General features: G+C 43.4%; 1 protein-coding gene and 1 long non-coding RNA gene across 4 annotated transcripts; one reads left to right on the forward strand and one right to left on the reverse strand.

Annotated features, from left to right (window-relative positions):
- Window positions 1-4,487: 4,487 nt before the first annotated feature.
- Hmgxb4 (HMG-box containing 4) lies at window positions 4,488-50,991 on the forward strand. 3 transcript variants are annotated; one of them, XM_059264261.1, is made up of 11 exons: window positions 4,497-4,557; window positions 9,932-10,035; window positions 10,662-10,810; window positions 10,915-10,993; window positions 11,758-12,710; window positions 40,462-40,543; window positions 42,313-42,377; window positions 43,367-43,472; window positions 44,311-44,480; window positions 49,203-49,325; window positions 49,766-50,991. In XM_059264261.1, exons 2-11 carry the CDS (start codon window positions 10,005-10,007, stop codon window positions 49,808-49,810), a joined length of 1,803 nt encoding a protein of 600 aa, XP_059120244.1. In that variant the 5' UTR covers window positions 4,497-4,557; window positions 9,932-10,004; the 3' UTR covers window positions 49,811-50,991. The 3 variants fall into 3 exon arrangements, with proteins under 3 accessions (XP_059120246.1, XP_059120244.1, XP_059120245.1); XM_059264263.1 differs by lacking the exon at window positions 9,932-10,035 and having other exon boundaries at window positions 4,488-4,557; XM_059264262.1 differs by lacking the exons at window positions 4,497-4,557; window positions 9,932-10,035 and adding an exon at window positions 11,101-11,215 and having other exon boundaries at window positions 10,781-10,810.
- Window positions 18,975-53,900, reverse strand: LOC131911855 (uncharacterized). The gene is made up of 3 exons (XR_009379441.1): window positions 53,371-53,900; window positions 44,380-44,465; window positions 18,975-19,244 (listed from the first exon to the last, which is right to left on the reverse strand). It is a non-coding gene; the product is annotated as an uncharacterized LOC131911855 (long non-coding RNA).
- Window positions 53,901-67,041: the final 13,141 nt, after the last annotated feature.

Consider the following 67,041-nt stretch of genomic DNA (forward strand, 5'->3'; position numbering starts at 1 on the left):
AAATAAACCCTTTCCTCCACAAGTTGCTTTGGTCACAGTGTTTCATCACAGCAATAGAAATCCTAACTAAGACAAGTTCTTAGGCTATATGATTGCTTCTGTATAGGTTTGGGGGTGAACATAAATCTTCATTTTCATAAGAGAAATGCTTAGAAGTGGGAGTGCTGTGTGGTTCAGTGTGTAATACTGGCTGGCCTGTAACTCACAGAGATCCACCTACCTCTGCTTTATATGTGCTGAGATTAAAGGGTACACCACCATGCCCATGTGAAACTCTTTCATGTGTTGCAGGTACTAGTCTTTTCCCAGTGTGTACTCTTTTACTCAGTTTCTCACACTATGTTGTCAACTTTGATCAACCTGTGCAGATCTGTGTCTGTGAGACCTGAGATCTGAGGACCTGAAATGGGTCGGGACTACAGACTAATGCTGTAGATAACTTTACTTCAGTTTCAGTGTATGGATGTAACAAAGAAAGCAATAATACAAGGAAGGTTGTTTGAGTTCAGAAAAACATGATCAGAACATATAAATAAATATCAGTAAGCACATAGTAAATATTAACAGAGCAGCCCTTTCCCAAAACTTTCTCAGAACAGACTAATTTTAACACAATTGCCTGGTACCTACTATAGATTATATCTGGGAAAGAACAAAAGCAGGGCAGAGGCCATATCCAGATTCAGGGCACACTGAGGACAACACTCCACATATTCTCTCATCAGACTGGGTTCTATAGCTATGTTCTGACATCCAATAAGAATAAACATGTCTTATAAATTGAGTGTAAATGTTTGTCACATGAAGCACAAATCACATCCAAGAACAATCCAGGGAACAAAATATACCTGAGGTAAAAGGCCCTCTGCCTTTTTCCCTGGAGCCTCCCTTATAGTTCCCCAAGGCATTGTTCACCATGCATCATTCTTTTGACCGTGATCCAACACTATGTTGTTGTTTATTTTTTCTACTCTTTTCTCTTTACTCTTTTGGGGGGTCCCACCACCCAGCTCCCAAATAAATGCACACATGGAGGCTTATTCTTAATTACAAAAGCCCAGCCTTAGCTTGGATTGTTTTTTGCCAGCTTTTCTTGACTTAATTTATCCCATCTACCTTTTGCCTCTGGGCTTTTTCTTATTCTTTCTTCTACGTATCTTACTTTCACTCTTGCTCTGCAGCTGGCTGGGTGGCTAAATGGCTGGTTCCCAGCGTCCTCCTCTCCTTGTTCTCTTGCTCTTCCTTCTCCTCCCAGATTTCTCCTTCTATTTATTCTCTCTGCCTGCCAGCACCATCTATCCTTTCTCCTGCCTTGCTATTGGCCAGTTCTTTATTAGACTATCAGGTGTTTTAGACAGGCACAGTAGCACAGCTTCACAGAGTTAAACACATGCAACATAAACAAATGCAACACTTTGCATCATTAAACAAATGTTCCATAGCACAAACAAATATAACACACCTTAAAATAATATTCCACAACACTGTGTAGATTTATTCATTTTTATTTTGTGTGTATGGGTTTTTCCTGCTTGTACATCTGTGCACCATACACATGCAGTATCTGTAGAAGCCAGAAGAGGGTGTCAGATCTTAAGGAACTGGAATTATAGCAAGCTACCATGTGGGTACTGGGAACCCAACCCTGGTCCTCTGTGTAAACAAGTGCTCTTACCTCTGAGCCATCTCTCTAGCCCCACCCTAATTGCTTCTTAACAGTTTATGTTTCATGTTTGGTTTTTTATGAATGATTATAATGGTATTGCATTCATTTTTATTTATTATTATTGGTGTTTTTATTTATTTATTATAGTGTGTATGTGAGTGTATGTGTGTGGGGTATTGTATGTGTGTGTGTGTTCACAAATGTTCATGAATTTAGAGGAGAACTCTAAAGAGTCAGCTCTCTTCTTCAACCTTCTCTCACCAAGTACCAGAAAGCCATCCTAGGATGCTCATAAAAGCAGTGAAAACTCTCAAAGAAGCAGTGAAGATTCTGAGGAGGAGCTTGCATTTGTTCAAAGAGCCTTGACCTCCTGGACTGATAGAGAGGGCACTATTCACATGGAAGCCCATTATATACTAACCCTATGCTAGAAAAACAAGGTCTTTGTATTAAGCCAGGTCTGAAAATAAAGCCAACAAGAAGAGAAGCTTGAAAAAGAAACACAGAGGGACCAATGTGAGTCCCCCAGATCCAGCCATGCCTGAAGCTACTGGGCATTTCAATAATGTAAGCCAATAAATCCCCCTTTTCTGGTTATCTTCTCCTCCTCCTCCTCCTCCTCCTCCTCCTCTCCTTCTTCTTCTTGTTTGTTTGTTTGTTTGTTTGTTTGTTTGAGTCAGGGTTTCTGTGTGTAACCCTGGCTGTCCTGGAACTCACTCTGTAGACCAGGCTGGCCTCGAACTCACAGAGATCCTCCTGCCCTTGAACTCACAGAAATCCATCTGCCTCCAACTTCTGGATCAAAGGCGTGTGCCACCACTGCCCAGCATTCTGGTTAACTATTTTAAATTGAGTTTTTATCACTTAAGACAGAAAACATGATGGCTAGTGCCTCCAGGAATTAAACAACAAAAAATGAAATATGTTTATAAGGTTCTTAAATGCTTCCAATAGAAACCTAAATCAGAGAAGGCATCCCAGAAAAACAAATTATTGTCTTTTGGTAAAACCCACTGCCTATCTTTTTGTGCGGTGGGTGAGGACTGAGGAGAATGAGGCTGTACTGCATCATTTTCATTGTTATTTGCATTTCTACTTTGGGAATCAATTCAGCAACTTTGTGTCAGGTGTTTTTGCACCTCAGCATCTTGATACCTGTAAGAGCAATAATTTTTGTTTGTTTGTTTGTTTGTTTTTGGTTTTTTGAGACAGGGTTTCTCTGTATAGCTTTGCACCTTTTCCTGGAACTCATTTGGTAGCCCAGGCTGGCCTCGAACTCACAGAGATCCGCCTGGCTCTGCCTCCCGAGTGCTGGGATTAAAGGCGTGCGCCACCAATGCCCGGCTGTAAGAGCAAAAATTAAACGCCAATCTTCTACTCGGTGTAGAGGGGAAGAGAGCAGAAACGGGGAAAACTATACGGAGCAAAGACCCTGTCAGTCTGGCCTCTAACCGTTTGATCATTGAGAAGTCTGCATAAGAGATAAGCTGCCTGGCTGTTCCTGGTCTCACCACTGCAGCATTTTAAAGCACTCACTCTGTTCTGGAAAGTTAGTCAGTTAGGACAAGGTCCTAAGTCCTAGCAAAGCACACATGGGCACAATAATGTGGTTTGACAGTTTCGTGGGATTCACAGCCCTAGTCACACGTCTGTGTCTCTAATCACTCGCCGTCTACAGTGATTAGGGTACCAGCTTTTGCTCCGACAGATGGACAGCTCACTGTTCACATGGAAGCCAACTATACTAGTGCTATGCTATAAAAACAGGGTCCTGGTATTAAACCACGTTCTGGACATTGTAAATTTACTTACTGGTCTAAGTTCTCCACAACAAATCAGAATAAACTGGGTCCCATCCTGTTTAGGAATAGTATCTACTTTTTCTTTGAGAACCATTTGTAACTTTTATTTATTTTCATTTTATGCGTTTTTAAGAGCTCTCCTGTGGCAGTCAAAGAACAACATGCATGAATAAGTTTTCTGTTTCCACCATGTGGGCTCCTGGTGTCAAACACGTACACACCGGTTTGGTGTAAAGTGCCTTAATCTACTGACCCAATTCTCCGGTCCTGTAAACATTTAAAGGAAAATTTGGGGGGGGGGGGGATAAAATGATTTGGTAAGAAAACAAATTTACAGCTCATCTTACAAATGTATGTTCTTAACGGCTCTGAGTTGGGCAAAGAGGGGATTGTCTTGAAATTAACAGCATAATATTCTGGAAAAAAAAAAAAAACAACACTGCCTTAAAAATCAGAAGACTTGAGGGTAAAAAGAGAACAAGGGCACTAATAGATGACCAGGAAGGCTGGAGAAAGCGGATAGGACCCATGAGTTTGTAAAAGAGAATACAAAACTAATTTTTTTTCTAATGTCTGACATGGAATTTTTAGGGGGTTTTGGTTTTTGTTTTGTTTTGTTTTTTGCATGTGGTAGGTAAGTGCATAAAAATGTAACTCATAGAGAACCTGTAAAATCCAAAGTGAAGCTCCACAGATTCAAAACGGCTGTCCTATTTTCATAAAAGTTCAGGGAGCTGAAAACACGTTGGGTCAGGGAAGGTGTTTGAATGACTACGTCAATCTAGTTGCCTAGTATTTTTTACTTGCAATTGCTTTGCAGGAACGTAATTTTTTATTGAAAAATGATCAGAAGACTTGGGAAATGATATGTTAAGAGAGATTTCTGGACAAAAATCGGTACCGAGACCGCGCTCAGCAAGTTTTATTCGATGCGCTCGACGCTCTTTCGCCGGCGCGACAGCCCCGCTGCAGTAGGAGTCTGCGCTCTGGGCTCGACTGAGGCTCCCTGGTCGCTCGCGCTTTTCTCTCCTTCTCCAAGATGGCGGCGGTCGGCGGCGCTGAGGCGGGATCCGAGCGAGCCGAGTGAAGGTAGCGGCGAGCGGAGCCCCCACCAGACCCGGCCGGACCCCCACCGCGGGGCGGCAGCGGCCCCGCCCGGCCTCCACCCACCGCTCCGGCCCCGCGACACCGTCCCGGAGGCACCTCAGGCCCGCTACGGCCTAGCTCGGGGGCCAAGCCGGGGACTGGAGTAGCGGCCGCAGCCGCCCCGGCGTAGGGGCTGGAGCGGGCCGCAGGAGGAAGGCGGCGGGAGCTGTTCAAACGGGGAAGGCGGGAAAGCTGCGGGGCCGGGAGGGGGCGTGCGGCCGCCCCGGGGACCCGCGGCCCGCGCCGCCCCTCCCCCTGCGCCGCCGTCCGGGCGCTCCGGGGCGCCCGAGGCCGTCGGGACGCGGGAACCCGGGTCGGGCGGAGCGCGGCTGGGGACCCGGGGCGCGGGCTGTCTGGGGCTGTCAGGAGGAGAGGTCCCGGGGCGGACGGGAGGGCTGGGCGCGCGGCGAGCCGGAGAGGACGCGGGCAGCTCCCTGCGCTGCGCACAGCTTTGTTGACCTAGCTGTTGCAGCAGACCTGCCCGGGGGATCAGAGAGTGGACCCCGGGAACGGTGGTCTTGGGGGCTGTGCGGATAAACAGTCTCGTACCGTGTGTGTTCTTTGCGTGCGACCCAATTTGAACATGCCTTCTTAGTTGGAGTCTCCTCCATACAGGCCCATTTCTCCCTCCAGAACCACTACTTGTAGATTCACTTTATTTTATATCATAAAGAAGAGATGTCTATCACCCACCCTGTCCCTATTTCTAAGCTGCTGGCCGATTCTATTCCCTCGTAGCAAAGTGAATTTTAAAAACTGCATCCGAAGTAAAGCCTGTTGATCGCACATGGCTTGTCGAAATTTGGATCGCTGGTCTCGTGGAACTGTGTTGTCAGCCAATCTGTGCAGTGGTCGTAGTTCTGCTTAATTGCATTGCAATGAGAAGATTCAGTGCGCATTCCTGGCTGTGGAGATCTCTGCGGGTTCCAAAGCTGGCAGGGACTGGGAGTGCTGCATAGGTAGGTCCTTGGAAAAGGGTGTGGCAAGAACTCGGAGAGATTCGAGATGGAACCCACTGAAATAAGAAGAATTCACCTGCGCCATACTAGAAGTCGCAACAAAATTTCAGAAACTGCAAAACAGCTGGATGTGTTTCTTCCTTTTGCCTGCACGGACTAGCAATCTTGAGTTCATGAAAACAACCTTGGAGGAAACTCCCTCCTGGAGGAGACCTTCCTTGCCCAGTTTACTGGGTGGATTTTCATTATAAATTTTCAATTCTGTATTTTCTGGGATGATGATAATCGTTAGTGATTGCTGGAACTGAGATTACCTCCAGAAAATCATTTTCTGAAACTTTTTTTAAAAAAGTTACTTTGAGTTTCCAAAATAACAAAATATGACCTCTGAAGATTTTAAGTTTTTTCATAATTACTTGGTTATCCGAAAAGCTTGTGCCTGAAGGTTGACTTGCAGTTTTATTTCCAAGTGGAGCAACAGCTTGCTTCTTTTTCATATCCTGAAGAAAACCCTCAGAAGAGCCAATTCACAATTTTCAAATTTCCTAAGCATTCACTTTTTATAATGGCATAAACAGTATTAAATAACGAACTTTTATTTCTACCCTGTTGTCATTTCTCTGCACACTAGGACAAACACTGGATTGAAAATTATCCTGCCTCGTGAAGTTGACAACATCGAATTTTGTAAACTCCAAAATTATGGAATTCAGGAGAATGGGTTTTAGCACCTGTTTTATGTTTGCCAACATTTAATGTAGCTGTTTTCTGATGTGAAAAATCAAACCTAAACTTTTTTCATCTTCATTAACCCTCCCAATTTGCTTTCTACCCCTGAACCTTCAGTTTATCTTGGCTCATATTTGAGACTTGGAAGGAATATTGGGTTCATCTAATCTTGTATAAATGTTGCCTGAACTCTGCTTCCTTTCATACTGCTTGAGACATTTTCCCTCTGGTACTGTCTTTCTCTTATGAGTCAGCCACCGCTGAGCCCTGAGCCACAATTCACCGTCCATCAGTCTACACAGCCTGTGAAATAGTCCATGGTATTCCTCAAGTTCTAGACTACCTCACATATTGGTGAATTGGACTTGTGTTCGGGGCTCACTCATTTTTCCTATAAGCATTTGGTGTTGTAACCTGTAAAACGTTCTTCAGTATTTTTGAGAAAATTCCAGTAGTAGCAGGCCTAATCCTAATACATAAAGCACGTCTGTGTTGACCTGCCTTTGGGAGCATTTCCTAGTTTTATGTTCCTTTTCACACCTTTTTAAAATCTAGTTTTTCACAGCAGTCAAAAAATAACTTTCATGTATAGTAAAAAGTTCAGTCCTTACCCCCATAAGCCATTCCTTAATTCTATTTCATATTAGTTTTAATGTTCTCAAGGGGAAAGCCTGCTTATGAGTCTCGGGGCCTGCCTTTTTACATTTGAAAGTATGTTGGTGATGACCAGGGACTGATGGCTGAATTATAAGACTAAATAAGAGTGTAGTTGGAATTTGCGGGCGGAGAGCATTATTTCTCAGGAATTTTATGCCAAAATTTATCTGGCGTGAAAAGCCTGAAACTGCAATTAAAACTATTCTATTTGGTATCAGCCTGTGAAAGCCAGAGTGACCTGTATGACTTTCTAGTAAATTCATCATTTTGTGCTAGTTCGAAGACTGCCTTTGTTTTGTTTGAGACAGGGTGTCTCTAAATAGTCCTGGCTGTCCTGGAACTCACTCTGTAGACCAGGCTGGCTTCAAATGCACAGATCCACTTGCCTCCCTTCTGAGTGCTGGAATTAAAGGCGTGTGCCACCTGGTGAAAATTGCCGTTTTAAAATGAATGAGTATCATTCCCAGTGACCCACCTTCACTCCCTTTTACATCAGCACCAATGAGTGGGAAGTAAAGAACAGTTTCTAATTAAAAAACTTTAGTAATTCAGTGCTGGAACAGGAAAAACTGATTACATGAGATATATATATATATGTCTCCTCACATTCTTATATGAGGCCTGACCCTGTATTCTCACCCTTTATTTCATGAAAAGGCCCTTTGAGCAAGCAGTGTGCCAGCTCTCTTTAAATAATCCAGTTCAGGCTGGAGAGATGGTTTAGAGGTTAAGAGCACCGACTGCTCTTACAGAGGTCCTGAGTTCAATTCCCAGCACCCACATGGTGGCTCACAACCATCTGTAATGAGATCTGGCACCCTGTTCTGTATACATAATAAATAAATAAATCTTTTTAAAAAATTAAATAATCCAGTTCATGTGGTTTATTTACTTCACTCTAGCTTCCCTTACCTGGAGCAATTCATTCTTCATTTCACATTTTGTATTTCTTAGACTTAGAAAACCTTGGCAGTGCTTTTCTTCTTTGTGTTTTCTACTTTGGCCTACCTGTGCATTGTATTTATGTGGCTTTAAAAAAAATTCTTTTCTTGTTTTGTTTTTGAGACAGGGTGGTCTCACTTTGGAGCCCTGGTTGGCCTGGAACTCATGTAGACCAGACTGGCCTTGAACTTTTAGAGAACCGCCTGACTTTGCCTCCCAAGTGCTGGGTTTAAAGGCATTCACCACCATGCCTCACTAAATAAAAATTCTGAACTGTTAAATTTTGAAACCTTCCTCTGTTAATCCAGTAAATGTTTTCTTCCCCAAAAAATATATGCTGTTTTCTCCATACCTATCTGAGAGGATTGATAATGTATAATCTCAAATAATGGGTAATCCTAAGTCCATTTATAATAATGAATGTAAAAAAATTAAATTACCAATTAGATTAATTTCTAAGCATTTGACTAACTGAATGAAAACATTTTCAAAATAGTTATCATTTTAAATATTCTGCAAAAAAGTGAGTTCTGGGCCAACCAGAGGAGCTACATAGTGAGACCCTGTCTCAAACAAAGAAAAAAGAAAAATTCTGCAAGGATTTTCTGTCCTTAAGATAATTTAAGGATTTCACTTTATAGTGCAAGATGTAACTCTGTCACCTTCAAAGTCAATATGGACATCTGAACTTGAATGCCCCAAAATGCTTTATAGCAGTGGTTCTCAACCTTCCTAATGCTTCGACCCTTTAATACAGTTCCTCATATTTTGATGAAATAATTTTATAACCATAAAATTATTTTCATTGCTCCTTCATAACTAATTTTGCTACTGTTATTAATCGTAATGTAAATATATGTGTTTTCTGATGGTCTTATGTGACCCCTGTGAAAGGGTTGTTTGACCCCACAAAGAGGTTGCAACCCACAGGTTAAGAACCACTGCTTTACCAGGCATGGTAGCACATGCCTTTCATCCCAGCACTCAGGAGACAGAGGCAGGTGGATCTCTTAAGGTCGAGGCCAGCCTGGTCTACAAAGCAAGTTCCAAGACAGCCAGGACTGTTACACAGAGAAACCCTGTCTCCAAAAGCCTAAAAAAAAAACAAAAAAAAAACAAAAACAAAAACAAAGAACCACTGTGTTAAATGCTACAATACTTATAACTATGTAAGGTGATGCATGCTTTTAATCCCAGTGCTCAAGAGGCAGAGGCCAGTGAATCTCTGTAAATTCCAAACCAGTCTGTTTTACATAGTGAGTTCTAGGGTTAGCCAGGGTTACATAAGGACACCTTGTCTCAAAAAACAAAACCCAGTACTTAGAACTTTTAAATTATAAAACTTATAAATTAGTGAAAATCATAATTTCATCATCAGTGGATAAGTAGCAATTTTCCATACTTCTTTCTAGCCTTTAAAAAAAAGCTTGTTAGTGTTGGAAGTTTCCATATAGCCAACAAATTTGAGAAGTATGTCCATTTTCATACTTCAGTGAATTTGAACAAGTTCATAAAGCCCAGCAGAATGCAAAGCTTTAAAATTATTAGTATCTGAGTACATTCTGTTTAAATTATGGCACAGCAAATTCTGTGCCTCACCAGTCTCATCAGTAGGATTTGTGGTCTTCCAGTATTTGGTGTACTCTGTCCTCTGCATCTGGCTTTATCTGTGCATCCTGTGACCGTGATTGAACCCATGCCTCTGACTTAATGTCAGTTTCTACCCTGTCTCGGTGTCATTAGTCCTGTTGGCATTCCAGAAATTCTCATTAATTTTGGAAGTTTTTTTTAATCTAAGAAGTATTTTATATATTTCTTCAAATGTCAACTTTAATACATGAATTAAATCCAGTTAAGCTTAGCATCCTCCCTGCAAGTTCAACTCCAATATATGTACAGAGTGAGGAGGTGACAAGATACTCCTGTGTTCCTTCCATTCAGCCCTTGGATTACTTGGAATTTCCACCTGGAAGGTTGCTTCTCCACAGTGATTTCACATTACAGGAAGGTTTTCCTTCTTTGTTTCTCAGACCTGGTCCTGTAGACGGGAAGGAGCCTGGACACAGTGACACAACACATTCTCAAAGGCCCTGCAGGACCACCATGGCTTATGATGACTCCATGAAGAAAGAAGGTATGACCCCTTACTCAGAAGCATTCCAAAGGGCATAACCTCTTCATTCCCTGCAGTCCATGGATGTAGAGACCAAGACTGGGCACCACAGCCTAGACCAAGTGATGCTCCAGAATACTGTATGAGACACAGCCTCCATCATTCCCAGACTGGGCCCATGGAAATGAAAACCAGGACAGGGGTTCCTACACCAGAGTCTGAAATAAGAGCCTTTTAGTTTATTGGGGTGATCCCCACAGCACTCTTAGTCCTTTGCCAGCTCCAGTGTGCATGAGTGTGGGACTAGGAATCTCACATTGGACTCCCACAGAGCAGCACAGCACATGAATCCTTACCCTTTTCAGCCTTCCCTCGCAAGTCTGTGTCTACCTGCCAAATCACTACTAAGAAACCATATCTGAGGACGCACATTGGGCATTTGCATAGCATGGAAGCATTGTGTTTTCAGGTTTGAGTCTTGTGTTTGAAGCCAGGTCATCAGAAGTCGTCTTGGCCCTCTGGGTTTAGCCCTGCATTTCAGTGGACACAGTGCGATGTAACTTTAACTTGGAAATGGGACTGTTGCATTTAGTTGTTGCTTATGTACTTTAGTCATTTCCATTCCTAAATGAACCTGTGCTTCCCAGATTGCTTTGATGGTGATCACAGCTTTGAGGACATAGGACTTGCAGCCGGCAGAAGCCAACGAGAAAAGAAGCGGTCTTACAAAGACTTCTTAAGGGAAGAGGAAGAAGTTGCTGCGCAGGTCAGGAGTTCCTCCAAGAAGAAGTCAAAGGTCAGTTCCAGATGTCTTTCAAAGCCAGGATCCCAGGAGAGCAGCTCCAAGCCATTACCTCGCCATCTTATTGCTCGCCAATTCTTCTCCCTCTTTAACCACAGGACAGTGAATTGTTCTTCTTGGGGACGGACACACACAAGAAGAAGAGGAAGCACTCCCCCGATGATTATTACTATGGAGGTGAGAATGGGAATGGGCTGCAGGTGGGATATGCACATCTCTGGTTCTTGGAGTCGGGGTAGGGGAAGGGATCCCAGATATTGCTGACTCAGTGGCCTATTTAACAGGACAGTGGTTCTTGTTCTGAGTGCCGATAAACCAGTGTGAAGGAGGAGAGAGGTGGAGGGCTGGTATTTTGGAGGATTCAGCATAGAAGAACAGTCTTCATTTGTGATACACAAGGTACCAGGTTCCTTCTCCCCTGAATCATCCACTTACCTATGCCATTGTTACTTAGCATCCCTTTGCCAAATGCAGTCCTTGGGCCCTCTGCATATCTGTGGAGCATTTCTCAGCCAACATATATCCACTCACAAAACCCGTTTTCTTAGCTATGCTCTACATGTAGCTGATGAGACTAACCTCTCACTAGAATAAGTTTGTCCTCAGCACAAGAACCAATGACACTCCATCTGCAATCTAATCTAGATTGTAACTACCCTTAATCCCACAGCTCTATTCCAAGTATGCTCTCTCTGTCTCTTGTGAAGACTCAAGGAAGAGAATCAGCTTTAGTGGCAAGAATGGTCTCGAGAGCCAAAGGCTGAATCTACCAAGCCAAGAAGTACACGGGGGTTCTGAATGTTAGAAACCAAAGTGTCTCCCTTTAAAATCGCTCCTGTTAGCCTTTTCCTCATGCCAGTTGGGTGTTTTTTGTTGAGAGAGGACACTTGCTAGAAGTTACTTCCGGTCCTGTTGACAGTACTTCTCTTGATTATTTCTAGACATTTCGTCTTTGGAGTCATCACAGAAGAAAAAGAAGAAATCCAGCCCGCAATCTGCCGACACAGCAATGGACCTGTTAAAAGCTATCACTTCCCCACTGGCAGCAGGTGCCAAGTCCTCCAAGAAGGCAGGGGAGAAGTCCTCCAGTTCTTCAAGCCATTTGGAGAGCAGAAAGGACCACCACAAGAAGAAAGGCAACGGAAGCAGCGGAGAGCTCTCCTTGGAGGACAGCAGTGCCCACAAACCCAAAAAAATGAAGCCACTCTTTGTGAACACGGAGACACTGACTCTTCGTGAGCCTGATGGCTTAAAGATGAAACTTATTCTTTCACCAAAGGAGAAGGGAAGCAGCTCAGTGGATGAGGAGGCTTTTCAGTACCCTGCCCAACAAGCTTCTCTGAAAAAGTCCTCCAAGAAATTGGCTCGGGATGAGCAAGGTGCTTTACTCCTAGGACATGAGCTACAGAGCCTCCTGAAAACGGCCAGGAAGAAGCACAAGTCATCCTCAGACTCACATTCATCTCCTGGCCCAGAAGGCTGTGGGTCTGATGCCTCCCAGCTTCCAGAACCCCATAGTGCTAATCTCGATATTACAGGGCTTGACCCCATTCTAGTAGAATCAGAGTCATCCTCTGGTGGAGAACTGGAAGCTGGTGAGCTGGTGATAGATGATTCTTATCGGGAAATCAAGAAGAAGAAGAAGTCAAAGAAGAGCAAGAAGAAGAAGGACAAGGACAGACACAAGGAGAAGCGGCACTCTCGGACCAAGAGAAGCTCGGGGCTGGCCGCAAGCGCTGCCCGAGAGCATGGTACTGCTCGGGAGCATTTGGTGACACCCAGCCCTGCCCCCGGTATCCCCACCCTGCCACTTCCTACTCTCCATACAGATGGACATGGAGAGAAAAAAAAGAAAAAAGAAGAGAAAGACAGAGAGAGAGAGAGGGGAGAAAAGGTAAGGAGAAAGTGTCTTCATTAAACAGGTTCTTCCTGAGTAGGAAGCAGCCTTGAGCCAAGCCACCATTGAGCTCATGGGATGACGCAGAGTAAAATGTTACCAGTGGCCAAATTTGTCGGGGGCAAAAGTGGCATCAGTGTAATTATTCCTGGCTTCTTGTTTTCTGTTTTTGTTCTTTTGGGGAGGCTGCCACCCAGCTCCCAAGTAAATCACACACGGAGGCTTATTCCTACTTATAAATGCCCGGCCTTAGCTTGGCTTGTTTCTTGCCAGCTTTCCTTAACTTTAAATTAGCCCTATCTATCTTTTGCCTCTGGGCTTTTACCATTCTCTTACTTCTGTAATCTTACTCTTATTCCATGGCTTGCTGTGTAATTAGGTGGCAGAACCCTTGGAGTCCTCCTCCTTCTTTGGGTACTTTTCTTCCTCCTAGATTTTCCTTCTATATATTCTCTCTGCCTGCCAGCCCTGCCTACTTTTTCTCCTGCCTTGCTATTGGCCATTCAACTCTTTATTAGACCATCAGTTGTTTAGGCAGGCATAGTAACATAGCTTCACATAGTTAAACAAATGCAACATAAACAAAAGTAGGACACCTTAAAATAATATTCTCCAACATTGGCTTGTTTTAATAGAGCTATTCTCCCAGCCTGTTGGTCAAACATCGTCACTCTTAAAAGTCCTAGAAGCAGCCGGGCGGTGGTGGCGCATGCCTTTAATACCAGCACTTGGGAGGCAGAGCCAGGCAGATCTCTGTGAGTTCAAGGCCAGCCTGGTCTACAGAGCGAGATACAGGACAGGCACCAAAACTACACAAAGAAACCCTGTCTCGGAAAAAAAAAAAAAAAAAAAAAAGTCCTAGAAGCAGCTATACCCCATTTCTTTTCCTTAGCACCCACTATCTGCGGGCAGTTGAGAAATGTGAAAAGGTTTGGGTCATCTTGGAGGAGATAGTCTAAACTAGTAGTGGGTGACTGATGAAGTTAATAAAAGGAGCTCACAACTTTGTAGTAACTGGTGGGGGTTAGTGGAAAGAACATTTCTTCATGTTTGTTTTTTATGTCCATCCAATGTGTCCTCTCCCTGTTTGAGTGCTTACTGTGTTGGGGTGCAAAGATCAATAGGATATAGTCTTTGTGTTTCATGTATATGTGTGTGTGCCTGAGTGTGTATATGTGCACTATGTGCATGCAGGAGCCCTCAGGTCAGAAAAGGGCCTCAGTCCTCAGGAACTGAAATGATCCATGGTCGTGAACTGCCATGTGGGTACAGGGAACTGAACCTGTGTTCTCTTTTAAGAGCAGCCTGTGTTCTTAGTGGCTGAGTATCACTCTAGCTTGTTCTTGACCTTGGGGAGCTCTCTGTCCACTGGAGAGATAGGAGTGAGAAATCAGTCACCTCACCACCTCAGAAGGTTTCCAACAGATGTATTTTGGGAACTGGTAAAGACAGTCTGACCCTGTTATCAAATTAATACCTATTTTTATTAGGAACTTATAAACTCGGGTAGGTGTGGTGGCCCATTCAGGTAACTCCAACACTCAGGAGGTTGAGGCAGAAGTGTAGAAGACCAGCTTTGGCCACGGGGGTGGGGGGGGTAGGGGGGTGGGGAGGTGGGGGGTGGGGGGTGGGGGGCTCCCAAGATGATATGTAGAGGGTGGAGGGAAAGGATGAGGGGAGGAGATGGTCTGAGGGTGACTTGAGATGGCTGCCAGCACTTTTATTGAAAAAGGAATACACCTTTTAAACTTTAGTTGCACACAGAATTAAATGGGAGAAAGGAGGCATGTGAGCTGGGGTGGCTTGAGATCGGGCTTGAGGAATCTAGCATTGACAGTGCTTACTGTGTTGGGATGCAAAGATCAATAGGGTACAGTCTTTGTATTTCATGTATATGTATTTCAAGCATTGACCTTGACAATATGCACCAGTCGTATGTTAATGGAGGGCCACAAGTTCCTCTTGCCAGATATAAGAATTTGTTTCCCTTTTTAGAAAGCAGGAACCTTCTTCAAGCCCCTGAGGAAATGGGGAATTGTCTAAATTCCTGACCTTGGGAAAGGGACTTTCTTGGGGGATCAGACATTTCATTATAGAATATTGTAGTTTTTTTTTTTTAATGGCTTAGTTTATCCAAATAACTAAAGCTTAAAAGTGAGCAAAGACGAAGCTAGATAAACACTGTTGTGAACCTGAGTAGACCTTAGGAATTTACAAATCTTAATTATCAAGTATACCTTACTTATCAAGCATATGTTACTCATCTAAATTTTCTATCAGTTTGGTGTTAACTTGTGTGGGTTTAGGCAGAGTTACCATGGTTCCACAGTGGTGGTGATTTTTTCCAAAGATTTATTTTGTTTAGAGAGGATACCATTGTATACATTTTTATCCTTCACTGAAGCCTACACAAAATTTCCCAAAGGGAAAGGCATAAGAGAACTCCCATAACACATAGTGAGAATCATTAAAAATGAAAGTAAAATGTTGCTAGAGAATTATGATCCAAAAAGTTGAAATGATGCAACTTTGTCAAGCAGCAATGGTCGTCATTCGGTCCATGCCTCAGGAGGAGGAAAAGTTCAAAGCCAATGTGGGCAAGACCAAAAAGGGAAAAAAAATTAAAAGCTCAGAAATAAAACATGAAAGTCTTATTATGAAAATATTTCATGAATGAATTACTAGAGCCCTAAAGGGAAAGACTATCAATTTTTCTCTCAATAATAGAAAGTACAAATAATTATGTCATCTAGAAACAGCTATTCTATTCTCTTTGTTTATATTTCTACAAAGTGAAATATATAAAATCTGAAACAAAAGCTACTAAGAAAAGGATAACCAACTATATTTAGAACTTGGGTATCATGTGATAGCATAAAACGGTAACCCTAAAATCTGGGAGGCTGAGACAGGGGCATTACAATTTCATGCCCAGACTGGGCTACACAATAAGACTTTTTTTTTTTTTTTTAAAGAAGAAGAAGAAAAAAGAAAAGCAAAGAAAACCAGCTGGGCACGGTGGCGCACATCTTTAATCCCATCATTTGGGAGGCAGAAGCAGGTGGATCTCTGAGTTCCAGGCCAGCCTGGTCTATAGAACCAGTTCCAGGACAGCCAGGGCTACATAGAAAAACCCTGTCTCAAACAAGAGAGACAGAGACAGAGAGAGAGAGACAGAGAGACAGAGAGAGAAGAAACAAAAGGCAGATGTGGTAGCAGGCATTTGAGAAGAAGTCAGGAGAATCAAGTTCAAGGCCAGCATAATATATTGCATAGCAAGACTCTGTCTCAAAATTTAAAATAAAATAAAGTGAAAATAATTTGGGGATGGAAGGGCAAGTTGCAAGTTATTTTTGTTGTAAAACAGCACACGGCAGCCTTGGCGGGTTTGAACCAAGGTGTCCCAAGGTGCATGAGGGAGATGGCGCAGGCCAGGGGGCGAGGGGGGAGGATTATTCACACATTGCAGACAAATTTTATTATGAAAGGGGGATGGGAGAGAGGGAAAGAAAAAGCAGAGGTGGTGCAACCTCGTGGAAGGAGAGAAGGAAAGAGGAAGGAAGAAGAAAGAAAAGGGGGAGGGGTTTTCTCTTAAAGGGGACACTGGTTGGGTCCCCATGGGATGGGCCAGAATGCTAACATTCCCTAACAATTTTTTCCACTATATACTGTGCTTTTAAAAGTGTGTGTGTAGCCGGGCGGTGGTGGCGCACGCCTTTAATCCCAGCACTCGAGAGGCAGAGCCAGGCGGATCTCTGTGAGTTCGAGGCCGGCCTGGGCTACCAAGTGAGTCCCAGGAAAGGCGCAAAGCTACACAGAGAAACCCTGTCTCGAAAAACCAAAAAAAAAAAAAAAAAAAAAAAAAAGTGTGTGTGTAAAAGCCATACCTTGAATCCAAGAATCATTGTGAGCACAGATCTGGATATGGCAGGTTTTTGTTTGTTCATTTGCAAATTGTTTCATGAAATCAAGGTTGATATTTGTGTGATTCTATTATCATCAGCCCTGCTGTTCTTATACTTGAGATGACTCTTCTACCCACTTTAGGAGTGCTGGGATTATAGGTGTGTACCACTGTGGCCAGATTCAGCTTGTATGTCATTAACTTGAGTTGAACATTCATTTTCAAGGTTTTTTCATTCTTTCTTTCTTTTCCTCTAATAATTTATTGAGTGCACTGCAAGGTAGTAGGTCACGCTTTACTGGGATATCACCTACTGACCCTTTTTTTTTTTTTTTTTTTTTTTTGTCTTTTTCAGATAAAACTTACATAGGGCAAAATGGTCGTTGGGAAAGTAAACCATTTAATGATTTTTGACAAATGCACATACCTGTTTGACTACACCTTTAAGCTAGACATTACCCTCGTTCCTAAGAGTTCCCTCACCCAGTGTCAAACTCCTTTCCTTGGGGTTGGTGTTTACATTTCCCTGTTCTCTTTGCTAAGTCTGACATCCTCCTTGGTGACTGTCTTATCAGTATGTCAGATGAGTGGGTATATAGATAAAATAGTACTAAAAAGGTAGAATAGGGTCAGAACATGGAGAGTCTCTTAAACGGTTTCTAAGGCACACATTGGTGTGTTCTCTATGGTAGTTTGACAATGAAAGGCCGAGCTGTACAAGGACAGGTAAATTAGGACTGAGCACCTAGCAGGTAGAGATTGCAGGGGCAGAGGACACTGACAGAACCCTGGGAGAGAGAAGGGAAGACATTCAGGAGACCAAAGGAAAGGTGATAAGATCTTACAATGGGAAGTTGCAAAGAGCTGAAGTATAAAGGGGGAAATAGTCTTATTTTTTAATCGAATCATTTATTCAACAGATATTTATAGTGTATATATAATGTTTTTTAAACCTGACCTAGACATAAAATTCCCTGTGAAGTGTAAAATGTATCTTTTCCTGAACTTTTGTATAAAAAATAACTGTCGCCAGGGGAAATGGTTGGAAGAGTAAAGAAAGGCACTTGCCTCCAAGCCTAATAACCTAAGTTTGATCTCTGGGGCCCACATGGTAGGAGAGAACTGACTCCTGCAAGTTTTCCTGTGACCCCTCCACTGTGATACTCTCATGCACATACACATACATACTTGCTCAATAAATACATGTTTAAAAAGGAAAAAGAAAATCTAAAACAGGGAGGAGGCTGGAAAGATGGCTCAGCTGTTTAGCACACTTGAATCTCTTGAAGAGAATGTGAGTTTGGTTCCCAGCATCCATATCTAGTTGGCTCACAACTGCACCAGGGGTTCTGACATCTTCTTCTGGTGACTTTGTGTACCTGCACATGCACACACACACATACTCATAAAAAAGATAAGTTGAAGGAAATATTCGTCTGGAGATAGGAAGAGTGCTTTGGGTATGCTCCCTCAGTCTGAAACGGGTGGGCACTGGACGGCCACCTGGTAAGAGTGCTAAACTTGGCCCACTTCCCTTAGATTCTGTGATGGACTATAGCAAGAGCAGCGATGAGAGGAATAGCTGGATTGACAGACAGTGCTATGCCCAGATTGCGGGAACCCCCAAAAGACCACCACGGAGTCCGAATGCCGCATGTAAAAGCAAAGAGCCTTTATTTCAAGCTCTGGAGCTTGGTCCCTCTGTCTGTCCGACACAGCGGTGAGAGCAGAGAGCCCCGAGCTCAGGTGGGGTGGGGTTTTTATCAAAGCAGAGGTTGGGGTGAGGGGATTTCCAGGGTCCGGGACCCTGATTGGCTGACAATTGTCTAGGGGTATCTGTAAAACGAAGTAGGTGTGGGCTAGACTCAAGGACATCTGGCCACCTTATCTAATGGTTAGAATGTTTGGGATGTCAGATACTTCCTCATCCCTGGGTGGTATCAGCTTAAGGCTTTTCCTGGATCTGGGTGCTGCCTGCCGGTAAGCCTGTCACAGAAGCTGAGACTAGGTCCCTAAGCCTGTCATGGCTGCTGTGTGGTCAAGCTGTTTTGTGGCCCCTTCACATTAGTAGTTATCATTGGGATTTTGAGAAACAAGCATCGGGATGTTTCATAGGTAAGTGGGTTGAGGATCCAAGACCACCGAGTCTAAATCCTGATGCTTTCCCTTAGAAGTGGGATGGGACCAGAGATGGCCCAGCTGATACAGGTGCTTATGGAGGAACCTGACAACCTGAGTCTGATCCAAGGGCAGGGGTTTCTACACAGTGGAAGAAGAGAACTGACACACACAGGTTGTCTTCTGACTTCCACATGCACAGCAAGACATGCACTATCCCCCAAATAAATAAATAAGTATAACTTAAAATTTTTATTTAACAACAGAAGCTCTATAATGTTAGACAAGTTCTGTAACTTGCGAAGGGTAACAAGAGTACTTAACCTAGTGAGACTTAAATAAGATGATGCATGCAACTCACTTGGGGCCTGCCTCAAGCAATGCTGCATGTTCTGGATGTTTTAAAGGGAAGTTGCTTCCCAGACAGCTCTTGAGTGTCTTAGGAGCTACTATCTCAGGGTCATTTCCAGACTCAGCAGCTCTTGCATTCCTTTCAGTCATGCTGGTACCTGTAAAAAGATGGGTTTTCTGGGATTACTGTGATAAAAATCAAAAGTACCACATGTAAACCCTCAAGGAAAGGGCTCAGGACATAGCTCAGTGGTACAGCCATTTTCATTCCCAATAACTTTAGGTTCAGCCCCTTGCACTGTAAAAACAGCTTGAACAGTGAGAACTAGGAACCTTTGGGAACTTTGTCTTTGCTATAGCTTGCCTTATGGCTAGCTTTCAATCAATGCTAGTTGTTAAAAGCATCATCTAGTCGAGGAGCAATGGAATATATAACCCAGAATTTGGGAAAGTAGTTGAAACCAGAATAAAAACCAGATGGTTGTGTGCAATAAGTAAATGTATGAATGGGGAAGAGGAGATGCCATGAGCCTGGTTGGTACTTGTTGATAAGTTTTTTCACATCCTGATAGGCCTCTCCGTCAACGCAGCAATCCAAATCAGACTGAATTAGAAAAAGCCCAGGTTTAATGGGTAAAGTGTTCCTGGTGATTCTCCAGCCCCCTAGAGAGGAGATAAGGATGAGAGACCATAAAACCATGTGTCTGTTGTTTTCTGGGATGCAGCTTATATGTACCTCTCTGGGGGAGGAGCTGTGTTTGGCAGGCTTTGAAGGGGATGGTTTGGGAAAAGAGATAGGGGAGGGAAGTTGAGGTAGATATTCTACCAGAACACTTGTATACAAGAAGGAAGAGGGGGAGCTGTGGCTTACTTTGAGTCCTTTTTATGAAATAGTAGAGAAATTATATAATAATATCTTGATTTCAAACTAAAGCTAATCAGAAGTTTTCTTTTAAAAAGCTTTTATTATCGTCATTTATTTATTTGGGGAAGGGGGTGCAGCATGCTCAGACATTGACTTTTGCGGGGGTGGGGGGGGCTCGGTTTCAAGACAGGGTTTCTCTGTATAACAGCCCTGGCTGTCCTGGAACTCACTCTGTAGACCAGGCTGGCCTCAAACTCACAGAGATCTGCCTGCCTCTGCCTCCTGAGTACTGGGATTAATGACGTGCACCACCACCAACTAGCTTCGGACATTGCTTACTGATAAACTAAATTTTAAGATACAGTTAGACCTAGGACAATGCTGTGTAAGTTGTCCCTCTGGCTAACCAAGGCTAAATAACAAGAATAAATGGTAAGAATCAGTATGTGTTCAGTTCCTGCATGTGTCAGGCTTTCTTGGCATTTTATCTATCAGCCAGCAATCATGATTGATAAGTATCATTACCTCATTTGACAAAAGTAGGAAGCTGTAAAATGGTGTGGATCCCAGATTTCAACACAGATTCCTTAAGTCTGTGCCTATAATCTTTCCACTATACATAGAGCTTTTATACATGGCTACTGAGCACTGTATTAGTTAACCTTAAAGCCATGTAGGAATTATAGGTGGAAAAGAGGAGCAAGCACTTTAGATAGGGAAGGAAAAATATAGGTGAAGATGCTAAGACATGAGTGTCTTGGTATTGAGAGGATCCCAAAGTCTGTATACATGAAGTGAAACCAACAGAAGTTTTGATTTGGGTTTTGGCTTTTGAGACATGATCTCTCTGTGAAGTTCTGGCTGTCCTGGAACTAACTATGTAGCCCAGGCTGGCCTCAAACTCACAGAGATCCACCAGTCCCTGCCTCCCAAGTGCTGGGATTAAAGGTGTGCACCACCACGCCCAGCCTGAAACTAGTAGACATTTAAAGTGTACTTATAGAAGGCAAGAATTGGTGCAGTGTGAGGCCTGCCTTCTATGAAAGGGGAAAGAGAGCTGAGTGAGTATTAGTAAATCACAGTCCCTTGAGTTCTTAATGTGTTGTAGGCACAGTGAGTGCATGGAGTATTTAATGTGTTGTGTGCATTGAAGGTTGTAATGCTAATTTTATCTGTGCTAGGCCCTTGAACTTCCACTAGGAAGTTTGGATATTATTCCCCCACCCCCACCCCCACCCATCTCACAACATAAAGGACATGAAATAACCTGCCACAGAATGCCCCCCTGTTAATTGCAGTGCAGGAATTTAGATTCAGGTTTTTTAGAATTTGGGTTTCTGTTCTTTCCAATGACTTTCAGGGGTTTATTGTGAGAGCAGTGGAGGATAGTGTCCATTTAAAGTCATTGCCACTCAATCAAAGGCTTAGTGTGAAGACCTAATTAACCTTCTTGTAGTCTTTCTTTCCTTTCAGTCAGATTTGGAGTCTCAATCAAGTGGATCAGACAAGTGTCAGATTCCGGTGTGTCCCCAAAGCCAGATCCCATGTTCACAGACTGGCCTCCTGGCCACTAGTCTAGTAATCCTGGCTCTCAGTCTCTGCCTTTTCAGTATAAAGTTACCTCAATTCAGCAAAGCTTACATGGGTCTAGTTGTTTTAAGTGTCTCCTTCCTAGCCAGTGTCAACAGCTTTTATATTAGAGGTGTTGTTCACATCAGTCACGTTAGGGAAACAAAAAGATTTAACTCCTGTCTTTCCTTCTTAACAGAAGAAAACCAGTTCTGCATTGTGCATGCTGTTTCTGTGTGCATGTGTGCACACGTGCATGTGAGTGTATGCTAGAAGTTGAACCCATGCATCTCACTGGCCTGACACGTACTTTACCACTGAACTACTCTTCAAACCCCCAATTTTAAGATTCATAACCTATGTTGTGTCTTAAACTCCATGATATTTCATTGTTGAAACTGCCTCTTGAATTACCATCATGAAGAGGGATTTTCATCCATTTCTGTGTTCTGTGTCCCAAAAAAGTTTAACAGGATTATTTAACAAGATCATCAAGATGTTGATTTTTAAAACATCCTACTATGATTTACCTCATCAAATACCAAAACCCCTTCTGTCTGTAACATTGTATCCAAGGACATTAGTGAGTTTGCTTGTTACATGTACTTTGTTTCTGGTAATTTAGTATCCGAGTTTTGACATTGTTACCATTTTATGGACCCAGTCCCTGTATCCAGCTCTGATTTACTGGCCATCTCTTAAGCTTGCTTTGTTAGCAGCCCCTGGGAGGATTGACTAGCTTTGCATTTGGATCTCATACAACCATTTTGTGTGAGATATCATCCACCTTTCCGGCATTTCTAACTGCCTGTGCTGTAGAAAATGTTCAGTCCTTCATTTTGAAATCTGAACTTTAGAACCACAACCTGGATGTGCATCTTACACAATGGCTAGGTTCCAAGTCAGGATGTCAAGTTCATCATGTAGTAGGTAGAGCTTCCTATTAAAAGCCCTTGGGAAGGCTTCACTTTGAAGACAAGCAGATCCTCTGCCTACAGAGTATCTCCTCCTAGTGTAACCTAGTTTTTCTCATTGGTGCCATATGATGTCACTGGCATAGGCTCAGGAGCCATTTTAGTTTATGTATATGGGTATTTTCCTGCCATGTATGTCTGTGCACCATTTGCATCCCTACTGCCCACAGAAGCCAGAGGAGGGCATCAGATACCCTGAACTGAAGTCACAGATGGATGTGTTAGGGACCTAATCAGGGCCCTCTGACAGAACAGCCAGTGTTTTTAATGCTGAGTTATCTCTCAACCCCCCCCCCCCACTCCCTATTTTTTTTTCTAAAAGAGTTATGTTACATAGCCTTTTTTTTTTTTAAATAGGACATCAAAATCCCACTTTGATAGTGAGTTTTACCACACTGAAAGAAACATATAGGAACTACCAAAATATAGATTCTCAGGGTAGAATGGATGACAGGTGGGGTTACCAGACTCTTCTTCCCAACCCCATATATCACATGTACAAGTGCCCTGATACAGCCTGTGTGTGTGTGTGTGTGTGTGTGTGTGTGTGTGTGTGTGTGTGTATAAGATGAAATTGGAAAGGAAGGGTTTTAGTTAAGACACATTTAGGATTGAGGCTAGCTCAGCAGTTACGAGCACACACTGTTCTGCAGAGGACTTGAATTGAGCTCCCAAAACTGCCTGTAACTCCAGTTCCAGGGGAGCTGACACCTCTGTCCTCCAGGGGTACTGCACATACCCCATATACGCGTGTGCATGTGTGCACTCACACACGCCGACACACATGCACATAATTTAAAATAAGTATTTTCCTAATTTAGGTCTATAAAGCTGCTACTGAGTAAATGAAGCTGCCGCAGCTCCCATGTAGCATCTTGGCCTGGGTCACTAGAAGAATGCTGGAAATGGGACCTTTACTCCTTCCTTGTTACTTAGAATATGTGTTGGTGTATATGCTACTAATGTGTATGGAGGTCAGGACTACTGCATGGGTTGGTTCCTCCTATCACAGTGTGGTCCCCAGGAATTGAACTAGCTCATCAAGCTTGATAGCAAGTACCTTTAACTGCTAAGCCATCTTGCTGGCCCAGACCTCTATTACGCATTTTTATTTATTTATTTTTGTATGTTTGTTTTTCTTTTTATTGAAAATAATTGATTTCCACATAATATATCCTGATTATGTGTTCCCTTCCGTCTACTTCTCCCAGCCTTTCTCCACCTCCCCTCCCATCTGGATCCACTCCCTTTCTGTCTCTCATTAGAAAACAAACAGGCTTCTAAGAGACAATAATAAGATATAATAAGGTTAAAAAAATGCCAGGCGGTGGTGGCGCATGCCTTTAATCCCAGCACTTGGGAGGCAGAGGCAGAAGGATCTCTGTGAGTTCGAGGCCAGCCTGGGTTACAGAGTGAGTCCCAGGAAAGGCGCCAAAGCTACACAGAGAAACCCTGTCTTGAAAAACCAAAAAAAATAAAAAATTTTAAAAAATAAGGTTTAAAAAAAACTATCACATTGCAGTTGGACAAAACAGAAGGAAAACAGCTTAAGAGAAGGAACAAGAACCAGAGACCCGCTCGTTTGCACAATCAGAAATCACATAATAACACAGAGGACCTGGTACAGACCTGTGCAGGCCTTGTACCTGCTACTTCTGCCTCTGTGAGTTCATATGAGCTTTGATCTTGTTGATTTAAAGGACCTTGTTTTCATGGTGTCCTCCATCCCCTCTGGCTCTTAAACTTTTTCTGCCTCCTTTTCCTTGGGCTTCCCTGAGCCCTAAGGGGAGGGATTTGATAGGGAAATCCCACTTAGGGCTATGTGTTCCAAGATCTCTCATTCTTTGCATAGTGTCTAGCTGTGAGTTTCTGTATTTGTTCCCCCCATCTACTGCAAGAGGAAGCTTCTCTGATGATGACTGAACAATCTATGAATGTAGCAGAATGTCATTAGGAGTCATTTTGTCACTATGGTTTTTTGAGACCAGTAGTATTTTGTTTCTGGGCTATCTAGTTTCTGATTCATGATCTCCCAAGCAGTCTGAGGTATGGATTCCATCTCATGGAGTGGGCCTTAAGTTAAATCAGATATTGGTTGATTGCTCCCACAAGCTTTATGCCACTATTGCCCTAGTATATCTTGCAGGACACCATTGTAGATCAAAAGGTTTGTGTCTGGGTTGCTGTTCACATTTCTCTTTTTGTACCATGCAGAGTACCTTCCTGTACCAAAGAAGGCTCTATGTATGCACCACCTCAACTTCTCCATGTTCAATGAGTTGTGTAGGTATTGTCTTCGGCAGTGGGGCCTTGCTGTGAGATTGTGCAGAGCAACCTATAGTCTTCTTGGCAATAGCCTGGGTTGTTTGGGGACTCCCATGGAACCCCTTTGGCCAAGAACTCAATTAGATGTAATCCAGTCCCAATACCGAAAGCTTCATTTGGTAACAAGAGGTGGTCAATGTTTCCCCCGTTATTTGACAATTTCATTTAGATTACTATAATAAATGTATACATTTTGGGAAGCTTACTATACACACACACACACACACATATATATATATAATATATACATATATTAGGTTTCCATACCACCACCCAAATTGCCCTTAATTTTAGCTGTTTCTCCCCGTATTCCTTCCCTCATCCCATTCTTCCTTTATCCTCCCCACTTGAACCTCGCATTCCAGGCCCCCCCATTCATCTGTCCACAGTTATTTATTCTATTTCCCTTTCCTAATGAGATCTATCTGTACCTCAGATCTCATACTCTGTCCCTAACCTCTGTGGTTCTATGGGTTGTAGCTTGGTTATCATTGACTTAACACTTTGCTAATACCTACATATAAGCAAACACATACTATATTTGTTTTTCTGGGTCTAGAATACCTTATGATGATTTTTTTCCCTAGTTCCATCGATTTACCTGTGAATTTCATGATGTCATTTTTTTAATGGCTGATAATACTCCGTTGTGTAAATGTACCACATTTTCTTTATCCATTCTTCTGTTGAGGGACATCTGTATTGTTTCCAGTTTCTAGCTATTATGAATAAAGCTGCTATGAACATAGTTGAGCAAGTGTCTCTGGTAGGATGAAATGTCCTTTGGGTAGATAGCTAAAACTTGAGGTAGCTTCCTAAAGAACTACTACATTAGTCCAGGTGGTGGTAGCGGTGGTGCATGCCTTTAATCCCAACACTTAGGAAGCAGAGCCAGGCAAATCTCTGTGAGTTCGAGGCCAGCCTGGTCTGCAGAGTGAGATCCATGACAGGCACCAAAACTACACAGAGAAACCCTGTCTCGAAAAACCCCAAAAAAAAAAAAGAACCACCACATTGATTTCCATAGTGACTGTACAGGTTTGCACTCCCATATGATGATTGTTCCCCTTACTTCACATCTTCACCAGCATAAGCTGTCACTTCTTTTATTGATTTTAGCCATTCTGACAGGTTGAGATGAAGTATAATAATGGTTTACATTTTCCTGATGGCCAAGGATGTTGAACATTTCTTTAAGTGTTTCTCATCCATTTACATTTCCTCTATTGAGATCTCTGTTTAGATATGTACTCTACTCTTTTTTTTTTTGTTTGTTGGTTTTTTGGGGTTTTGTTTTTGTTTTTTGTTGTTGTTGTTGTTGTTGTTGTTGTGTGTGTGTGTGTGTGTGTGTGTGTGTGTGTGTGTGTGTGTGTGTGTGTAGTTTTGGTGCCTGTCCTGGATCTTGTTCTGTAGCCCAGGCTGGCCTCGAACTCACAGAGATTTACCTGGCTCTGTCTCCCGAGTGCTGGGATTTAAGGCGTGCGCCACCACCACCTGGCAAGATATGTACTCTATTTTTTAATTGGGTTATTTGTTTTCTTGATATCTGGTTTTTGAGTTCTTCATATATTTTGGATATTAGCCCCCAATCGGTCTCAGTTTCATTAGGTCCCACTTACTAATTGTTGCTCTTAGTGCCTGCACTATCAATGTTCTATCCAGAAAGTGTTCTCCTGTGCCAATGCATTCAAGGCTATTCCCCACTTTCTCTTCTATCATGTTTAGCATACCTGGTTTTATATGTCTTTGGTGCATTTGGAGTTGCGTTTTGTACGGGGTGATAAGTATGGATCTATTTGGATTCTTCTACATGCAGCTGTCCAGTTGACCAGCACCATATGTTGAAGATGCTTCCTTTTTTTCCAGTGTGTATTTCTGGCATCTTATCAAAAATCAGGTGTCTATGGTATTCATTTTGATTTCATTGGTTAATGTGTCTGTTTTTGTGCCAGTACCATACTGTTTTTATTATTATAGCTTTGTAGCACAACTTGAAATTGAGAATTGTGATATCTCCCACAGTTCTTTTATTACTTAGAATTGTTGTAGCTATTATGATTTGCGTGTGTGTGTGTGTGTGTGTGTGTGTTTCCATATGAAGCTGAAAATTGGCCTTTCAAGATCTGTATAGAATTGTGTTGGAATTTTGATGGGGATTACATTAAATCTGTAGATTGCTTTTGGTAGGATGACCATTTTTACTATGTTAATCTTAGAAACCATTGAGGATGGGAGATCTTTCCATCTTCTGATATCTCTTCTTCAATTTCCTTCTTCAAAGACTTGAAGTTTTATCATATGTCTTTCACTTGCTTGGTTAGAGTTACCACGAGATATTTTATATTATTGGAGGGTATTGTGAAAGATGGTGTTTCCTTGATTTCTTTCTCAGTCCATTTGTCATTGTATATAGGAGGACTACTGATTTGTTTTAGTTAATCATGTATCCAGCCACATTACTGAATGTGTTTATCAGCTATAGGAGTTCCCTGGTAAAATTTTTAGGGTCACTTATGTTTACTATCATGTCATCTACCTGTGAAGAAACTTTGACTTCTTCCTTTCCAATTTGTATCCCTTTGATCTCCTTCAGTTGTCTTATGGCCCTAGCTAAGACTTCAAGTATTATATTGACTAGGTATAGAAAGTGTGGACAGCCTTGTCTTGTTCCTGATTTTAGTGGAATTGCCTTGATTTTCTCTCCATTTCGACGAATGTTGGCTATGAGTTTACTGCAAACTGCCTTTATTATGTTTAAGTATGTCCCTTGTATTCCTAATCTCTCCAGGAAGTTTTTCATGAAAGGTGTTTTTTGTCAAAGGCCTTTTCTGCATCTAATGAAATGATCATGTGGTTTTTGTCTTTCAGTTTGTTTATATGATGGATAACATTTATTGAATTTTGGGTATTGAGCCATCCCTGCATCTCTGGGATGAAGCCCACTTGATGATCATTGTGGATGATCTTTTTGATGTGTTCTTGGATTCAGTTTGCAAGTATTTTACTGAGTATTTTTGCATCAATGTTCATAAGGAAAATTGATCTGTAATTCTCTTTCTTTGTTGCGTCTTTATGAGGTTTAGGTATCAGGATAACTGGCCTCATAAAATGACAATGTTCCCTTTCCCTCTGTTTCTATTTTGTGGAATAATTTGAGTATTGGCATTAACTCTTTGAAAGTCTGGTAGAATTCTGTGCTAAAACCATCTGGCTGTGGGGAGAGTTGTTTTTTTTATTTTGTTTGTTTGTTTATTTTTTCCTTTCAGAGCGTATTTATTATTTATTTCTCTAGGGTGTGTGTGTGTGTGTGTGTGTGTGTGTGTGTGTGTGTGTGTAAATGGGAGCATGCAGATTCCAGAGGTATCAGATCCCCTGGAGCTGGAGTTGTGGGTTGTTGAGGGTGCTGGGAACCAAACTCAGGTCCTCTGCAAGAGCCGTGTGTGCTCTCAACTGCTGAGCCCTCCAGCCCCTCCCCTTGTTTCTTACAGGAAGAATCCAAATTTTCTCTGAGCCCTTCCTATGTAGTCCTTGGGCAACCAAGACCTGGCCAGGTAGATGGCTACAGGTGTTGTTATTGGGCCTTGGGCAGTTCTCTTTTTTTTATTTCATATACGGTGTTCTGTCTGCATGTATACCTGCATGACAGAAGAGGGCACCAGATCTCATTATAGATGATTGTGAGCCACCATGTGGTTGCTGGGAATTGAACTCAGGACCTCTGGAAGAGCAGCCAATGCTCTTAACCTCTGAGCCCTCTCTCCAGCCTGGGAAGTTCTCCTAAAAGGAGCTTGAGCTAAGTCTTGAGGTCATCCATTCCGGCCTGATTGACAGTGGTTGACAACAGCTTCAGATGTCTGAGGTGCTTTCTCTCAGGTAAGAACCAGCCTGCCCACTGACCCTTTGTGATCATGGTTCATTCTCAGGGTGAGGGTGGCTGCAGGATGGTCTAGGAGATATTGTGTGATGCGGTGGTCTGCAGTCATAGAGCTTCCAGGTTGAGCCTTGACTGGAGAGATGGCTCAGTGGTTAAGAATGCTTGCAGCTCTTCCAGAGGACCCGGGTTCAATTCCCAGCGCCCACATACAGCTCACAGCAGAGAATCCGACACTCTTTTCTGAACAGTTGACTCCTCTAGGAAGGCACATATGAGAGCTGTTGGGGTGCTGGGCCGTGTCCACGTTCATCCTTGGGCAATGGTCTCCCATGTGCATAGGAGAAAGCACAGCAAACTGAAAGGGCAGCTTTGCATTCTTGACATGTGACACGTTAGCCACAAATGAGCCCGTCAGAGGTTATTCTTTCTTTCTTTTTTTTTTTTTTTTTTTGAACATAAAAATAGGTTGTAATTCAAAAGTTCATGAAACTGGAAAATATTTTCTCTGTAGAAAATAGTAAAAATGATAACATTTCCCAGTAAGCCCTTTAAAGCCAAATAATAGCTGAATTATACATATAAATATTGAATAGATTCTATGATACAGAAGAAACTATCTTTATCTGTTCAGAGAGCTATGTTTTACTTAAGTTGTGTAAGTGAGATTCCTATTCATCTTCCCCTTCACTGGCTGGGGGCGGGGGTTGTTTTGTATTGTGTTTTGTTTGTTTGTTTTTTGGTTGGGAAAATTTTAATGACTGCTTCTGCTTCAGTAAGGACCATACATCTATTTAAATTAATTTTCTGATCTTGATTTAACTTTGATAAGTGGTATGTATCAACAAAGTTATCTATTTCTGTTAGATTTTCCAGTTTGGTGGAGTACAAGTTTTTAAAATATGTCCTTATGATTCTCTGGATTTCCTCGGTGTCTGATGTTATATCCTTTTCATTTTTTATTTTGTTAGTTTGAATATTCTCTTTCTGCCTTCTAGTTAATTTGGATAATGGTTTGTCAATTTTATTTTATCTTTTTCAAAAAAACAGCTTTTTGTTTGTTTCTATTTTCTTGATTTCAGCCCTGAGTTTGATTATTTCTTGCTACCTACTCCTTTTGGGCATGCTTTCTTCTTTTTGTTCTAGAGCTTTTAGGTATGTTGTTAAGTTGCTAGTATGAGATCTCTCCAATTTTATTTTATTTTTTTTAATGTAGGTACAGTGCTATGATCTTGCCTCTTAGAACCACTTTCATTGTGTCCCATAAATGTAGGTATATTATATATTCATTTTCATTCAATTCTAGACAGTCTTTCATTTGTTTCTTTCTCTTTTTTTGCTATTTTTGAGACAGGGTTTCTCTGTGTAACTGCTCTCGCTGTAGACCAGGTTGGCCTTGAACTCACAGAGATCTACCTGGCTCTGCCTCCCAAGTGCTGGGATTAAAGCCATGTACCACCACCACCTGGCTTTTTTCATTTCTTCTTTAATTTCTGTCTTGACCCGTTTTTCATTCAACAGTGAGTTGTTCAGTTTCCAGGAGTTTGTAACCTTTCTGTTTTTTCTGTTGTTGATATGTAGCTTTAATCCATGGAGGTCAGACAAGATGCAAGGTATTATTTCAATTTTCTTGCATCTGTTGAGTCTTGTTTTGTGTTCAAGTATATGATCAGTTTTGAAGAAGGTTTCATGAGGTGCTGAAGAAGGTATATAGTCTTTTGTGTTTTCGTGAAATGTTCTATAAATATGTTAGGTCCATTTGATTTATAACATTAGTTAGCTCCAGCATTTCTTTGTTCAGTTTTTGACCAGATGATCTGTCTGTTGGTGAGAGTCAAATATTAAAGTGTTCCACCATCAATGTGTAAAGGTCAATATGTGGTTTAAACTGCAATTGTGTTTCTTTTATGATCTTGAGTACCTTTCTTATTTAGGGTTTCTATTGCTGTGAAGAAACACCATGACCACGGCAACTCTTATAAAAGAAAACATTTAATTGAGGTGGTGACTTACAGTTTTAGACATTTAGTCCATTATTATTATGGCAGAGAGCATGGCAGCATGCAGGCAGAAATAGTACTAGAACAAGAAGAGCTGCTGCATGTTGATATGCAAGCAGCAGGAAGTAGACTGTCTCACTGGGAGTAGCTTGAGCATAGGAGACCTCAAAGCCCACCCCATAGTGACACACTTCCTCCAACAATGCCACACTTACTACTACAACAAAGCCACACCTCCTAATAGCACCACTCCCTATGGAGGCAATTTTCTTTTAAACTACCACAGTGCCCTTGTATTTGGTGCATAGATGTTAAGAACTGCAATTTCCTCTTGGTGGATTTTTTCCTTTGAGTACGTAGTGTCCTTCCCTATCTCTTCTGATTAGTTTTGGTTTGAAGTCTATTTTGTCAGATATTAAAATGGCTACACCAGCTTGCCTCTTAGGTCTATTTGCTTGGAATATCTTTTTCCTCCTTTTACCCTGGGGTAATGTCTATCCTTGATGTTAAGACATGTTTCTTGGATGCAGCAGAAGGATGGATCCTGTTTTCATATCCATTCTGTTAATCTGTGTCTTCTTATTGGGGAATTGAGACCATTGATGTTGAGAGATATCAATGAACAATATTGTTGATTGTTGTTACTTTGGTGGCAGTGGCGGTTGCACTTCCTCTCTTTTAATTTGCTGGTCTGGGATTATTCTCTGTTTTTTGGGGGGTGTGGTTAACCTCTTTAAATTGGAGTTTTCATTCTAGCGCCACCTATAGGGCTGAATTTTTAAATAGTTACTGCTTAAATTTGGTTTTATTGTGGAATATCTTATTTCCTCCATTTATCGTGAATGGAAGTTTTGCTGGCATCTGCAGTCTCTTAGACTCTTAGTCTCTTAGTACATCTGTCCAGGCCCTTCTGGCATTTAGTCTTCATTGAGAAATCAGGTGTAATTCTCATAGGTCTCTGTGTGTCACTTGTTTTTTTTTTTTTTTTTTTTTTTTTCCTTTGCAGCTTTTAATATTCTTTCTTTGTTTTGTACAGTTAGTGTTTTGATTATTATATGCCGAGGGGACTTTCTTTTTTGGTCCAGTCTATTTGGTGTTCTGTATGCTTCCTGTAGGCATCTTCTTTTTTATGTTAGGGAAATATTCTAGAATTTTCTTGAAAATATTTTCTATGCCTTTGACCTGGGTTTCTTCTCCTTCCTCTCTTCCTATTGTTCTTAGATTTGTTTTCATAGTGTCCCAGATTTAGGATTTAACATTTCCTTTGGTGTATCCTTTTCTTCTCTTGTTTCTTCAGTGCCTGAGATTCTTCCATTGTATTGTGTTGATGAGGCTTGCCTCTGTAGTTCCTGCTCAAGTCCTAAATTTTTTTTTTTTTTTTTTTTTTTTTGGTTTTTCGAGACAGGGTTTCTCTGTGTAGCTTTTGCGCCTTTCCTGGGACTCACTTGGTAGCCCAGGCTGGCCTTGAACTCACAGAGATCTGCCTGCCTCTGCCTCCCGAGTGCTGGGATTAAAGGCGTGCGCCACCACCGCCCGGCAAGTCCTAAATTTTTTATTTCCAGAATTCCCACAGTTTGGATTTTCTTTATTGATTGTGTTTCCACTTTCAGGTCTTGAACTGTTTTATTAATTTCTTTCCACTATTTGTTCTTTTATAGATTTCTTTAAGGAATTTATTCATTTCCTATTTAAGGACTTCTATCACATTCATAAAGGTTGTTTTAAGGTCTTTTTCTTGTGCTTCAGCTATATTCAGGGCCTGCTGTGGTAGCATTCCTGGGCTCTAGTGGAGATGTAACGTCCAGGATATTGGTTGTGTTTTTACGCAGGCGTCTAGGCATCTGGGTTTGGGAAGATTGTAATTCTAGGTGCTGATAGCTGGTCTAGTACTTTTTGGGTGGGTGTTTCATTCCTTGGTTTCTGTTTTCTCTCTGGTTCTTAGGAGAGTGTGGTGGCTGTGTTGCCTAATAGAAAATTCTTCTAGGGTCCTAAAAGGTGTGGCCACTAGGGGTTCCATGTAAAATATGTTTCTGGGTATTGGGAGCTGACAGTTAAGAATGGAGAAGGGCTGGGAGGTTTCCACAGGAAGGAGGAAAGCAGGGAATGGGGCAGGGAGTGAGCCTCAGCATTAGGTCTACTACAAAGCTGGGGATGAGACTGTAAAGGGGCCCCAAAATAGCTTGACCACACAGCAGCCATGACAGGCTTAGGGACCTAGTCTCAGCTTCTGTGATAGGCTTACTTGTCAGGCAACACCCAGATCCAGGAAAAGCCTTAAGCTTAAGATCTACCCAGGGGTGAGGAAGTACCTGACATCTCAAACATTCCAACCATTAGATAAGGTGGCCAGATGTCCTTGAGTCTAGCACACACCTGTTTTTTGTTTTACAGATCACCTCTAGACAATTGTCAGCCCATCAGGGTCCTGGACCCTGGAAATCCCCTCACCCCAACCTCTGCTATGATAAAAAACTTTGCCCCACCTGAGCTCAGGGCTCTCTGCTCTCACCGCTGTGTCAGAGGGCCCAAGCTCCAGAGCTTGAAATAAAGGCTCTTTGCTTTTACATGTGGGATTCGGTCCCTGTGGTGGTCTTTGGGGGTCCCCGCGATCTGGGCATAACAGAGACTAGGGGACTGGACTTGGAGGAATGGATGAAAAGGTAAAGATGTGCAGTTAGCCTATTTGTTTCCCTGGTCAGAGTGGTGTGTGGGTTCCCAGGAGTTGGGGGCTAGAATAAAAGGAGTCGGGGAGGGGTTAGGAGGAGAAGATCTGTGTGATCCAGTAGAGATGGGGGCTCCAGTGGTGGTCTGCTGCAGAGCTGGAGACTGGACCTGGAAGGGCTGAGGAGGAAGAAGTCGTGCAGTTAGCCTACCTGTTTTCCTGTCAGAGTGGGCTGAGGGTTCCCAGGGAGTATTTATATATTTATTTTTGAGACAGTCCCATTATGTATTCCTGGCTGGCCTGGAACTCAGTACTAGATCAGGCTGGCTTGCCTGTCTTTGTCTCCCAAATGTTGAGAATAAAGGTCTATAATGCCTCCCCAAGTGACCTTTACTATTTAAATGAAAAATTTATAAGTCCTGGGCTTCCCTTGTTTTGTGTCTTGTAGGTCAAATGTTTTTTCACTCAGTCCTCCCCACCACAGTTTCTACTTTTAAAAAAGTTTGTATTCACTTCCTGGATGCCACTGCTTCTATTTTTAACTGTACAGAGGGAATGAAAAGAACTATTTGATTATAGACTATCACAAACTTATGGTTTTAAATAGTGTCCATGTGTTTCCACCCAGTTCTGTAGAGTGGAAGCTTGGGTGACTCATTCAGGTCCTGTGCTTAGGATCTCATAAGTCTGAAGTGAATGGTCTGCTGAGTGGCATTCCCATCTGAGGCTTATTCAAGTTGGACATTCTATTTTAATGTTATTTTTTCTTTTACATCTAACATTTTGCTTTTTTCTTTTTTTTTTTAACTCTTAAGTTCCTTGAGATAGTTTTCTCATGTAGCCCAGGATTGCCTTGTACTAGGACTACTCATGCTTAAGCCTTGTAAGTGAGCAGTCACACCTGGGAAGAAACATTTCAGACTACTTTTGTAGAGCAAAATTTTTGAAGTTTTAGGCAAAGCATGGTGACACACTAGCCCTCTGGAGCAGAAGCAGGTGGATTGCTGTGAGTTTGAGGCCAGCCAGGTCTATATAGTGAGTTCCAGGTTAGCCAAGGTTAGTGAAACCTAGTGAGACCCTGTCTCAAAAAAAAAAAGTAAAGTTTTTTAGAATCACAGTAAGATTGAGAAGAAAATGTGGGCATATGTGGTATATTCCCTGCCTCACACATGCATGGCCTCTTCCACTACCAACATCCCCCACCAGTGTACTTGTTATAGATGAATCCAAACTCAGATTGACATCTTCATCTCTCCAAGTCCATAGTGTACAAAGGTTTGTGCTGTCAATACAGAGGTTTGTGCTGTCAGTGTTGTTCATTTTACAGTGTGGAAAATGTTCTCTGTCCTGCAGTGGCATCACCAAGTACTTTTTACTACTCTAAAAATCTCAGTTCTTCACCTGTTCATCTCACCTTTTTTTTTTTTTTTTTTTTTTTTTTTTTTTGGTTTTTTGAGACAGGGTTTCTCTGTGTAGCTTTGAAGCCTTTCCTGGAACTCACTTGGTAGCCCAGGCTGGCCTCGAACTCACAGAGATCCGCCTGTCTCTGTCTCTCAAGTGCTGGGATTAAAGGTGTGCGCCACCACCACCCCACCACCACTCCCGGCCTTTTTTTTTTTTTTTTCTCTCCGTATTTTGCCTTTTTCAAAATGGCACATAGTTAGAATCATTTGTAGGTGGCCTTTTTGGATTATAATGTTAACTTGTCTCTTGAATTGTATTTTGTTGTCTGGTTGGACCACACTACATTTGTTCACCAAGTGCAGGCTGCCTGGGTTGCTCTCAAGCTTCTACAAACATCCATATGTCTGTTTTATGTAGAGAGAGACATTCTCAGCTCCAGTGAGTAAATACCAAGGAGCAGGAAGGACTGTGTGATGAGTTATATTTAGTTTGTGAGAAACCACTTTAACTATCTTCAGAGTGTCTACATCCCCCTACATACACTGATGCCCTTGTAGATCAGCCACACTATCTAGTACCCTCCCTTAACCAGCTAAAGTCCTAGCATGCAGCAGCCACAAGGCAGGGCGGGACTGTAGAGTAACTTTCTGAATTAAAGCCTTATGGCCTGTCCTGTAACTTTACTATTATGCTAACCTAGACTCCTCCCTCTAAGCTCAGAAGCCTCTTCCCCTCTGAAGTCTACAAGAAAAGGCATTTCCTTTGTTCTTGGGTATCTGTGGGCTCTTCTGCCTTAGCTTCCTCCTTTGTAGGTGGCCATCAGTTAAAGTATTGACCCCTGAGATTGTCTCAGCACTTCTCCCAAACCCAAAAAGAAGATTATTTCAAACATCCACCAGTTGAGAACTACCGCCACCGCACATCCTTGAGGGAGCATCGAGTATGGTCAGTTGTCTGATGGTGTCTCAATGTGTAATACGTGCTTCTCTGATGATGTGATGTGGAGCCTTTTTTCATCTGTGTTCATCTGTTGTCAGTTTATTTTTCCTGGTGAATGTCTTTTAGCTTCTTTGGTCCAGTTTATATTATTTACTTGTTGATTTCAGGGTTCTTTGTGCACTTTGGGTAACAGTACCTGATCAGATAAGTCTTACACAAGTGCTTTCTCCCAGTCTGTGGACTCATTCTTCTAACAGTGCCTTTTGCAGAGCAAAAGGTTAAAGTTTTTTGCTTTTTGACAATGGGAATGTGCCACACTCAGATAATTTTTATTTTAAAGAAGTCCTACTTATCAATTCTTTCTTTTAAGCCTTTGGTATCTTATCTAAAATATCCCAGGTCATGGAGATTTTCAGGAGTTCTGTAGGTTTTTTTTTTTTAAGGGGGGGGGGGTACGTATTACATTTGTTTGTAGGGTGTGTATGTGTGAGGACTACTTGCAGGAATTGGTTCTTTCCTCCCACCACGTGGGCCCCAAGATCAAGCTCAGGTCCTCAAGTTTGGCAGCAAGCAAACACCTCCCTCTACCCCCACCCCCAGCCATCTTGCTGGCCCCTTGACTTTGTATTTTATCTTTAAGCCTGCTTTGAATTAATTCTCTTGAAGGATATAAAGTCTGTGTGTAGGTTTTTTGTTTTTGTTGTAGTAGTGACTCCTCCCCCGCCCCTTCCAGCTTGTGATTATCTAGTTGTTCATTTAAAATACTGTCTTTTCTCCATTGTGTTGCCTTGTTCCTTTGTCAAAGATTAGTTGAACACATTGCTGCAAGTTTTTCTGGCCCCTCTGCTGTGTCCTACCAGTGTGCGTGTGTGTTCCTGTGCCAGTCAGTACTCACAGCACTGTGGTGAGCGGTGCCCTTAGGCACCCCTTTTCTTTATTACCATGCTAGTTCTTTTTCGGTCTTATACCTCTGTATACAAACTTTGATTCAGTTTTTGTTTTGTTCTTTTGAGACCAGGTCTCACTATGTAGCTCTGACTGGCCTGGAGCTCACAGAGATCCACCAGCCTCTGCCTTCAGAGTGTTGAGATTAAAGGCGTGCACTAGCTTGGCTCTTTTAATTAAGGGCTCATTCAGGAAAACCTCCCTTTTGATTGACTGAGATTGAGCTCATTAGATGCCTTAATTAGGACTGCAAAATCTCCTCTGCTATGTAATAGAATATATACAGGAGCCAGTGCCCTTCTTATTCAGCACCTTGTTCACAAAAAGATAGCTACAAGACATGCAAGCCAGGGAGCAGAGTCTTGGAGGACATCTTGGATTCTTCCTACCACAAAAACAATATTGAGCACTTGTTGAAGCATGGAACATTTTACTAACCCCACCTTTGAGTTATGGTGTAGTATAAGATAGAGTCTTTGCATGCTAGGCCAGTGCTCTGCCACTGTGAGAATAAGACCACTACCACAGTTTAAAGCCAAATTTGAAGCAAGCTTTAATTAAATACTGGCCTGGTAGGTGGGCTCTGGCCAGGTCCATACCCAGGTTCCTGGGAAATGGCCCCGAGTCATGGTTTACAGAAGCCTAAGAAGGGAAACCCGTAATTCATTGCATTTTCCATCAGGTCCAATCAGGAGCAAGTATACATCCTGATGTATTTTTGCCTGTGAACCTCCACCCACAGGTGATGAAGCACATCCGGTGCAGATGGGTCAAACAGACTTAAGGGAGTGGAAACACATGCCTTGTGTCTCCCATGAACAACAGCCTCCAGCCTTTCAGGAACTATCTATCCTTGAGCAAGGGGCTTGCAGATCAGAGACATTTTTGTTTCATGGATCTCCTAGGCCTAGTAATTAACTTAAAATGTAACTTTAGCTCTCACACTACCTCCTCAACCATCTACATTTTATTTATATAAGTTAACACTAAGGAAAATGAAACCATTTGTGTAGCTGGTGTTTAGTTTGATCAGGATCTCTCTGTTGGTCTCCAAATTCTGTGGGGTTTTTGTTGGTTTGGTTTTTTGTGACAGGGTTTCTTGGTGTAGCCCTGGTTGTCCTGGAACTCTTTCTGTAGACCAGGCTAGCGTCAACTCAGAACTCTGCCTACCTCTGCCTCCGTGCTGGGATTAAAGTGTGTGCTGCCGCCACCCTTCAAATTCTTCGTTTTATTGTGACATTTTTTTTTTTTTTTTTTTTTTTTACTCTGTAGACCAGACAGGCCTTGAACTCAGAGATTCACTTACTTCCCAAGGCGTGCGCCACCACTGCCTCGCCAACAAATGTATGTTTTATCTGTTAGATTATGTATCTCAATCCTGGCTATATTCACAGCATCTGACACATGATGAATATTCAGTAAATATAAATGAATGGGTCTCTGACTATAGCCTGGGACTTGCCCAGAACTCTCAGTAATCCTCCTGCCTGCTGAGTCCTGGGATTATAAATGTGAGCCACACATCCTAGTTTAAATACTTTATTGCCACATATCAGAAAAGCTACCCATTTCTTGTGTGCTTACTCAAGATCAACCATGTAGTATATAGCATAGCTAAGATGAGATGTTGGACCTTTAAAGGTAAAGTTCATGTGTGTCCTATGTCCTGTCCTGCCCCCCCATCCTCTCCCTCTCCTATCACCCCCTCCACCCAGTTGCTGGTCTTAATTTCCTGCTAGTAAGATCTGGGATTCAAGTTCATTCTATTACATCCAGTATGATTATTTGATAAATACTAGTTTGTTTGCTTTATAATGGATAGGGTCCTCTATAACAGGGAAATCCCTTTCCTTCAGTCTGTGAATTTGGGTGTTGAACAAGAATTACAATTAATTTTATGAAGGTACTTTATGTTAAACTCCAAGTGACTTTGGGGCTAGGGGGAAAGTAAGAATATTGAACCATGTTTGAGACAACATTGTTAAAATGCCTATTGTAAGACCTGTAATACAGTTAAATGAGATAAAGTTTTTATATACATATTTTCCCTAATATCTCATTACTTAGCAGTGAGATAGATTCTGCTGGAGGGAAAGATTTAGAAATGTACAGACTTTTTTCTTCTCTACTCTAGTGCGTTTCAGGCATGCAAATAGGTCAGCATAGACTAAAGACAAACACACCATTATAGTTCAGGTAAGTGTTGGTGACCAAGGCAGTAAAGAAAACAGTCAGGCTTTCCCTGATCAAACAAGCAGCTCTGTGAAATGACATAAGGGACTTGGGTTTTAGTCACAAATCAGACTCTTAAGGCAAACAAGTTGCCAGTAGCTTTTTAAATTGTTGATCTGTGTGTGTCTTTATACTAATTATAAGACCAGAAGGGCCTCTTAGGAGATCATCAGATTTTGAAGCATCTAGATGAAGGAAGTAGAAAGGGTTTTGTATGTTTGTTTGTTTTTTTCCATGACCACTCAGTCATGGCCCTCAGCAAATCTGTTTCTCTGTTTGCTTTCTTCATCCACAATGGAGGTTTGGGTAGATATTTTAAACTTATGTCCTTTTCCAGGTAGAGACACTCAGCATCATTCCCTCAGTGGAGAGCTATAACATGTGATAAAGAATCTTGTACTTCCCTTGCAGAACTGGCTTGAATACAGATTTTGTTTCTGAAAATCCCTTTGTTGCTTTGGGCATTGTCACAGTCCAGTGCTTTAATGGTACCACACCACATGCTGAAGTGAAGAGCCAGGAGCCCTGAGCCCCTCTTGGCACTACCTAATAAGAACTGTCTGCAGTACCTGCCCGCCTGCCTTCCTTCCTTCCTTCCTTCCTTCCTTCCTTCCTTCCTTCCTTCCTTCCTTCCTTCCTTCCTTCCGTCTCTCTATGTAGCCCTGGCTGTCCTGGAACTTGCTATGTGTACCAGAGATCTCTTGCCTCTCTCTCCTCAGTGCTGGGATCAAAGGTGTGTACCACCATGTCCAACTTGTTTACAGGTTTAACTATCGCACCTTTCCGCCACTGGAATCTGAATAAAATATGATAAACTACAAAGGTTAGGAAACTGGCTACAAGATGAGACATCAAACCCAGAGAAAGAAAAAGAAGCATTGATTTAGGGTATGCATTTCTGGCTCCAGAGTTGAGCTGACTCAACTGGGGAACCCCTAGTCTGACAGTGCTGGTGCATTCCTTAATTCCAGAGCTTGGGAGGCAGAGGCAGAGACCAACCTGGTCCACAGAAACCCTGTCTCAAAAAAACCTAAGAAAAAAAGAAAGAAAAGGAAAGTGGTTCTGATTCTCAAGGATGAGAAAATTAGTCTCTTCAAGGGAAGGTAGAGATCTTATAAGAATTAGTACCTGGCCGGGTGATGGTGGCACGTGCCTTTAATCCCAGCACTCGGGAGGCAGAGTCAGGCGGATCTCTGTGAGTTCAAGGCCAGCCTGGGCTACAGAGTGAGTTTCAGGAAAGGCTTCAAAGCTACACAGAGAAACCCTGTCTTGAAAAAAAAAAAACAACAACAACAACAACAAAAAAAAAAAAGAATTAGTACTTGATGCTCAAAGAATTATGCAACATGGGGTTTTTATATAAGAATGAAGGTGTTCACAGATGTTTGGCATGTGACTTTTACCTCCAAAGTTAGATCTGATGTTAACACCTGGGTAATAAGTAACATGGATTAAAAATTAAGTTATCTTCTTCAGGGAAGCTGATTGGTAGGATGGCACTCTTTTGTGGCTGAAGAATATAGAAAATAAACTACTTGGGTCCTAATCAACTTTTGCCCTCTTATGGTTTTTTTTGTGTGTGACACTAGCCAAAAAAGAAGAACATGTCTGCCTACCAGGTGTTCTGTAAAGAGTATCGAGTAACCATTGTGGCTGACCATCCAGGTATAGGTAAGAACCTTTCTGAGCTTTGGGTTTTGTTTTGTTTGTTTTTTTACTTTCTACTCTCTGAAGCTATGCATTTAATTAATTGGATTACCAGGCTTCTTCTCCCTATAGCATTAGAATACAAATTGAAACCAGTTTGGGTGGTTCATGCCTGCAATCCCAGAGAGGCTAAGGGAGTCTGTGCTGCAGAGTAAGTCCCTATCTCAAACAGAAGACAAATTGTAATTCCTCAGTTCTGCAAATCCTTTATTTCACCCAGCCTATAAAAGAGTTTTCCAGAGAATGATGATATCAGGTATCTTCATCAGTTGCTTCCACCTGGTTTTTAATTATTAGTAGTATTTTGTTTGTTTGTTTTTGTTTTCTGTTATGTAGCTCTAGCTGTCCTGGAACAACTCACAGAGCCACCTGCCTTTCCCTCTCTAGGATTAAAGGTGTGCGCCACCATGTTGGCTCCACCTTACTTTTTATTTTTAATGTATGAGTGCTCTGTCTGCATGTATGCCTGCACACCAGAAGAGGGCATCAGATTCCATGATGATTGAGAGTCACCATGTGGTTGCTGGGAATTGAACCCAGGACCTCTGGAAGAGCAGGCAGTGCTCTTAACCACTGAGACATCTCTCCAGCCCCTTTTTATTGAATTTTATGTATTATTTTGTGTGTGTACATGTGTGCATGTATGCCAGTAGAGATCAGAGGACAACTTGTAGGAGTCAGTTCTCTCTACCATGTATGTCCCAATGATTAGTGGTGAATGCCTTTATCCTCAGAGCCATTTTGCTGGTCTCATCTTACTTTTTGAGGCAGGGTCTCTCACTTAACCTAGAACTCATCCATATGGCTAGTAAGCTTCATGGTTCCTTGTGTTTCTGAATTTCTGAGAATCATCCCAGTATGTCATCCCAGTATGTATTTCTTAACCAATAAAAGAGGAAAGTATGCTAGGCGGTGGTGATGCACGCCTTTAATCTCAGTGCTCTGGAGGCAGAGACAGGCAGATCTCTGAGTTTGAGGCCAGCCTGGTCTACAAAGTGAGTTCCAGAACAGCCAGGTCTGTACAACGAAACCCTATGTAAATAAAATAAAATAAAATAAAATAAAATAAAATAAAATACGAAGAAGAAAGAAAGTATAAATTAAACAGATATAGGAACCAGGTCTGTACCTGTAATCCCTGGGTTGGGGAGGCTAACCTAGAAAGATCACAAGTTTCAGACCAACCTGGGCAGTATAGCAAGATCTTGTCTCAAAAGAAACAAACAACAACAAAAAAAAAAAAACCCAGTGCATCAATGCACATTAATATGCAAAATATGCATTTTATTTCCAGCAGTGTAGGCTTTGAGCTCCATTGCATGTATTTTGTAGTGTTGGTGCTTGTCTCTGTGTTAGCACTTAGTAAGATGAGCAGACACTACCCTGACCTTACACGGGTCACATTATGTCTCTGTCTCATTGAATTTACGTATAAAGTGGTTGTCCATGCCACAAAGATGCTGTGAAAAAGTAGACATTGCCAGGCTTGGCGGCACATGTGTACCTTTAATCCCAGCTCTTGTGAGGCAGAGGCAGGTGGATCTCTGAGTTCGAGGCCAGCCTGGTTTACAGAGTGAGTTCCAGGACAGCCAGGGCTACACAGAGAAGCCCTGTCTCGGGGGAAAAAGAAAAAGAACTCTGTCCCGACAAACCCTCTTCCAGTTTCTGCTTCCCCAGTCTTCTGTTTCTTACAGTGCTATTTTTTTGTTTTGTTTTTAACTCTTTTATACTAGATTTTGGGGAACTTAGTAAAAAATTGGCTGAAGTATGGAAGCAATTGCCAGAAAAAGACAAACTGGTAAGTATATTTTCTTGCACAGTTTCCATTGCTGTTTGCCTGCCAGCCACACAACACCGAGAAAGCGAGAAAGGAGCAGTAGAAGTGGCCAGCAGGGACACAGCCACTGTTGGGCCAGGCTATTCTTGCTGTAAGAAAACGGCCTTGTTCTACTGCTGTCTACTTTTCCCCCAAAACCATATTTAAGTAAAACAAGAAGAGCCAAGTTGATTAAAATATTTTAAAAAGAAAATTTAAAGTCACAGCACTCTACATGCCAGTCAGCCATGGTTTTGGGACTGAGGACCATCACCCTCTAGATAAGAGAAGCATGGGATTCCCTTAGCCAAACTCTAGGACTCCATCCTCAACCATTAGCAATGTATTCTCCTATCAAGCAGCTAATAAGACTTCTGGGTATGGTGGCTCATGCCTGTAATCTCAGCGCTTAGCAGACTTGGGCATGAATGTCATGGATTCAAGGCCAGCTTGGGCTGTGTAACAAGTCTGTCTCAAAAAACCAAAAAGGAAAGTAGAAGAGCCAATAAAACAGTGATAGTCACGTCTGAATTATGTGCCGTCGCATCCCAGTCATTTGGTACAAAGGTAGTGTGGGAACAAAAACTGCCATTCTTACTTTAAAGAATGGCTTTTTTAGACAATACAGCTCTTTTCCACTCAGATTATTCTTGATAACTTGCTGTTTTCCACTGCCAGAGAGGTTAGAGGAAGTGGTTAGCCACATGGACATTATACTGAGCCAGGTGTTTGCTGTGTGACCTGTGTTTAACCTTGGAGTATTCTAACAGTACTGCGACTTGACCCTTAGCACTGAAGAGTACGTGTTTGTAGTCCTGCATCTAAGATCAGCTTATCACCTCAAAGCCACTTGATTGACCTAAGATCCGGAATTCCTATCTGTCCTCTCTCCCCTTCTTCCAGCTCCCTGCCCCCTTTCTGCTTCCCCTTTTGCCTTTCTTTTTAAATTATGTGTGGCTGATCTGTTGCAGATCTGGAAGCAAAAGGCTCAGTATCTGCAGCACAAACAGAACAAAGCTGAAGCCACGACTGTGAAAAGAAAAGCATCCAGTGCCGAAGGTTCCGGGAAAGTCAGAGGTAGCAGCCACTTCTCTCTTGTGCTTTGAACAGATTTTCTCCAACACCCTGTGAATTCTGCTTCTTTGCTAGGAAGTTGGGAGAGCAAACAGCTTATAATAAAAGTAGGCCTTGACACCTAAGTATTACTGAGTATTACAGGCTGCATAGAAGGAGTTCAAATTTAGACACTGTAAGGAGACACAGACTTTGCTGTAAAGATCCAGAAAGTAAGTGAGGGAAGGGTCCTTCAGCCTACCTCTAACCTAGCAAGCAGGAGAGTGGCAAATTCAAAGCTAGCCTGAGCTCTACATAGCAAATTATAGACTAGTCTGGACAACACTGAGACCCTGTCTTTAAAAAATAAAAGGATCCAGAAAGTGGATGTTACAACCTTTGTATGGTATTCACATTTCCAGTCACATATACATTTTTCATTTGTTTTTCTTTCTTACAACCCTTTAAATGTATACAACTAGGGGCTAGAGAGATGGCTCAGCAGTTAAGAGCACTAGCTGTTCTTTCAAACGACTAGGGTTCAAATCCTAGCTTCAACCTTGCTCACAACTGACTATAACTCCAGTTCCAGAGAATCCAGTACCCTCTCTTGGCTTCTGGGCACTTTTCACATGTGGGTGCACAGGCATGCATATTAGGGAAACGCTCATGTACATAAATATAAATTTAAAAAAATTTTAAGTAAAACTATTTTTATCTCATGGGTCACAAAAAAAGAAGTCAAACTAATTTTAGCTCACAAACATAAATTAGCTAATGCCTGGTATAGTTTTTTAAGAGGGAAATTGTCATTTTTGTGACATTGAAGGCCATGGGCAAATTTTCATCCCTCTGTTCTCAGCTTCTTCTGTGGGAATACTGTCACCCCAAAAGAAGTCCCCACCAACCACAATGCTTTTGCCAGCCTCACCAGCCAAAGCTCCTGAGACAGAGCCCATTGATGTCGCTGCTCATCTCCAGTTGTTAGGAGAGTCTCTCAGCCTCATTGGACACCGCCTGCAGGAGACAGAGGTAAGCACAGCACTCATTAGCAGGATTCCTGTTTCTTATACCATTTAGATCTATTTAGAGCCATTTGTTCATTTAATGAGCAACTACTTAATGCAAAATAATGCCAGGTACTCATGGTGTGTAAAAAGATGTCTAGAGATTCAGAGTCTGCCTACTGGCTCTTAGAGTGTATACCATTATACCATCCTGTAGAAACAGTGGCGCTAGGAGAAGTTAAGATACCCTGTAGCTGGGTTTTAGTCTCTAAAAGTTCAGTGGAAGAAATAGAGATGTCTCTGCAGTTAAGAGCACTGGCTGCTCTTCCCAAAGACCAGGATTCAAATCCCGGCATGCACAAGGTAGCTCACAACCACTTGCAACTCTAGTTCAGGGAAATCTGACGCCTTCTTCTGGCCTCCTTAAGCACAGACATACTTGGGGGTAAAACACCCACCCATACATATAACATAATTTTTTAAAAAATTAAGTAGAAGCCACTCATGGCAGCTCAGCCTAATAATCCCAGAACTTGGGAGGCTGAAGCGGGAGAATTGCTGCAAGTTCAAGATCAGCCTAGGCTACAGACTGAAATCCTGTCTCAAAAAAATAAGCCCAAGTAAATTAAAATGCAGTGAAAAAAATAGTGGACACCCCTGGAGCCTTCTGAGAGCTGGGATTGTTTAGTACAATTTCTGCAGTTTTGAATGGTCAGACAAGATTATACAAGGATAAGAATTCCCATCATTCTCTGAAAATCCCAGCGTTCAAGAGCCAGAAGCAGGAGGATAATCACAAGTTTGAGGCCAACCAGGGCTAGAGAGTGAGACTCTACCTTTAATGAAAGGGTCACAGGGCTCAACCTTAGACAAAGAACTACAGGCAACTAAGGAATACTGAGAGTAGAAGAAGTAGTCTTCCCCAGGGAAGAGCACACCAACTAGTTATCCAGTACCAAATGGTCAGCCCTGAAAACAAATACAAGTAACATTATACAGACTGAGCAGGTTGTATTTGTGTGCTTAGGAGAAAAATACACACATGCACCTCCAGGAGTGTCACAACAGTTAATGATGAAAAGAGGCCATGAATTTGAAAGAGAGCAAGGAGGGGAATGTGGGAGGGTTTGGGAGGAAAGAGGGAAATGATGTAATTATATTACAGTATCAAAAGAATTCCGACACTTGGGAAGCAGAGGCAGATGGATCTCTGTGAGTTCCAGGACAGCCAGGGCTACACAGAGAAACCCTGTCTCGAAAACAAAAAAAGAAAAAGGGGGCTGAAATAAGAGCATAGCTGCTCTTCCAGCAGACCTAGATTCCATTCCCAGCACCCATGCGGCCGCTGACAACTGTCTGTAACTGCAGATCCAGGGGACCCAAACACCCTCTCTAACCATGCACACACATGGTGCACAGAATACAGGCAGGCAACACACTTTTACACATAAAAATACGATCTTTTATTGTGGTTTTCTTTGTCCTTCTGAAAGTTCATTTCTAACCGATCTTCCCCTTAGCTAACTTAGTGTGGCAGTTCAGTTCTCAGCTGTGAGACATTTCAGCAAAGGAATTATTGTATGCTATTAAAGCTATTTTTTTTAAGATTTATTTATTTATTATATATGCGTGTTCTGCCTACATGTATGCCTACACTCCACACCAGAAGAGGGCACCAGATCTCATTATAGTTGGTTATGAGCCACCACTTGGTTGCTGGAAATTGAACTCAGGACCTCTGGAAGAGCAGCAGTGCTCTTAACCTCTGAGCCATCTCTCCAGCCCTATTAAAGCCATTTTTAAGTTAGAAAATCAGTCAAGAATATAAAAACTAGTGACTTGTTTTACGTAAATGTTAAATTATTATTCAACAGACAAAAGCTACAGAAAATGAATCTACATCTGAGTTCTTTGGCTAGTTTCTAAAAATTCAGCAGGTGTTGAAAGAACATGGGCATTCTCATACAATACTCAAATACCTAAATAAGTAAAAGTATTTCCAGAATAAAATATTCTGTGATCCTTATTGAATTTTCACATTTAACCATTATTACATTTTCGAAAAAGTTGAAAGTAAAATGGTTTTTGGGTTTTTTGTTTTGTTTTGTTTTGTTTTGGGTTTTTGTTTTGTTTTGTTTTGTTTTGTTTTTTGAGACAGGGTTTCTCTGTGTAGCTTTGCGCCTTTCCTGGATCTCGCTCTATAGACCAGGCTGGCCTTGAACTCACAAAGATCCGCCTGGCTCTGCCTCCCAAGTGCTGGAATTAAAGGCATGTGTTACCACCACCCGCTGTAAAATGGTTTTATGCACTATTGTCCAGATTTTCCAAGATAGTTCCTTTTTGTTTGGAAAATATTTTTTTATTTTTGTTTTTAGAGACAGAGTTTCTCTGTGTAACATCCCTGGCTCCCCTGGGACTCCCTCTGTAGACCAGGCTCACAGAGATCCACCTGCCTCTGCCACCACCCAGCTGGCAAATATTTTTGAGTTCTTATGAGATTATTCCAAGAACTTACAGAGTAGAAAAACCTAACTGTCTATTGGCTGTCTTAGGATGCTTACAATCTAACTGGAAAGATAATTTTATGTGACTAACAGAACCATGCACACATGTGTGAAGAGATGCTTTGAGAATTTGTATATACACCGCAGGCAACAGACACCCAGCAGCATGCCCAAACCCACAGGTAGCACTTACACCTATATATAGATAGTGATACCACAATGCTTGACCTGGTACCAGAGATGGCTACTAGCAACCAAGAAGTAAGTAGCCCATGCAGCACTGAGGTGCTGAATAGAATTAATTCACAATCCACAGAGGACAGAGATTACATTGTGCCATTCCAACAGCATGTATGCAGTTTAGAATTGGGAATTGAGACTGAGTGGTGGGTACACCTATGACCCCAGAAATTGAGAGGCTAAGGCAGGAGGATGATGGATTTAAAGCCAGCCTGCAGTATGTAACATGCCACTGTCTGCAAAAGAAACAATAACAAACCCCTTCCACCAAACCAAAAAACCTGAGTAACTATAGCCATGAAAAGGGAAACTGCAGATAAGGGGTTGTTACCATACCAGAAAGAGAAAAGAGTTGATAGATTCTGTTATCCACTTACCTTTGGTAACAGCCTTAATAAAATATGATTCACATGCCAAAAGTTCACTCTTTATAGTGCAAGATTCAATGGCAATACTTTTCAGAGTTTTGGACCCATCACCGTCTCTAAAACCTTTTCATTACCCCAGAAAGAAACTCAATGCCCATTAGCAGTCATTTCTCGTTCCCTGTCTAGGCTGTGGTTTCCCAAAAATGTGTGCATGTATGTGTGAGTGTGAGCAAGGTGAAAGTGTGGCTTCCACTGCCCTGAGTTGGAGTTACAGGTGGTTGTGAGCTACCATGTGGGTGCTGGGAATCAACCCAGGTCTTCTAGAAGAGCAGCCTGTGCTCTTAACTCCTGAACCATGTCTCCAGTCCCATGATTTTTATTTAATGAACAGCATAGTGGATTTGTAACTATTAAAATAGTTAAAGTTCATATGTATGCCACCAGAAATTGTATACCACACTTTCAGGAACATTGATTTACATAGTTCACTAGTGTAGATATTGAATATCTGAGCTTCATCGCAAATTTATACAACTATTAGTACCAAAAATAGAGCCCAACTGGCCTTGTCCTCCTCATGTTGCACTCCTGTGCTGTTGTGAGCAGTTACAAGACTGTCACAGAACAGTGTCACTCAGGCATTGGTGGTGCACAGAACTGTAGCTCTACTGCTAGGATCCTGAGTCAGGAAGACTGCTGTGAATTTCAAAAAAGTGAGTTCTAGGGACCTACAGAGATGGCTCAGGGGTTAAGAGCACTGACTGCTGCTCTTCCAGAGGACCTGGGTTCAGTTCCCAGCACACACATGGCAGCTCACAACTGTCTGTAACTCCAAGATCTGACACTCTCACACAGACATACATGCAGGCAAAACACCAATACACATAAAATAAAAATTAATAATAATAATAATAATAATAAAATGAGTTCTAGGCCAGCCTGCACTAAAAAGTGAGACCCTGTCTCCAAAGGAGAGACAGAGGAAGCAGTGTACCGGGTTATAGGAGTAAAAGGCCTGGTGAAAATGGGTGGGTGGATAGCTGGAAAGATGTTGTGAATAGAAGATGGCAGGTGCCTGGTTCTCCTTCTTGGGGCCTTTTGCAGAGAAAGGTGGAAGGAGGGCCATTGAGGCTTTAAACAGATCTTTGGAAGAGTCTTCCTGCTTAACTGTTGAGGTAGGGGTGTATATACACAGAAAGTAGGAGGGTAAGGCAGGCATTCAAACCAGATGTTTTGGTAGACACTGAAGTATTTGTAGTTTCCTGTTCTGGGACTGCAGAGGATTTTTGAGTAGGGTTTTGTGGGGGGCTAGGGGTATGTGATTAGAGTTCCTACTTGGCCTTCTGAGAAAATCTATAGATTGTGAGTGAAGATATCAGCACTGAGGAGAGAAGGTTCAGTAGCAATGTAGTATAGAAATGACAGAAACTTAGCAAATAGTTATTAAGATTTTGCTTGATTGCATGGGAGTGAATTCTAGTAGCCTCTCACAGATCTTCTGCTGACTACACACAGTGCCTTTTGTTACTGTGTTTTATCAAGAAGATGTAAAAGAGGAGTGAGACCTTACAAGCAGGAGAGCGTTGAGCAGCAAGAGCAAGTGAGAGATTTAGTTGCCATCTGCTTTCCTTGCAGGGCATGGTAGCAGTGTCCGGCAGCTTGTCCGTGCTCCTGGATTCAATTATCTGTGCTCTTGGCCCTTTGGCATGCCTGACCACACAACTACCTGAATTGAACGGCTGTCCCAAACAGGTCTTGGTGAGTTTTTGTTATTGTTGTTGTCTTCCTTAACTTTTTAGAGCTGGGGCCTTTGGGAGCCAGAAAGCCTCCTTAATGAGCATACCCAGCACTGCTCCTGAGGCTTGGTAGCACATGGCACTTCTATCACATATTGTCCCACAGAGCATGACACTGTATTATCAACTGTATGCTATGGTTTCAGTGAAACTAGAAAACGTGCCACCTCCACAACAGTACTTTGGAGAGAATCGGTGTGGTCTAGCCCTTGAGGGGCTGCAGCTCAAAGGCAGTAGAGGGACTTCTCCCTGCTGTCGGGTCTAATGTGAGGCATGAGTAAAGAAGCTGGCATAGCTGACAACAGCATGCCTGTGTCTCTAGCCACTCTCCCCCTGAACGTGACCTGTCTCTGGGACCACAGTAAGGCACGCCACAGCTGAGCCCTTTCTCCTTGTTTGCAGTCAGACACGCTGGACAACATTGCATACATCATGCCTGGACTGTGACCTCCGAGAAGCCTGGGGGAACCTGTCTACCCTTCACTAGTTCATGTATATATGACTGTTCCAGATCCTCCACTGATCTCTGGGTGTAGGTTTTAAATTTTTATATCTATATATACATATATATAATGTACAGTATATACATAGGATTATAACTACTTCGCTTTTAATAATTTTATGAAATGGCAAGGGTTTAGATAAAAAGGAAACTTTGGCATGAATGTGGGCTTGGAATTATTTTTTGTGTAAAAAAAATCTGCCTTAAAAATCAGTGTGATTTGGGGACTAGGGGCTTATTCTGGGTACCATGTGTATCTCCTTATAGACAGCTAAAATGTGATTTTTTTTTTTTCTAAGCTTGGTTGTACCTCCAGACCCATCACTGACCATTTGCCTTACCTGTCTTATAATTGGAAATATAGTAAAGATTATGGGAGGAGGCCAGATGACTACAAACTATTTGACTCAAAGAGAGCTGGGGGGAGGTGGGATGGCTTCAGTGGACTGATAGGGGACTCATTCCAATTCCTACTAAAGAGGATCTGTGTCTCCACTTTTGTTGTAACCGTTGGTACCACAGTCATTGACACTACTGATAGCCTCAGTTATGTGATTCTTGGCAGCAGAGAAATACCTTGGAGAGGCCAGAACTGTTGGTGCCGCCTGTTGAACCTGCACTGGCTGGCCAAGAAGGCTGGGTCTGTAAAAACCAAAGCTGTGTCTTCTGTTGGCAGCATTGGTTGACCACCAAATCCTGAGAGATTCTGCAGCTTCTTGGTTCTGCTCTGGTTCCCCTGGTGGGCAGATTGTGCTCCGCATTCCACACACAATCACAAAGGAGTCCTCCGTTCTCAGTGGGGTTATCTCTATGTGCGTGTGAGCGTATATTTTAATTATGTGTATTTAACTCTTTAGAATTTTTAGATTTTAATTTATCCTGTAAATTTCTGTATATATAATTTAATAACAAGCCTCCACCAGCAGTGGCATGTGGAGCTACAGACTTGTCATGTCTTCATGTCTGTCTAAAAGCTCCAAGTCATCCATATGTTAGGGTGTTATGATTCAGAAAGGAGCTTCATGGCCTTCAATAATGTTAGGAAAGTGAAATAGAAAGGAATGTCACAATCCCAACTGCCCTTATTCCCAAAGAACCAGACCTGCTTCCCTGTTAGAAGACAGTCAGCACTTGTTTGGAAACTTGATGTGAGATCCCCTTCCATGCTTTCTTCCTCTAGCCTAGATGGAACAGGGCAGCATCACAGCAAACTTTGCGGACCATGTAGCCAGCTGCCATCCTGTTTAATTCCTTCCCATAGCCTCACTGTGCTTCACAGCTGAGCTTCTCACAGGTGTTCTGGACTCTCAGTCCCTTTTTCAGATCAGAGCAGTTTTGAGATTTAATCTAGGAAATGGAGAAGGAAACAGGAATATGTGGAAACTGAAATCAAGAAGAGCAGAAATTAGCCGGGCGGTGGTGGCGCATGTCTTTAATCCCAGCACTTGAGAGGCAGAGGCAGGCGGATCTCTGTGAGTTCGAGACCAGCCTGGGCTACAGAGTGAGTTCTAGGAAAGGTGCAAAGCTACACAGAGAAACCCTGCCTCAAAAAAAAAAAAAAAAAAAAAATAGAAAAGAAAAAGAAAAGAGCAGAAATTTAAATTTGAGTTAACAGGTCAGAACCTCATTTGAACCTACAGAAGTTTCCTTTGAGAAACAGGGTATGAAGGAGAGGCCAAGAAGACACACATGGTACAGGAAGCAGTCAGTCCTCCATTGTCATTGCTACAGACAGCAGGGGACTCCTGATGAGAACTGACTTTTCGTGTTTGTTTTCCTCTGAAGCCTAGCCCTGTTGTGTTTGTATTAAAGATTTGTACACATTTGTATAATAATCTGTAACTTGTGTATTTGGTACTATTAGAGGGAAAACTTTGGATTCAGGCCTTCTTGCTGTTTTTATATCATTGTTTTATTTTGTTTTTTTTAAATAAATCCTAGTGGTTTGATCCAAACCCTATTACAGTTGTATAAAGAAACAAAATTTTGTACTTATATTAAAGATCTCATTTTTAATATTTGTAGTCCGGTCTTAGCTGTCTTTTCCCTAATTGGGTTAATCATAGTTGCTATAAAATTATAAAAACCTGTCATTCACTCTATTCTACCCTAATTTTTCTCTAAAAGGCTGGAGAGATGGGTCAGTGGTTAAGATTACTTCCTGCTCTTGCAAAGGACCCAAGTTAGATCCCAGCTCCAGAGGATCAGGCACCCTTTCTAGCCTCCTTAGGCACTAGCACACAAGTACATATACCCACACAAAGATACACATACATATACATAATTAAAATTTAAAAATTTTAAACCAAATGCTGAAATAAAGGTCAAGTTTTCATATTCCTACCTATCCTGGGTCTAAGGCTCCCAAATATCATTTGTATATTGTAAAACTAGAGAATCTGATAATTGTGGCTGTAATGCCTGGCTAATGAAACCATGTACATTATTGTATTGGCCTAAATCAAGTATCCATTAATTTTTGTCAGGGTTGCATGAAATACTGTGCTGAAAAATATATAGTTCATGTTCCATGAGCTTCCAGAGTCTTGTCTGTGAAAAAAAAAAAAAAAAAAAGTGATGTCACCTCCCTGTCTCTGAGTCTACAACCAGCTGGCCTAAAGTGAATGTTTGGTAATATTATGAACATTGAATATATGGAAATTTGACCTTTCATGGTTAAAAAAAAGTTAATGGAAATACACGATGTTAAAAATTGTAAGTAGCAAAATAAAACTTATTAAAGGCTGAGTTTTATGGTGCACAACTATAATTCCAACACTCAGGAGATCTGAATTTGAGACCAGCCTAGGAAGATTATATCAAAAATAGGTGCAGAGCACTGGCTTGGTGTGAAAAGTTGTGGTCTGTCCTCTGTACTCACCATGACACACACAGTAAAAAGAATTAAAAAATTTAAAACATATCTTATAAAGATATATCAAGGAAGAAATCACTGAATGCCTACTATTGAGTGATTTACATGTCATCTTAATACTCTCAAAGCATTATGGATATTGTCCCCCTTTACCACTGAAGGGAACAGATGCAGAAAAAGTACTTTTCCCAGTTGCCAAGTAAGAACAGAGGCCGGTGAGGCGGCTTGCCACAGTCCTGGGTGTAGAGTTCATTCTCTGTCTCAAGGGAGCACAAACCCAGGCCCTTGCCTCTTGGCTACACACAAGGTGGCTCTTGGAGCAGGGAGACATCAAAAAGAAACTTCGAGTCTGACAGAGTCAAGGAGCCTGTCACTCAGGGCTACGTCTCCAGGATTGAAGGCTAAGACACTGATACAAGCCCCAGCTGTGTAACCAGACCCAAGTCGTTCCCTGGCCAGAGACCCAGTTTCCGGATGTGAAGACTTCTAGGCTCCGCCGCAGAGCAAGCGGAAGCCTTTCAGGGGCGTGGCTTAGAGGGCGGGGCCTCGTGGCTGTGCGCCAGAGCCCCCGCCCCGCGGGCCGACCAGCGGGTCACGTGACGGGTCGGCGGCGCCGGCGGTTGCTGTCACCTGATTCTGGGAGCTGGTGGCAGCGGCAGCGGTGGCAATGGACTTTCTCCTAGGAAACCCGTTCAGCTCTCCGGTGGGACAACGTATCGGTGAGTCCCCGAAGCCGCGCGCAGCCCCTCCCCTGTGTGCCGCTCTGGCCTGGGCCCTGGGACCTGTCGGAGTCCCTAGTCGGGTGGGAAGAGGTAGGCGAGGCTGGCGCGGCGCTCTTGGCTCCGCCTCCTATGATTCACCCTGATTGACAAGATCAAGGGCCAACCAGAAGCCTCATGTGGGGATTGATGCTGAGGGAGACCAATAGGCAGGGGGAGAGGGCGGGTCCAGGCGTATGTGGCTCAACCAATACGTGCGTACTGGGGTCCAGAGTAGAGGGAGAAAGTTTGGGTTAAAGGGACTCCTGTGATGAGCGGGCGTTGGGCCCCGCAGACGCCGGGCGCGCGCAAGCTGAGGGCCCCTCCCGGGTTGGCCGCGCTCAGGTCATTTGCCGCTTCTCCGGCCCCTCACGTTCCCGGACACCAGAGTGTCTGGGCTCGGCCGCGCCTCTGTCCCCGCGGTCGGGAGACTCGGGTTTGTGTGACGTCGCCCCGGTGGTGTTCCTCGCCCGTAGTTAAGGGACGGTGGCCTGGCCTTCCTGGGCTTGCTTGATCATTAAATGCATTAATAAGCGCGAAGCACTGAGGATGCTGCCTGACACATGACTAACGCTTGTCGTTGTCACAGCGATACCACCTAGTGGGGCTGGAGCCCGTGGGAAGATGCCGGCTCCCAGAACCTACTCTCGGGCGGAGGGCAGGCGACATTTCCCCAGGAATGGGTGGTCTGGGTATGACCCCCCTCCCCTACTTCTTGCCCGAAGGGTCCCAACAGCATTGTGAAATTCTTTTTGATGGCTTTTCGCCTTGGGTTCAGACTGGGAAGCCTGGATCTTTTAGTTAAGGCATTCTTTGCATTCTTCCTGCCTTGGAAGCCAAGGCTTCCCCAAAGTCGTTAGCCCAGCTCTGTGCTGTAACCGCCACTGCGGCTGTTAGTAGCTCTTTTGAGGTTCTCATCAGTTCTCTGCAAGGGACTGCTAGTGCCTGAAATCCAGGTGCTTCACAAAGCCCCACCCTGAATCCTTATTTGGGACCTGGAAAGAGAAGGCAGCCCTCTTTACATACTTGCTACGTAAAAACAAGCAAATTAGTCTGGCTGTAAAAGCCAGCCACAAAGTCCTGAGACTTTCTGGATAAGCTTATTTGGGCTCAGTGTGCTTACCAGCTGTTCAAAACTCAACATCTCTTCGTGCCCCGAAAGCTTGCCTTCCTTGGGCAAGAAATACTTCTGGACAGACAGAATGCTGCTAAATCAGTGCACTGACTAAATCTCACTGCTGGACCCTCTCTGACTTGGGGTTCATGTCAGATTAGGCTAGACCCATCTGAGATTCAAGCTGGCAGTGGTGGGGTTCTCAGTAGTGCTCTTTGCAATTGGCTGGGAGACCACAAATTTCAAAACCTCCCACCAGAAGCAGTAGCTCACACCTTTAATCCTAGCACTTGGGAGACTAAGACAAGAGGATTGCCACCAAGTCCCAGGCTAGCTGGACTACAAAATGAGTTTCAGGGCAGCATGAGCTGCAGAGTAAGACCCTGTTTCAAAACAAAAATACCTGTCTGCACAGTCCTGTTACTGGGGGTGGGGGGTGGGAGTGTTGAGTTCTACAAAGGGAAGGTGGTGAAGACAGACTCACCCAAGAAGCCAGTGAATTGATAGCACAACTGAAATGAGCCTTCCAGGGCTACTGAAGAGGCTGTAAAAGAGCCTGGTATGGTGGAGCATGTCTATAATCCCAGCACTCAGGAGGCTGAAGCAGGAATGTTTTGAGTTCAAGTCCAGCCTGGACTACATAGAGAGCCCTACCTTGAACAACAATATCAGTGTTCCTTATGTACTCTTCTATGTGTAGAGACAGAAGTACTGGAGGTGTGTGTGTGTGTGTGTCTGCCTGCCTGTCTGTCTGTCTGTCTGAGACAGAGTCTCAGTGTTGCCCAGCTTGGCCTGGAACTTAGGGACTCAAGCAGTCCTCCCCATCAGCTTCCAAGTATCAAAGACCTTGCACCTGTACCAAAGGGCCTAGCTGGTTGTGATGATCGGTGGCCAGGTTTTTTAGCTGTTTGAATCCCTGGATCTAGGCCTCTCTTTGCTACAGCAGTTAAATGGTGTCTTCTCAGATCTGACCTCATGCCCTGAGAGTAGAGTCTTGTATGGTTGGCATACTAGAGGACAGCAGTCACTAAATGGTGCTAGTCAGGGCCCAGTGTCACTGGCCTCACAATTCACATGCAACTTGATGCTTGCTGGTTTCACTGTCTGGAGTGTCTGCTTCTGTGAGGAGCTGGGCTCATCCCTTAGAGCACTAGGCACCATCACCTCCTCCACTGAGGTCTTTCCTAACTCCTGCTCCAATCTCTGTTCTTTTATTCTCTTGTCACTCTGCTTCCTGTAGGCACAAAACTGCTCTCACCTCAAGGGAAATCACAGATAGTTTATCCCTGAGCCAAATATGAATTGCTGTGACCCAGGAACACAGATTCACATCGCCCCAAATAACATGTTCCAATGTGGGAAATAGTTTCATGACATTTTTGTAGCTACAGAACAAAAGCAAGCCAGAAATCAGGCAATTGGGTTACAGCAAAGCATGAAAATCTATGCTGCATGTCTCAAGTGCCAGCTGATGACATTCCTAGCTCTTGGTTGGTGGACGCTAGTTTTCTATTAACTTATTCCAAAAGGTGTTACCTGATAGTCACAGATTTGTTAGGTCAGACACAGAGATGAGATGAGCAATAAGTGATTACTAAAGGGTCTAAAGCAAGGTAATTTGTCTCAAGTTCTGCAACATTTCCACTCTCCACAATCACAAAATTGTAGTCAGCCTTCTAACATCTTTAACACAGGTGTAGCTTTTTCTGGGAACTTCAGTTTGTAAACTTAAACTCTCTTGCTTGAGAGTAGTTATAAGAAAGCTGGTTCTCAGAGAGTGCCTGCACAGTGAGAGGGTGTGGGGAACATCAGCTCCTGCTATCTCACCACCATTTACTGTTTCTACTTCCATCATACTGACACACCACCATCCCTGCTAGGCTTGACTTGAGACCAGGAGTTATCCCTTCCTTTCCTGGTGCCTCAGGTGAAAAAAGAAAAAAAGAAGGACATGACTGCTCCTAGGTATGGTGGAGGAAAAAGTTTATTGTAGATTAAAGGGAGAGCATAGCCAGTGAGGCGGGCCGTGTGTGGGTGGTAGGGGAGAGGACACACACACACAGACACACACAGACACACACACACACACACACACACACACACACACACACACACACACACGCTGGAACTGTCCTTGGATTCCCAAAGCCTACCCATGGGCCCATAGACAGGAATCAGAAATGAATGACCAGCATCAGGGCTCTGAGGTTCTTTGGGGGCAGATGGGCTAAAAACCCACAGGCTAGGCCATGTTGTAGACACTGGGCTGGGTTAGGAGTGATGGTATTGGTCCCTGTCTACTGCTGACTATTGCAGTTCTGTCTCCCATCCCCATCTGTAATGAAACACAGGGGCATCCCAGTCCCTCACCTTCCCAAAGGACTAGTGAACAGCAGTTGAAAGGTAGCGGGAATGGGGAAGGGTTAGTACTACAAGGCACAAAGGGGCAGTGTGGTGTTACAAGAGGAAGTCAGTGCTAGGGTAAGCAGCCTACCCTGGACCTGTCAGAGATGGACCAATTACCTTGTTCATAATGAGCTCCTCTGCCCACTCTTGGTGAAAGGTAGAGGTCAAAGGAGAGGGAGCCTCAGAGGACTCTTACATCAGCTGACAGAGTGGACTAGACCAGGCTTACTCTACAAAGGGCCACACAATCAATCCTAAAGGCTTAGGAAGGCCATATGGTCTCTGTTAAATACTTCAACAAGGCTATTATTGCATAAGAGCAGCCAGAGACAATAGGTAAATGAATAGGCATGGTGATGCTCCAGTAAAACTTTATGGGCCATGGAATTTGAGTTCATGTCATTTCCATGTGCCATTAAGTATTATTCTTGTCAGGTGTGGTGGTACACGCCTTAAATGCCGCACTCAGGAGGCAGAGGCAGGCAAATCTCTGTGAGTTCCAGGCCAGCCTGGTCGACATAGTAAGACCCTATCTCAAAACAATGTCTACATAGGGCTTTGCCTTGGCTGGACAAATACTAGTAAGGCCCAAGGTGACCTTGAGTCAGAACACTCGCTCTGTGACCTGGAGTAGGTTATTAACCTCACTATCTTCTGGTTCTTCCTCTGTAAAAGGAAGCTAATAATAGCACCTGTCAGGTGGGATTGCTGTGTAATGTGTGGCATTTGAAGCACCTGGACCGATGGCTGCCAGACAGGAGGAGTTCACAGCTGTTAGCCATGGGGACTGTCCTTGGTGGTGTTCCTAGGGCACACTTAGTGACAGAGCTAAGATAACAATGCAGGGCCCAGACTGCAGTGCAGCTTTTCTGTTGGTCTTTGTGTCCCTGGGATATGAGCAGTCACTGGCTGGGTGGCAGCACATTCACAGGCAGGTCAGGTTTCAGGTTGTAGGGTGGAGCTGGTTCTCCTGGGGATAGGGCTCAGCCTGACTGTGGACTGAACTGCTGAATAGGTTTTGTTCCCACATGGAGCACTGAGAAATAAGAGTAAAGTCCTGGATTTCTGCTCTCAGAGGGTGGTGTTTGGGCAGCTGAACTAAAGCCCTCAGTGTGGAACTCTCTTGGGGCTGCCACTCCATAAGGAGCCTGGGGATTCAGGACACTTTAACTCGTAACCCTCTGATGAAGGAGGTCCTGATCTAGGCCAATACTCTCACATTGCCACATTCATCTGCCACCTTTTAACCTTTGTATCTTCATGCCTCCTTTATTATTATTTTCATGGTGTTTTCCTTTAATTGGCTCACCCACTCATTTATCCCCATCCTTCACAATTAGGCCCACAAAGTCATGACAGCAAGCCCTTTACCCACTGAACCATCTCATCATCCTGGTGAAGGTAAATTTTAGATAAGATTAGTAATGAAATAGTAGACCCTGACAGGCATAGATTGCCCTCTATAATGTGGATGATCCCTACCCAATCAGTTGAAGACATTCCTGGAAAGACTGACATCCCCAGAGCAAGGGAAACCCTGCCAGCAGACACATCTGTTGCTGATTCTCACTTGACTCGAGATTTTGGACCTGCCAAGCCTTTACAATCATATGAGTGCATGCCTTAAAATCAATGAGCCCACTGGTATTTGCATGCTTGCTCACTCTCTCTTTCTCACACTCTTCCAGTCTTCCATTTCTCACTTATTTTTATTTTATATGGGTGTGTTGCGTGGTATGTGCATGTACATGTGTGTGCACAGGTTCATGTGCATTTGTGTGAATGTGTGTGTGGAAGTCAGAGGTCAGTGTTGAATGTCTTCACCTTTTTTGATAGTGGCTCTCTCACTGAACCTGAAGCACACCAACTCAACAGACTACCTGTCCAGCAGCTCCTGGTACTCTCCTGTCTCTGCCTCCCCAGAGTTGCCATCACAGGTACACACCACCACACCCAGCTTCTTACAGGTTGTTACATGGTGCTGGGGATTGGAAACCAGGTCTAAATAAACACAGCAAGCACATAACCAACCAAACTATCTCCCTAGCTTTTCTTCCATTTCTCCGAACCCTGACTAATCCCAGCACCCTCTCCACCTCCTATACAAGGCTGTCCACACGTCTTACACAATCACAAGTGGAGTAGAGAATGACACCAACACTCCCTCCTGCCTGAACAGCTTAGGAAACTCTCCTTTGTCTAACCAAAAGTTTCTCAGCAAAGAATTGTAGTTAGTTACATCAACTTGGAAAATGTGGAGTGAGGAAGCAATACCCTCTGTAAGGTATTTTAAGGTTTCTCTTGTGGCCTGTGGTTAAAAAAAAAAAAAAAAAAAAAAAAAAAAAAAAAAAAAAATGACAGGGAGAAACAACCAGGGTTTTAAGAAAGGGTGTTTCATTCAGCAACTTAGGAAATGGATAGAACATTCCAGGCTGGGTCTGAAAAGAGTTGTTCATTTGGAAAATGGGCTTCAAGACAACTTGCTGGCTAGAGAAAAAAAGTTGGCTACTCTATGTGATTTTAGAATGGTTTTTAATGGGAAGTCTTGAAATTTTGGACTATAATTTTGTGGCTGATACTTTTGTAGTGGATAACATTTGTTTGGTGCTTATGCTGTAGTCAGTGGACTTAAGATACTTAACATGCGCACTTTCATCGCCTTCTCACACGACCCTGGAAGGGGGGCACTTTAGTTACCCTCTTCTGCAGAGGAAGAATGAGGCTCAGAGGAGCTCAGGTGTTCACCCAGGGTCACACAGCTACTGGGTGCTAAAGTCAGAGCCTGCGCTGCGAATTTTCTGTTCACATCATGTCTTTCTAGTTTTTCCCCCTCACTGCTGACCCACAGGACTGAAAGGGACTCACTGGGCTTCTCCATGCATCATAGGGTGTCCATCTAGAATGATTGTATCCACTAATAGCTCCGATATTCCTACCTCTTCCATAACAATTTCCTCCCCAGGGCAGAGAGCTCAGCTGAGGACACCAGCAGCTTGGGTCTCTTTACTAGGAAAACAAAGCCTACAGGAACCACCCCAGGAAGGGACTTCCACCTGTGTTCAAGTGGCTAGAAGTGAGTGGAGGGGGACTAGGGAAGAGAAACACTGTGAGCCAGGGGAAGGAGTCTGTCACAGCAGCAGGTCAGCAGTGGTGTTCATGAATGTCATATATCAGGTGTCCAGTAGTATCTATTGTGAGCAGATGGGTTACAACCATGTGTGGATTCCCATGCTGTACTTCCAGGTGGCTGGCACAAACAGCCTGTATCCCAGGGGCCACTTGAGATGGTGCTGACTGGGGGGATTATGTCCAGAATCACATCAGAGAAGAGGATGTTAGGTTAAAGGGCAGATTAAGAAAAGATCTGGACTAGGTATGGTGGCACAGATGTTTAATCCCAGCACTTGGAGGCAGAGGCAGGTGGATCTCTATGAGTTCGAGGCCAGCCTGGTCTATAGAGTGAGTTCCAGGACAGCCAGGGCTACCCATAGAAACCCTGTCTTGAAAAAGCAAAGGAGAGGGACAAAGAGAGAGCAAGAGAGGAGCAGGGGGACAAGAAAAGAAAGAAAAAAAAGGAACTGGAATTTTCTGAAAGATTGGGATTTTATCTAATAGCTACTAGGGATCAAGGAATGTCGAGTGAAGGTGGTGCTTCTCCTAACTAAAGTGCTGTAAAGGTGACTGTGCTGAAAATGTAGCCTCATCATCATCCAGTCACTTAGCAAACAGGCTCGGCAAGCTTCATCCAGTGTAGAGAACTGGGAGACTTAACCTGCCTCCAGATGCATCGCACTCTAATGGAAGGGACAGACAGACCAAGAACCTAGCTGAGAGTTACATTCTATGCGGAATGCTGGTGGCCCACTGAGTGCAGGAGCAAGCAGGGAGGACTCAAGGTACCCAGAAAATGACCTGACCTTATTGATGGGACTAGGAACTGAGTTAAGGAACAAGGGCACAGTCCCAGAAGAATTGAGCATATTCAGAAGTACAGAAGCCTGAGTGAGGGCCATCAGGCCAGTACACAGCAAGCAGGTCAGAAGCTGAGCTATGGGAAGGTTATACTAACCCAACACTTGGCTCCTGACCACTAAATTCCAGGAAGGCCAGGGCACTCAAATTCATTCTATAGGTACCACAGCATGGCCAACCTCTAGGAAAGCCACACACTAGAACCTGATAAAGGAATCCTGACCAGCTTGCCCTGTTCGAGCTTCTGGCAGTAGGAAACCACATGTTTATCTGTAAGGAAATCTGGAGAGAGACAACTTCCCATGGGCTGACATCGCAATACTGTCCTTACCAAAGCTCTTCTCTGTCATTAGCTTGGAGGCTGAGGTGTGAAATGCAACAAACAGTACTGGGGAGAACAGGTGTCCAGGCCATAGCATTGAACCAAATGCCTGGTAGCCTGGAGACTCAGTGCATTATTACACAAACACACTAGGATCCTCTCCTGTCTGCCACCCAGAGTGTGGAGGTGGGAGAATTATGAGCTGGGCAAGTAGTGGTAGCCTTGAGGAGACAGAGCAAAGTGGCCAGCACTCTGGGATAGTGCAAGCAAGCAGACTTTGCCTGTCTTCATCAGCACTGGCTGATACATCAGCCAAGGTGACAGGAAAGGAGGGTCATGGAGCTCATACACAGATACTTGCTCTGTGAGTGCTGGGTCATTTGATCCTTGTTTTCTGGTGATCACATGGTACTGGAGGAGGCTGGCTGAGGAGATGGTTAAGGGTGGGTGTGGGTGGAGTAAGGGTGGGGTGTGCATTAGCAGACTCATTTCCTCTTCTGCATCCTAGCCCCACAGCCTATGTGCTGACTCAGCCTCACTTTCTGCATTACCCACCATAACCTCCATTGGATGCACATTGGCTGATGGCAGGACCTTGTTAGCCTTGCTCACCAATGTCTCCCCAGAGCTGGGACATGTTTCAAGGTATTTGGGAGGCATGTAACAGTAGTTACAGGTCTGTTTGAGCCTGTAATCTAGGTGGGAAGCAAAGACAGGAGGATCAGTACAAGTCCCAGGCTAGCCCTGCCTACAGAGTGAGCATCAGGCAGCCTGTCTACACAGTAAGTCCCAAGCCAGTCCTCTCTACGCAGTAAGTCCTAAGCCATTCATGTCTACAGAGTAAGCTCCAGGCCATCCTTGTCACAGAGGAAGTCCCAGGTCACCCAGGGTAATAAAAAAGCAAGATTCTTTCTCTAAACAAAAAAGAGTGCCAGGTGGTGGTGGCGCACGCCTTTAATCCCAGCACTCGGGAGGCAGAGGCAGGAGGATCTCTGTGAGTTCCAGGAAAGGCGCAAAGCTACACAGAGAAACCCTGTCTCGGAAAAAAAAAAAAAAAAAAAAAAAGAGTGAGTGTGTTTGAGAACCAGACCTTTTGGAGTGTGAATCTCTGCTTTGCAGCTTACCAACCATGTGGCTGTGGACAAGTTATAGCCCTCTCACTTCTCACCGTTGTTCTAGACTGTTTTGAGGGTAGTGAGTGTCACTATGTGCAAGACATTCTCAGTCTTATGTTTGGTGCATACTGTGCCCAGTGAGTGTGTGTGTGAGCTGGCTGGCTGACTGCATGAAGGACAACCTTCCAGGCAGCACCCAGGAATGCGAAAGAAAAAGAGTTCCAAAAGTGGGGACTCGGTATTGATTGTTCCTCTCACTCTTGAAGACTTCAGATTATGACCCTTGGTAGCAGGGTTATAGATAACTTTTCAACAGAAAAGAGTGCTGGTTAGAATTGCATTAAAGGAGAAGGGTGTAGGAGTGACAGTCTAGGCCTGGGCATGTGGTGGCACCTGGTCCAGAGCTGGCCCTGTCGTGAGAGACTTGGTAGCTTCTGGCCTGTGCAGGTGAGGAGACAGCTGATGTGGCAACAGGAAGGCAATGAATGTGCCGTAGCTGTAATGCTGTCTGTAGCTCTACTGAGCACCTACAGAATGGTTCCCAGGGACAGGAGAGCAGGGCCCCTCTGGGACCATGAAGGCAGCTGTCCTGCCAGGGATTGTAGGTCACCACTGAGGATGAAAAGGTGGTGGGCAGGGGCAGGCACCTAGCAACTGCCTGGAGCACAACCTTTGGCTGTTGCTCATTCCTTTCCTTTGGCCCAAGTTGCAGTCAGACCCCAGTGATCATCACAGCCTTCACCTGGCATGAGACAACTGACTGGTTGAGAAGCCACACTGCTGTGAAACAGGCAGGCTCAACCTGATCTGATACATGTAGACATGAACTTGCTCATTTTGACCCATAGGTGAATATGTTTAAGTTAGGAGATATGGCCAGCAGGCCCAGGCCGTGCCCAGATCAAGTCACTATAAATGGAGGAGTGTTGCATTTGTGCCAGACAAGAGACCAAGGGCCCTCTGGGCAGAACATGCCTGCATTGGCCCAACACAGGACAAGCTGCTGACCACAGGACTGCTATACCTAAGCAAAATTAGCAAGTCCTTAATGACAGGAGAAACCTGCAGGAGCTGGGAGACAAGAGCCATTGCCCAGAAGCCCTTGAAAGTCACTGCCAGCAGCTAGAGGTGGAGGAGTCAATTATTGTGCTCTAGGAAGCTAGTAACCATGTTAGGGTTACTAACTTAAAATACCTTCTTAAAATACCAAGTTATGCTGGGCACAGCCAGTGCTTGGAAGGCAGAGGCAGGTGGATTTCTGTGTGAGTTCAAGGCCAGCCCGGTCTACACAGCTAGTTCTAGGACAGCCAAGGCTACACAGAGAAACCCTATCTTGAAAAAAAAAAAAATTTTTTTTAAATAGCAAGTTGCTTTCATGGTCAAAAGCAAAACATAATGCCACTGTTCTCAGATTCCACACTTACAGGACACTTCTCCTCAGGGCACATCAGAAGGAAGTCCAGGATTCTGTAGCTGCTCAGTCCCCAAGGGACCTGAATTGAGGAGAAGTGGTCTGCACACATCCACCAGGCCAGCATCATCCCCACCTGTGATTCCCAGCTTTCCATCCCCAGCCACTGGCCTTCCCACATGGCTGTCTCTTCTGAAACTTCAGCTCTCTCCCCAGGAGAAGATGCTCAGTTACCAGGGTGTGCCAGTGGCCAGCAGCAGCAACAGCAAGAGGACTGCTGAGAGGCCTTGGAAGGGTTGGGGTTGGGGAAGGCAGAGTGCACAACCCTAAGCAGGTCAGGAGGATGCTTTGCCATGTCCTGACCCCAGGAAGGGCCAGGCCCCAAAGCAGGCCTGACAAGTTTGTTGCAAGAGACCAGCCACCCTTCATCATAGGATGGCTAGTGTTTTGTTTTGTTCTGAGTTTTTTTGGGTTTGGGTTTTGGTTTTGTTGTATTGAGATAGGATCTGACTATGTAGCTCTGGATGGCCTTGCTCTGTTGACCAAGCTTGCCTCCAACTCACAGAGATCAGCTGCCTCTGATCTCTGAGGTTAAAGGTGAGCACCACTGTGGCCAGCCTGAGTGGCTGTTTTAAGGGGCTGACTCCTCTGTCTTGGTTTCCTCACTAGTGAGATGAGGTAGTAGTATACGACTCATGGGGTGACAATTAAATCTTGTGTTTTATATAACTAGCTAATTACACTGGTGATTGTGTAACATATAACTCAAGAGGTTAAAGTATTACAGAAATGTTTTGTAGTCAAAGACTAGGGAACCCTGGAAGGCTGTGAGACACAGGAAGGACATGGTCATTTTCATGGGAAGGGTAGACATGGGGAGGGAGAGAGAAGAGAATGGGCACAATGCAGACTTAGAAAGTGGGATTGGCAGGACACTGTGACTATTAGACATAGGTGTGAGGTCAAGGATGACTCAATACCTGCTGGTCATCTGGCTGAGTATAGTCTGTGGAAGAGGAGCAAGTTTTCATGTTTAAGCAGCTCCTGCTCCCAGGCCCTCTGTAGCAAGTCATAACCTGCTCAAGGGGACACTTGGCCTCAAGATGAGAAGTGGAGCACAAAAGCCACACTCAGTAGATATTTATGGAAAGAATAGGTCTTGTCTTCCAGCCCTCTAAAGGGAAATCTTCCTGGCCTCCTCCCCTGGCCATAAGCCAGTGGCAAAGCAACTGCCCTTCTATCTCAGCCTCCTGTCATATGTTTGGGCCACACAAGCATCTGTCTGTCTGCAGAAACCAAGGGTAGAACTGAAGGCTGCCTGCCCATCCCTGCAGGGGCATTGCTGATGGTTGGAAGAGGCAAGAGTCCCATTCAGTCACATGGAGATCACGCTCTTCCTCTCCTAGTCCTATTGAGACTGGAGCCTGTTCTGATACCATGGGTCGAGAACTGTACTTTTTTGTCCACCAGGCATCGCAGTGCCTGGAATGGGTCTGGCTTACAAATGACTACACAATGGTAAGATGTCAGCACCACCCAGCAATAAAGACTGTGTTCCTTGTGAGACAAATTACACCACCAGCCAAACTGGCTGATCAGCAGGTGTGTGAGTACACCACATCTACAGCCAGAGTCTGAAAGCCAGAGGAGATAGCATGACAGCTAAGGAGGAGGGGAATTTGGACAAACACCAAGGTCCCACTGAATATTGAATGTTAGCCTGTCACACAGATTACATGTGGAAAAATACATCTGCTATGACAGGAGATGGAACAAAGTGTGTGTGTTCTGTGTGAATAATAGACATGGTAGTGTGTGTGCATGGAGGGTTGGTGAAGATCCTCACATTTTATCTGTTCCTGGATTGTCATTCACTTAACACCCATCAATGCTCTTTGAGATGGATATGTAGCCTAGTTGGGTTTGGACTTGCTGTGTAGCACCAGGCTGACCTTGAACACTCAGTCCTTCTGCCTTCCTCCTAAGTCCTGGGATTATACATGCATGCCACTATGTTCACCTACCCATTACAAGCCTTGAGAACTTTGTAGCTGGTTCCTAGCTAAGAGATCTTACCCTAAGGATCACCCTAGCATGAAAATACCATGAAAGGTGGAAGTGGTTATAAGCATTGTGACTGTACCACTGATTACACAATTGAAGATATTATTTTATATGGTATGACTTGGTATCAATTTAAAAGGAAGAACTGGATTAGGAATGTAACTCAGTGATAGAGCACTTGCCTGCCATCCATGAGGGGTGTTGTTTGTTTTTAGTCTTTTCTGGGTTTTTTTTTCACTCTTTTACTCTTAGTGGGGGGCGGGGGCGGCTACCCAACTCCCAAGTAAATCACTCACGGAGGCATATTATTACTTAGAATGCCCAGCCTTAGCTTGGCTTAGTTGCTAGCCAGCTTTTCTTAATGTATCCCCACTACCTTTTGCCTCTGGGCTTTTCCCCTTCCATTCCTGAATACCTTTCTTTGTTTCTTACCCCGGGGCTGGTTGTGCAGCTGGGTGGATGGCCCCTGGAGTCATCCTCCTGTGGCTGCTAGATCTTAGCTCCCTCTTCCCAGATTTCTCCTTCTGTTTATCCTCTCTGCCTGCCAGCCCCATCTATCCTTTCTCCTGCCTTGCTATTGGCCAGTTCTTTATTAGACCATCAGGTGTTTTACACAGGCACAGTAACACAGCTTCACAGAGTTAAACATATGCAACATAAACAAAAGAACATACCTTAAAATAATATTCTGCTTCACATGAGACCCTGCATTCAGGCTCCAGAAGGAAAAGAATAATCCTCAGCCAGCAGTCACTGCACAGCCATTCTGAGAAAGTGCCATTTGGACATTGCCTGCCCTTGAAACTGTTCTTTCATTGACCCAATCTACAGAGAGAAACTGCCTCAAGGTGGCATGGAAAGAATGCTCCAGGAGAGAGCAGAAGAAACTGTCACATAGCTTTCATGTGGTAAAAATACATACATTTGCTATGCCAGCTCAGGCATGACAGGAGGTAAAACAATGTGAGTGTCGCATGGGGGCCTGTAAGAACCAAGACCTAGGGCAAGGACACAGAGGTGGTTGCTCCTCATTGAATACTTCTTTGGAACATTTTACATTTTAAACCACATGACTACTTCCAACTCAAAGGATAATGTGAAGTGAAGAAGAGCATATTACCTATACAAATAAAGCAATA

Source organism: Peromyscus eremicus, chromosome 5 (genome assembly GCF_949786415.1).
Source record: "Peromyscus eremicus chromosome 5, PerEre_H2_v1, whole genome shotgun sequence".
Classification (NCBI taxonomy): domain Eukaryota; kingdom Metazoa; phylum Chordata; class Mammalia; order Rodentia; family Cricetidae; genus Peromyscus; species Peromyscus eremicus.

What these genes read in the sequence shown, in the direction of transcription:
- Hmgxb4 (XM_059264261.1), top strand. Translation starts at nt 10,005, where the DNA reads ATGGCTTATGATGACTCCATGAAGAAAGAAG. An exon ending in TGCCAGAAAAAGACAAACTG is followed by an intron (nt 42,378 to 43,366) that starts GTAAGTATATTT and finishes GATCTGTTGCAG; the next exon opens with ATCTGGAAGCAAAAGGCTCA. An exon ending in ACCGCCTGCAGGAGACAGAG is followed by an intron (nt 44,481 to 49,202) that starts GTAAGCACAGCA and finishes CTTTCCTTGCAG; the next exon opens with GGCATGGTAGCAGTGTCCGG.